Source organism: Benincasa hispida, chromosome 2 (genome assembly GCF_027475165.1).
Source record: "Benincasa hispida cultivar pf3 chromosome 2, pf3_genome.v1.1, whole genome shotgun sequence".
In the NCBI taxonomy this organism is placed as follows: Eukaryota; Viridiplantae; Streptophyta; class Magnoliopsida; order Cucurbitales; family Cucurbitaceae; genus Benincasa; species Benincasa hispida.
This window is the reverse complement of record NC_143479.1, coordinates 22,776,820-22,848,908: the sequence shown is the minus strand read 5'-3', so window position 1 is coordinate 22,848,908 and position 72,089 is coordinate 22,776,820. Positions and strand designations below refer to the sequence as shown.

Below are 72,089 nucleotides of genomic sequence, written 5' to 3'. Positions count from 1 at the left end.
AAACTTACTATTTTCTTTAGTAGCTCCTCTATAGGTTAGGCAACATCTCCGGTAACAATCCGTCATAACTTGCGATCAACCAAAAAACTCATTTGATAAGTCCAAGTGATGTAATTGGTGTCGTCAAGCACAATGCTAATAGGACGAAATACGTCAATTTTCTCCATTACAAGTGAAAGTAGATAGAGAGGAAAGCAAGATACAATGTTTTGTATCCTTCTCAAACCACTATATTGTAACCCTCAAGGCTGGCGCAGATAAAATCCACGAACGATCAGAGACAGTCACGAACCTCATTGAATCTGGGATGAAACAAAGCGGATCTGTGGAGTCCTGTGGTGGTTTGGCGCGATTCTTGGACGAGGAGAGTGAGATCAACCAAAGAACCCATGAGCAGCGAAGTTGGGCAATGTCGGATCTAGATGGAGAAATGAACACGAGCGACGGACTTAGGCAGAGAACAGAACGCCAGACCTGGGCAGAGAAACGAATCCAGACAGAATATCCACGAACGGAGACGCCGCACAACAGAGAAGACGGCACAAACGAGTGGTACGAACGGAGACAACGGCGCCAAATCTACACGACGACTGGTACGCCCGGATGGAAACGAAAACGACACGATGATAGAGGCTAGTACGCACAGACGGAAACGAACGACTGGTACGCACGATGACAGAGGCACGATGATGGACGAAAACCAAAACAACACTAGCAAGATGAATCGAACGGATGGCTAACGGCGAACAAATCCAAAGACTGACGATGCAAGCTGATGGTACGATGACAGAGCTCAAACTTAATTTTGGGCTCTGATACCATGTGAATACATCAGTGTATTTTCTGTATTTCATAAAATAATGAGCAAATACAGAGTAGACACAAAATCCTAACCAACAATCTACCAAATTTACTAAATAAAAAATACATGAATTTACACAAATATTAACATCACCAAGCAAAAAATTGGTAGTTCAAACGTATCACTTTTAAAAGTTTAACCGGGCTAAGACGCAGTACTTGGCTGACGATGCAAGAAAGACACACCACTAGTATCTGTATCATATCAACCTTCTCTTTAATTTTATTTTTTTTTTGGTTTTTTCTACTCAAATAAAAATAATAATTAAAAAAACCTTCTGTCTGTATTTTCCTCCCATCCCTTAATTTATTCATTTCTAAAACAATGTTTATTACTTTATACTGAAATTTTCGGAAACAGAATGGTGAATACTAGAAGTAAAATCGCAGACGAAAACGATAATTCTAAAAGACTAAGGACGTGTTCAGATTAACTTTTTAAATATTTAATTTTGAAAATAAATCATTTTAGAAAAAAATGAAATATTTGACAACCACTTACAATAGAAACATTTTTAAAGTTTATTTCAAACCATTTTAATCAAAAAAAAAAGTTTAAATAAAGATAATTTTCTTAAAAAATATCTTTTCTCTAATGAATCGAACCTAACATAAATAATTGATATAAGTAAAATCAGATAATCCTTTATTTCTTTATATAGTAAATACAGAAGTCAATTAAAAAAGAAAAACATAAGAAAACATTTTTCTTTTGTCTTGTACATTGAACTTCGTACCCAAATCTAATGTCTTTCTCCAAATTCCGTCCATAAAACAAAAAATGTCACGTCTAACTCTGTTCCTCTGTCCCTTGCCATGTTGAGTTAATAAAAAAGGAACTCCCAACTAATAAGTATATTAAATTGTACTCTTCGGTTTGGTGATAAGTTAAGCTTTGTAAAAATAAAATAAAATAATTAAATTATAAATTTGATCATTATAATTTTGAAGAAATAAATTTAATCTCCATGGTTCAATAAAATCTCATAAATGGATTTTTTTTTAACTATAGAGACTAAATTCTAATTTTCTCCTAATTATATAATCAAATTTGCTCTTTAACCTAAAAAATACGGTTAAATTTAATCAAATTTCTTAAATATATATATTGATAAAATTTATTAAATGCCAAACTATAAGAACTAAGACATTACCTAAAAAGAAGTAAAGTTACTAAATTGTTCATATTAAAGTACATTAATATTAAAGCCTAGATTGTTTATAAAAGTATTGGGTGAATTAAACCTTCCATTATAATGTAACTATATATTTTAAATAAAAAAAAATGAACCAACTTATTTACAAATATAGTAAAATATCGCTGACGGCAATAAACCACAATAAATATTCATCACAGTTTGTCGTCTACTGTGATAGATGCCTATCACAATTTATCACTGATAGACAATTACATTCTGCTATACTTAAAAATATTTTCAACAATTTTACCTTTTAAAACAATTACCCTATCTATATTATAAATTCTAACGAGTGATTTACGAAAAGACACAATTGAGAATTTTTAGAGGGGGACGCTGAGTTGAGATAGAATGTCTGAAGTTTATATGTCTATAGAATTCATATGTTGTATTTGGGGTGCAGGGTTATTTAGTCTAAGTTTATATGTCTGTGTTTGGGATACAGAGTTAGTTCATATGTCTGAGTATCTGATATAGTTTTTTTTTAACTCTAAATAATATGTTTTTATGATTATGATTTTTGTTTTGAAACTTTTTTATTCAATAATTCTATCCATCTTTATTTGAATAAAATATGGATTGCAATATTTTTCTTTTAATTTTTAGAACTTTTCTTTTTTTTCTTTTTTGGGCAATGAACACTAATTAGCTCATTACATTCTGATAGAAATATGATTAAATAAAATGAGAAACTAAAGCGAAACCAAAACTTTCTAGCCAATTCTTCTCCATAAATTTCATTTTCTTCATTTCTTTTTTCTTCCTATTGTTGCTCTATATTTTTACTATCTCATGTATTTTTTTTAGTTAAATCTCCCTCATCATCGTAACAGCCAATGAAATATCACCACATTTCTTCAACAGTTTCACTTTCATTTCCTCTAAATTTTGAGGATCATCAAAGAACAAATCTCTATTTTTCACTCGTTCTGGAAAAATGTTCAAGAAAAAAAATCATTTTATCACTTTTTTTTTGTTATATGTTTCATACTTTTCAACTACATACATACTTTTGTCTAAATATTCTTAATATTCATTTGATATGTGAATTCATTACGTATAAATATTGCACTTAATGTAGACAAAATAATATTTTTTATATAATCAACCACCCTACAACATACTTTACAGTCATCAGTCTTATAGTAATCGAAAGTATTTATCGAAGATGATTTTTGGAGTTTGTAGCTAGAGGTAATTGTCAGAGCCTGAAGTTGGTCACATGAAGGTGTATTGGAGTTGATTGTCGAAATTTATCACCGAAGGTGGTTTTCAAATCCCAGAGTTGGTCAGACGAAAGTGGTCATCGAAGTTGATCATCGAATATGATTTTCGCTGAAAATTATACTCGGAGGTGACTGTTGGAGCCCAAAGTTAGTCTCATGAAGATGGTATTAGAATTGGTTGTCGAACTTTATCGACGAAGATGGTTGTCGAAGCCTCGAGTTGGTAGTCGAAGTTGCTTACTCAACGGTGATCATCAAAGATGATTTTCATCAGAATTTATAGTCAAAAGTGGTTGTCGGAACCTACAAAGGTGGTTGTCGGAGATAGAACCAATTTGTCGTCGGAGTTGGTAATGCGAAGGTGGTCGTCAAAGTTGGGTCACCGGAGGTGGTTGTCAGAGGCCAGAATTGGTTGTCGGAGTTGGTCACATGAATTTTGTCGAAGCTTGAAATTGGTCGCTGGAGCTGTCATCGGAGGTGGTTGTCGGAGTCCAGATTTTGTTGCCGGAATTGTCCTCGAAGGTGGTTGTCGAAACCCAAAATTAGTCGTCGGAGTTGCGATCGATGGTTGATGACTCCGGAGATGGTTGCCAAAGTTTTCATCAAAGATCGTTGCCAGAGTCCGGAGTTAGTTCTCAAAATGTGACTGTGATCGTGGAACCACTGAAAACATGGAAAGAAATGAGAGTTGAGATGAATTGGTAAATTATACCAACTCAACTCCAACAACATTTAAAGTTTGTGGGCCAAACAATGAGTTGTATATTATATCAACTCAACTCATGTTGGTGAGCCAAACACTCCCTTAATGAGAACCACAAAGACCTTCTCTCTTGTCTTTTATCATTTTTTCCTTTTTTATTTTTTTAATTTTTAATTTTTTAATTTTTTATTTTTGGTTATTGCAATGTTTGCCGAGAACGATATGAATATTCCGGGGCATAAGATGACAATCCAGAACAATTCCTTGAGGATAAATAACAACGTAGGTTTTAAATAAATTTGCTACATATTGATTTTACAGAGTCCTACATGAATAAGAAAGAAGGAACAGCCTACTTAAAGAGAGGGGAAAAAGACAAAAGCAAAAAAAAAAAAAAAACAAAAACAAAACAAAATCTTAAAATTTCCTGCTTAATCCTTCACAATAGTGAAGCAGGTTGCTAACAATTTTGCCAAGTATCTAAAACATTATTACCATCTCTCATGACACAAATAATCAATCAAAGCCCTGTCTCACTAGTTATTATCAAAAGAATCTCATCCTAGCTAAGCTAAACTTAAACTACTGCACATACACAACATATTGTACATCTGTATACTTGATATTTAGCAGTCCCCAATCCAAGAATGATTGATCATTAACATTCCTATCAGAGTAAACTCTTTGAATGATGTTAAATGAGACCATATGGATTGGAAGTATGAACGGGCATACCCGGACCGTAGTGGTAGGCGTTGGTCCCATGAGGATTTCCAAAAGGATTTGACTGTTGTGGTGGAGGGGTCGTCATCATCATCTGCTGCTGCTGCTGCTGAAACATGAAAGCTTGCTGCTGGTTGGCCATAGCTGCCATTTGTACTGAATGAGGTGCAGCCACCGCAGTCGAGGCAAAAAAGGGATCGTGGATTGGCTGTTGTTGCATCATGGCACCATGCACTGGGACTGGCTCCCATGGATTGTAACTCACGTTCTGATTGTTTCTTCTGATTGCATCATCATATAAGCTGTCTAATGTAAGCAAGTCCAACCCTCCGGCCTTTGGAAATCAGTTCAAAGAAAATATTAGATCATAAAAAATTGGGCAAAGAGAGAATGGAACGTTGTTTAGAAGTCAGAGCAGTAGAAGATTAATGGTTTTCTGGACATATTTAGATGAAATGATAGAATGCAAGTCCAGAAATGTTACTGATTTACATCACTAGTATACACATCCAATATGCAGTCAAAATTTTATGTTTAGTGGATAAGATAAGTACCAATTTGCTTGTAGCAGCTACATTTTCGTTTGAGCTTGGTGCCATAACGAGTGCCAATTCCCAGCCTGTAGTTGCAGTACCATTAACTTGGCTTGGAGCAGTGGTGGTCTTTTGATCGGCTGAGATCACAAAAAGTAAAATTACATTCAGCTGACTCCACGTGTATACTAATTCCAATTACCATACACAAGCTTAAAATTTTAAAGTTCACCATTTCTTTACTGACTTTTAAATACAACTTCAAAAAATAATTGAAACATAATCACTTCAAATTTGGATTCTCCTGAACATATATGAATGGTTTTCTATTACTAATGAACTTTAAAGAAAATGCAGAACGAAAGAAGAGAACTACCAACTGGGACAATAGCCAACGCCAGAGAATTCTTCTCATCTAAATTGGAAGTAGTCTCGGGTACAGGATCGTTCAAACCCTAACCAAAAACAGATAATTATCTCAGACAATGTATTTCTAGAAAAATGATAATATAAATTCATTTTTTTGGGAAAAAAAATATATTTGTAATATGTATAGGTTAGTTTTATTTACTTAATAATGGATTAGTTTTATTTACTTAATAATGGACACTTTAGTGTTTGTTTATTTGAAATGTTAGTACGTCATAATCTACTAATATTGGGAGTAGATTAGCTAACAAAAGAAGCTTACCAACAAGTCAGGTTGTTCAGTCACGACTGGTTCTACTTTAACTGGTTCAGGTGGTGGGGGAGACGGGGCTGGTGGAGGTGCCACTGTTTGTTCCACTTGCACTGCTGGTTCCTTCTTGTACTCGATAGCCAAAACTTCTTTAGGGGCAGCCAGTTTATTATCAGCAACCTGCTTGTTTATTATGATGTAAGAAAAAGAGTTCAGGTGAATTTTAATAGAACATATTGGAATTAACTGATTATATGAGGGCGCAGAGAGCAAACAAAATGGGAAAGCAAAAAAAGGAGCAATGAATGAAAGACAAATAGTAAACAGGGGAACAAAAAAAAGGGGAGAGATAGAGACAAGCTGACCTGTTCCTTACGAACTGTTGAAACCCGTGGAGCTTCTCTTACATATTCTTCCATGGCTTGTAAAAATGATGCAGGGGGCTTCAAAATGGGCAAAGTAGACACAGAACTTAGTACTCTTATAGGGGAAAACATTGAAAAGACAGATAGCAGAGGGAGGAAAACATACCTGTTCAATCTTTATAAACTTCTCACCACGCGCAATATCAAGACTTTTACAAACTTCATAGAATTCGGAAAGCCTCTCTGCCTGCAAAAATGGAGAAAGTTATGCACCATGTCTATAAACTTTTATCTTGTGCACTACTATGGTTGATGAAAACGGCAAGCTCGGTGCCAGTACCTGCTGGCCAGCCCTCCTGTAAATATCCAGGGCTTTCATTGCATCTTGGCGTTGCATCTCAAAAAACTGAATATTTAGACCATGTTAGTTTCAGTTTTTGCATTTCAATCAATCTTATCAGACAATCAGATCAATTCTTACCTTGTCAACTAAATTGACTGTACCATCACTGATGGCCTGATAAATTTTGACGCTTTCAGAAACAACCTACAAAAAGGTAAAAGACATGAGAATGAGAAGGATCAACCCTGCAAACAAGTAAAGCTTTTTCAATGGGCATGCAAGATCATAAGAAGAGATTCCTACCAATGAAAGGGCCAGCTGAATTACAAAGTTATGAACTGCGGCTCCTTGTGGCTGCAGCGAAGTAAAAAATTGTTTAATAAATAATGAACTCCTGGAACTTTTTCTATTTAAAAATAAAAAACCACACATCATATTATTTTCAGTAATAAAAACCTACTCACTGGGAGATAATGACGTTTACCCAAATATAGGGTTATGAATTACCTGACAACCAAGTACCCGATACAGAAGCTCTTGTAATGCTGGCAACTGCTCAAGCAACTCAGCAGTGCCTAGATCTTTGGTTCTCTGCATCATTATCCATAAAATTATTAACTCAATGTAGCTGAAACATCATTCTCAATTATGAAACCCACACAGCAATAAGATGCAGCATATTGGTGACAGGCCTCTCGAGGAAACTTCCGACGCTCTATACTCTCTGAACTCAAGATGAGGTTCAAGCAAGCTTGGTCTCGTTATTTATCTTCTAGGGACTTGGGCTTTAAAAGGAACCATAAAGGAAAGGTTGCAGGTATGTCTCTCATTAGAAGCATCTGATCCTGTGGACAGGGAAACTGGGAGAGTTTGGAGCCATGATACTTCCAGTGCCTTTTCTTCTTTGTCCTCTTTGGTCAATCATACCATTTGACAAATCCAAAGCCATCCAAAGGATATTGAAAGATTTATTTGGAAATGAAGGTTTTGAAGGAAGTTAATTCCTTTCTCGGACTCTTTTCCATCACAAATCTATATCTTGGAGAGTATTTGTTTCAAAAAAAAGAAAGAAAAGGAAGAATTTCCTTAATCCCTTCTTTGTGCTTTCTATCTCACAAGGAACATGAAACCCTGGACCAACTTTCTTCCTTGTGCTCTTTTGCTACTACTTTGTTCACCTTCGTTTTCAAACAATGAATGGCTGTTGGTGCCACCATTGCAGTACTGGTGATTTTCTTATGCAAACTGCCCTTTTTCCGTCGGAGAGAGGAAGACCTTAAGGAGACTTGTGGTGGCAGCAGTTTTTTGGGCAAATTGGGTGGAGAGGCACAGGGATGCTTTTGAGGCAACATTTTCAACACCACAAGAGACTTTAAGAAAATCATTTTCTGGGTCTCCCTATGATATAATCTTTCTAAGGCTTTTCGTGATTAGTCATCTTTTAATAGGCAAGTACACGTGAAGAGTGCTTTGTGATTATTCATATAGGAGGTTCCCTCTTCCGCTTTTATATTATTCTTGAAGTAATAATATTTGTTTTTATTAAAAATTAAAAATAAGAAGAAAGAAGTCTTATATGTTTTTGATAAAAACGAGTTGGAGCATGTACCAACTGGGGAAGGAAGTAGAATTTTAATCTCCTAGAAAGAAAATTAAAAGATGAAATGAAAATAAAATTGATAGTTAACCAATTAAAGAAAGTATATCCTTACCGCACGATCTGTCTCAACATCATACTTCAGCACACGGAAACATTCCAACCTCTCCTCCAAAAACAAGGCATATGAACGTACCCAAGCAGAATAATCCCATGCTACATGCAGCACATGAAAAGTTTTAGATTGAGATTTTCATTCTTTTTAAATTATCTTTTTCAACTCTAGTGCCTTAGAGGATGTACCATTAGCACTGGAATCATCTTTAAAATGCGATAAATTAAGCATGTGGTTTCTTCTCCTGCCATAGTTAATGAGTTCTTCATGAAATGTGGGGTCCACTTCCCTCAAAGCACGATGGATAACAACCAAAGTTTTTAATGCAACCTACACAATGAAATCAGAATCCGTTAAACAAATTTAATAATCAAGCACTACAAATCTTAATTGGAGATGAAATCTAAACCCAAGCCATCTAAATTTGAAATATATAATGAACAAACTGTGGCCTGCAAATGTTACTTGTGTATCTTACATAAAGCAGTCTGATTAACACTATTCTAAATAACAGTTTCTATACTAATGTTACAGATTTGTTGGAGTTGCAAGATAAGTGATTATCAGCCCTAGTCAGAGGAACACTTTCTTGGTATTAACTAGACACCCTCAATTTCACGCCACAACAGATAGAGGTGCCTGTATTTATTTTACTTTCCCTAAGACTTTGCAAAGAGTGACAGAGTTGAAGTAATAGACTGCAATGTCAAATGTGACATTTACCAGCACTAGCATGCACAGTAATACAGCTGATGTAATCTCAAAAAGCTATAAAAAATTAAACATTCTAGTAGAACTTTGAAACAGGAAGATATATAATTCTTTTAATAGCAGTTGACTTGCAAAGAATGCAGATTTGTAATGCTTATGACGGGAAAACATGAAGACTTACTGCCCAATTATGTGTCTTAGATAATCTTCTTGCCAGAGCATGAATGCAATATGCAACATCAGCTCTAGGCCTCGTAGCTGAAATGGCTGCGAATATAGCTGCAAAGAAGTCCAAAACCATCTCTTATTGTAAGATTATGATTTCTATTATCGTATAACACCAGATAAAGAACCATATTGTCAAATAAAAATGTAAAGTTCAGATGAAGAAAGTGTGAAGACACATTCAATTGTACAAGAATATAACTATCTTGAGAAGGGCGTCAATGAACACACCTCGGATATGTTTTTCCTTAGCAGGACGTTCAACGTGATTTGTTGACTTAACTATAGCAATGTCTAACTCCTGAATTCAACACCACGCCAAGATCGTGAGATAGATCCTGGCTATTGAGAAAGCAATGAGAGTAGGACTTACAGTACCTTATAATCACTGTTAACTTTAGCTAATGAAACTGTGGTAGTATCCTTCAGGGCTCCCAGTGCTTTTCTAAAGCTGTTCTGTGTACCCCCACCTGACATTCTCTCTCCCTCGCTGTTAATAAACCTACAGCAAATTCAGTAATTTGATATGGTTCGCCTTGCGCAAACAAAAACTATACATATGCATTATGCATAAATCTTCATAAATAATTAACAGCACGATTCATCAATTGATCTGCCAATTCAAAGGCACCACTAAAGCAAATAGAAATCCGTCAGGGTAATAAAAAAAATCCGTCCATCAGCAATCTTTTCGCCGACACACAAAAAGTTAAAATTCCGGCAGGTAAAGCAAAATTTCAAAAAAACCGAATTAAAAAAGTAAAAACTCAAATCTCAAAACAATTATTTCTAAAGATACAGCATGAATTCATCAAATAAATATACATTTACTGTCATAGAAGACACAGATTGAAACGTCAATAAGCTCAAAAGGGAAAGGTTGGAATCGAACTGAACGACATAGATTGCACTAAACCTAACCCAAAACTGTGCCGTAACAACGATATATTAGGAAAATCAAACATAAACTAGATTGAATAGAAAGATCTAATCAAGTAGAGTACGATTCAACGCAACACAAAACCGAATCCACAGTTGGAGCTGAGTTGAGAAACACAAAATCAGAAACAAATAAAAGATCAAAGAACTCGATATACCTCAAACTGAATCGAGAAAGAGAGAAGACGGGGACGATCGGAGGTTAGTCTGCAACCAAAGAAAAGTCGAAAATGTGAAGCTCTCTATATGGTGGTCGTCGGCGTGTTACAGAGCTTTAACCATTTTTTTTTAAGTATTAATTTTTTTTTATCTACTTTTTAAATTTAATAATTATATTTTTTTTTTCTTTAAATCTGTCTCTTATAATCTTTGCTGTCAGAAAAATACGGAATTGTAAGAATTTGTACGCCGAAGTTAAAATGGGAAAGATTCTTCTATTACGCGCTCTCTCTAGTTCTTGCATCCTATCTTGAGATCTTGCCACGTGTTGACAAAGGTGATGATCTGTCATCCACGACTTTAGAATAAAGATTAATAAAATATTTGACTTACTAGGACTAGTTGAATTTCCTTTTTAAGCTAATATGCTTATTAATATATGATGTTTGATATTTAATCATGGATGATTATACTAGTGGTCATTTCAAAAAGGGTTTTGATAGTTTTTTTTTCCTTAAAAAATAAAAAATGGTTTTAATACTAAGATCATAATTAAGGGTAATTGCAACAAATAATATTTTCAAGACAAATAATTAAATATATGACAATATTTTTAAAAAAATTGTAAATATAAAAAAATTTGATAGACTCTATGTTGATAGACTCCTATCAGCAATATAGTTTATCGTTGATAGACTACTATCAGTAATATAGTTCATCCTTGATAGACTCCTATAGCTTAATCTAAATTTTGATGTATCTACAATTTTTTTTACATATTGTATTGTATCTACTAATACTCTAAGCTTAATTACTATATTCGCAACTGCTATTGTAATTAGGTGTCAATCAAATACTTAAGTTCAAAACATTCTTTTAAATCGAAGATAATTCATTAAAACAATTGAATTTTCTTTAACAAAAATCACATAGATGTAGGGTCACAACTCTTGATCAATATAATTATTCAGGCTAAATAAAATCTTAAACACATCCCAACTAAGGATATCACATGAATTTGCTTGAAAGTCTACACGTTTCTAAACAAATAGTCAAAATATCGACTGTTAGGATGGCCTAACCGAGTTCATTCATATCTCTAAAGGCATAATAACCGCACCAAGCTTGCTAGTTGAAAACTCTACAGTCTTAGAGACTATACCTACGATGACATATTCGATATTGTACATATCTCAAACAAATGTCAAATAATGGATTCTATAAATAGTTTCATTTTCTCCACCTCAAAGGGTAAGCAATATTTTGAATGCTTCTCGAATTAAATATTTCTTATACTAATTTAAGCATTAGAGTGTATTCGATTCAATATCAAAAGGAGTTTCATTCATAAATAAGTGACTGAATAAACATCTACCTTCCTAATCTAAAGTATACAATATTATAATATTGATAGAAAATGAATAGCATAAAGAAATTAATGAATAATAGTTCAGGTTCAACAAAATATACTGAGTGATAGAATTGGATATTTAAACAAAATTTAAAACAAGATGCTAAATTGTTAAAACGTTAATTTATGTAAATGATGGGAATGGAATTCCAATGGCGGTGGGCCTGTACAGAAATGCTTAAAATGTACCGACAAAGCTTCGATCCATCGAACTAAGTTTTTGAAAGGAAAGTTTGCTTAAAAATTAGAGAAAACAAAAACAAAACTTAGCTAAAGACAGCACAGCCTTGAATTTGACTCATCACTCAACATTCTCATAGACCCTTTAAAGGATCCTAATATTATAATAATTATATGGTAAATACTATTTTAATTTTAAAACTCTCAATTAACTATCGTCAATATTATTACAAAGCTCTCATTTATTATCGTTATCATGTTTATTATTTTACATTTATCATTTTTTTATTATTTATTACGGTGTTTACTATTTCTTGATGACTAAAATAGTTTACATCTCAAACACATACTATTATAATTCAAACTAAAATAATCTACCTCAAACACAAACTATTATAACCCAATTATAATAAACTATGCCTATAATAACTAACTAACTTCTTTCCCCAAATGCTCTCTTAGATTATGGGATCTTAAAACCTTTTGAAAAATTATCAATATAAACCACATCATGTGATCAATTACCACTGTTTCATGGTTGGATGTATATGAAAGAAAAATTACAAAAATATGTCAATTTTATACCAACGATTATTCGAAAGCACATAAGTTTTCGTATGTATTTGCACGAGTATGAATTAAGGACTATTTTTTTTTGGGATAAATTAGGGTTTGTTTGATAGGCAATTTAAACTTTGTTCTATATTTTCGGTGTATCTAGATTTTAGATTTAAAAAATGTATAATTATGTAAAAAAGAAGTTTTTAATTAGAATATGTATTATGTGATGTATTATAAATTATATGATATTGCAAAGTCATAATTATTAAAAAATAATAATATAAAAATATTTATAAGTATTTTTTTTATATTCATAAGTGTGGGGATCAACTTACGTGCACCTCGACTAATTTCACGGGACAAATCGTCTGATCCTACAACCTTTGGGTGTCAAGAAAACTTATAAGATATTAAATCCTAGGTAGATAACCATCATGAATTAAACTCATGACCCCTTAATCCTTTGACATTTTTTTACTAAAAAAAAATGTTCATATGTTAATAAATATCATTAGTTTTATAGTTATAAATATATTATCAAATACATTTTAAAAATTTGTTTGTACTAAAATCTAATTTCTAAATTTACTATCAAACACAAATCTAAAAAATACAACATTATTTTTCACTCGTTTTCAAATTTCAGTTATCATTTTGCCTACCGAATAGTACTTATAATCGCAGTTTTGTGGTTAAAAAAAAAAAAAAGAAGATGATGATGAATTTTATCTGTATAGATCTAAAAGTTAGATCTTTATTTTTATAATTTGATAAAATCTCATAAATAATGATCAAAATCCACTCACAATAGTTGCTAAGTAGTGTTAATGAGGTGTTCTTTTGTATTTTAGAAATTTGTTTAAAAAAAAAAAAGTGAGAAATTGAAACTTTAGTGCAACATCTTTACAAATTGGCAACTCATTTTTCATCCAATTGCTAAATGACCCACACAATCAGCTAAATACATAAAAGCCCCCATATTGACACATAAATATCTAATCAGACTCATACTTAATTTGTTAGTACCTTCTAACAATAGAGACTACTTACGAAGTTTAATTTTTAATTTTTAAAAACTAAAAGCTATATAAACTAAATTTTAATTTGCTAAATTTGTAATTTCACCTAATTTCTTTCTCAAACCAGAATGTAAACTGGGTAGGTGGGTCCTTTAGTTCATAATCAAATGTGCTGTAAATTATTAATGATTTTTTTGGCCATACAGTTATTGTCTTTTTTTTCTGGGCATCATCCAGATGCTTTGGACCAACAAGCAAGAAAGAGATGAGTTTTTTCCTCTTTTTTAATTTTAATATTAATAACATTATTATTATTATTATTATTATTATTATTATTATTATTATAATAATAATAATAATAAGAGTACTTTTGAATTATATATAAATAAATAAATAATGTAATATGCTGGCCTCCAGTTTGTGTTGGTGTTTTTATTTAGTTTATTAAAGGAGGGAATTGAAGGCTTTGGTGTAGGAATAAGATGGTCCTTAAAGACAGCTCATCCACCTCACACATTCAAACGTCGGTTCGAATATTATGTCAATCTCCAACAACACACCCACGCTTCAACTACAAATTACAAACCCCCCCACCGACAAATGCCTAATTTCACATTTTATTACAATTTTCCATTATTTAAATGCTCATGTTTATGACTACAATATTTACCTCTTTTTAACCAAATTCATATCTTATATTTTACTCGACTCAGAGAGTCTATTCTAACATTGAATTCTTCTTTTCTTTTTTTTTTTATTTTTTTTTTTTAGAGAAAATAGCATAAAACACTACGTTGGTTTTTTTTCATTCTGATGTTTGTAATTTCTAAACGTTTATTTCAGTGACTTCTAAAAGTTTATTATCCTTGTACTCTCATATGGCTCATTTTGGTCTTTAAAGAAATCAAAATATTGACTTTTTAAAAGTACAAGGATTAAAATATATATTCAAAAAGTATGAGATCAAAATGAATCAAAATTAAAAATATAATGACTAAAACGATCATTTTGGAAGTCAAAATGAACCAAAACAAAATAAATAGTAAAATTAGTACTCTTGTAATAATGAGATTCCTTACAAATGATTTTGGATTCTCTCTCCTTTTTTTTCTTTACCAGAAATTTGATATATGTTAAAAATGTTGCAACTTTTAGCTTTTTTGAAAAGGAAAAGCATAGCATAAATTTGACTTGTCTTATTGTGTTTATATATTTTATGTGAATCTGAATTGAATATTGACTTGTTACTTTTATAAAAGTTCAAATTTCTTGGTACATTTGAAAATGCATATTTACAATATGTTATCCATGAAAAAAAATTTATTGCTAAGCTTCAGGCCTTCTTGATGTACCTGACTTGATAAATCGATTTGAATTTTTTAAGGCTAGGTTGGAAATCTTTAATGCACTGTTACTTTTGGTTAAACTAAAAGTGTCCAGATTATGATCCAGCTAATTTTAAATGATAAACAAGTTGACTTAAAAATTTTAAATCATTATAATTGAACTATAGTCTTCATACACCTAGCAATAAAGTCCTGTTTATTCAAAGATTTTTAACAAAACTTCATCCCCCTACCTTGGCTTTATTATTATTATTAAAAATATATATATATATATATTGAAATCAAAATTGAAACTATATGTTTTATTACCTTACAAGGGTAAAAATTACAAATGATAAAGAAAATGGAATGATTAAAGAATACATAAATTTCGCTCAAGGTGCCAAAGGAGGATGGCTTGGGCTTCATTACCTTTAAAACATTCTGTGCTGCAAAACCTCCGACTAAGTAACCTTTATGAGCGAAAACGGGACAGACCAATAGAGAAAAGGCTTCAAGATCTTTTAACTAGAGCAGTACCAAAATATGGGTGGTGATTGAACTCGAATGAAATCTTTAACGACGGATCAAGGCCCCCTACCTTGTGGATCAGGTTCAAGGCAACACTGTTGTGCTCTGCGACTTGCTCGATCCTTCGGAGTTCAACAAGCTTTTCGGGGTCGTTTGAGAAGCTACTCTTCAATTCCTTTGCAATCTTCTGGGCATCCTTAAAGCAATTATATGTAACCAGGTCCTATAGAACACAAAAGGGAGAGTTGAGTTTCTTACACATTAATGTACATGTTTTCATTTCTTTCATTAAGTTTAAAATACCCACAGAAATGCGAGCCAAGCAAGTTGATTGCTCGTATGAATCGAATGTAATGTTGTCGGGAATGCAAGCCTTTTGTAGAAGCTCAAAATGTTGAGAGAATCTCTGCAGAGGAATATGCAATTTGTAACTTGTACTAAATTTAATAAAATATTCAATCAGACCTTTGATTGAAAAGAACAGCAAAAATTTAGTTTTGATCAGTTAAAGGCTAAATATTTTATTAAATCCAGTCCCAAATCATTGGTACTTGAACTGGTGAAAGCTATTGATACTCTTCATTTAATCTTGAAAATGAAGATTTATATAAGAACGAAAGCTTGAAATTGAAGTTAAAATCGGCAAACAGTTTGAAGTCTTAACAATAAAGTTGAAGAAAAACCCTTACCTCATACTCGCTATTGAAGGGGCTTGGACTCTGTGCAATCATATGTTCGTTCCTCAAAGCAGCGAGCATCTGAAAGATTTGATTAAACTGATTTATTGCAGCACATTGAGCAACATTTCAATTTCCCATTTCTGGCTTTCATTTCTTACTATTTCTCTTATATAATCATTTATTATTTTTCTCCTTTATACTAAAAAGAAACAGAAGTTTACTTCATAATTATTTACTGTTCTCTAAAATATTTCTAGTAAAAATGAACTCCATTTGAAAATTCAATCATAAAAATAAGATCATCAAAATTTTGTCATTTTGAATTTGAAAAATGGCTACCAAATATATTTTTGCTCCTGAAAAGTAAGAGACCAGAAACAAAACATTATGTGAAAATACAGGCCCTAAAGAGTAACACAGGAATGCCAATTAAAATAGCAAGCCATATTTTTTTTTTTTGTATTTTCTATTGTCGACAGACAAACTTGTTTAAAAACATTCTGCAATGTTAAAGTAAAAAACAAAACAGATCATTATCAAATAACCCTAACTAAAACCTATTTTACAGCTACATAGATAAGAATAAGATCACTTGCAGCTGGAGAGTAGCCTCCAAGCCAAATCTCCTTAACAGTCAACAACTGGATAGAGAGTACAAAAGTACAAGTTACATGGCTCCGAAGAATTTTGGACACATAATTTGTGGATTGTTCTCAGGAGTCTTGACAAACTCCACCTTGACCCAACCAATAGGATCTACATTATATTGAACTATAGACCTAACCTAAAAATTTATTGGTTCTCTACGCCCACTCTATAATCAAAGTAATCTCAAGCACCTGCAAGAAATTGGAAGGACATTTTCCATGCTCACTGATGGAGAATATGGAATATTCCGAGATTGGTCAGAGTAAAATGAGCGAAATATTATTACCATTACTAGCCCTTCAGCTAGACATATTTGACACTGAAGAAATGACACTGCAGGTGGAATTTGGAAATCTTTCCCAATATCTTTTGAGGCTCCTTTTTTCTTTCCTTTTCGTTTACCTGCTTGAACATAAGATGGAAATAGATCAAATCAGAGCCATAATGTATGTAATTGAGATGGCTCAATGGCCCTATAACAGTACACAGGAAAAATCAACAAATGGCAGATTTAGTCCACATATTTTTTTCCAAACGTGTCCCTTAGAACGCTATAAATTTAATAGTAATTTTATCACTAGGATATTTCTTGGCATTAATTTAGATAAATTATGATAAATATCGTGCCTATCATATGGCAGCCAAGTTTGCACACTCACCAGTTCCATTGCTCATCAATGCTCTCAGATGTATTTTCTCCACGAGCTTGATTAAAACAACAGAAAGGTACCAATATACCATGCAGTACTCGCCGGGGGAGTACAGCTCTAATTCAAAACCTAAGACAAGGAACCGCGAAGAAATCCAATAAGTTTGCTCCTCTACCCAAATGAGGATGTGTTGGAAAATCTTCATCCATGCATTCTGCAATACCAAATATTTATCCTTCAACATGGTGTCCCTCAGTTAAAAATTCAAAGAGAACGGCGTTGAAGGGTCATTTGATTACTTGCACATAAACTTAGCATAAAATTGTGAAAAGTGAACAGCAGAAAATATGGCTAGGCTAGCAAAAAATTTAAAACTACGAGAGTTCAAAACAGAATGCACTTGAGAGCAAGAGAGGTTTTCATTGGGATCTATGTAAATATCAAGCTTTCACTTCAATAGATAAACTAACGGATCCGTTGCAACATCAATTATAGTACATTTATTTACAGAAGGCTATGCACAGCAAATGGCAATATTCTTCCCCGATGCTACCCACATGCTACAACTTTGCAAGGATTATTAGTAGGCTGACATTAGAGATATTAGAATACTAGGATGGCATATTCATCATTCGAGAGTTGGCTGGTGACAAGAAGTTATAAATGATGTATATGATAGACTCCCAATCAAGGTCTATACTCGAAGAAATAAGAAACATAAGAGAGGAGGGCAAAGTAGGCGAAATGATGTAATTAGTAGAGAATGAGAAAGTTGTTACGTTTGAGTGGGAATTTTGTGATTGTGTGGGCCCTTGAGGATAATTCTGTTAGCTGTGTTTTTCCCTTTTAAAGGAGGTAGGAGGTGTAGTTCTTTTTTATCTTTTGTCATATATGTTTTGTAGCTCACTGAACATTGAGAAGAAGAGGAAGATCTCGAGCTTCCTTGGCATTTTGCCAATATAATCGATATATAAACTTGAGTACTACTATCAGTGGGGTTGAAGGTGACAGAAATTGGAAAATAATCTTTGGGAGACTCCAACCCCTAGGAACTTGGAAGTGCTAGGGTATTGTATTTCTTTTATCATTTCAATGTTATCTTCAGGTTCTCATCAAACTTCTGGTATTGGTCTTTCGATGAAGCTAAAAATAGGACAGAGATATAGCTAACTCACACACAAATAATTGAAAGTAGAAACGTACCTCTCCATTTGATATGCTCAAGATTTCAGAGAAATCCTTTTTGAAAGCCATCTCCATCTGCCAAAACAACATTTATAGAACATCAGCCATTGTTAAAACTTAAGATACATCATGGGTGCTTTCAAGCTTCAAGGAGCAAGGTTTTATCAGATAAAAGCACTTCCAAATTTTTCATTTTATATAGCTGCGTATCACTTTTTCTTTTGAAATTGTAAAAACATTCCCCTGCACTTTTGCAAAAAGCATATTGTGAATATCCTTTAGAAGTTCTTGGAAAAGAAGTGTTTTCATTATATAACACTGATCCCTAAGGCATTACTGAACACATCCTTGGCCAATAATATGTAAGACATGAATTTGAAAATTTATCAGGCTAATAAAGTATAATTTTCAACTTTTATAATTTACAACATTGTTCAAACATAAATCTTTAGTTATCCCACACTCCTTTCCCAATAAAAAGGGTTCAATAGATTATGAATCCCTTAGAGCTGCTATAATTATAAATGATTAACACTATTAAGAAACTCGTATGAAAGCAAAACCAACAGAGGAGAAGTTTCAAAACTTAAAAGGAGAAATGAACAAACCTGCATGTAGATTACACGCCAGTCCTGTAATATCTTGCCAAGCTTGCGTCTTTGCCATGCAGAATTTGTGCAAAGTACCTTGAGCAAATTTAACACTAACTGCATTTGCAGTTGATACACGACACTTCAGAAAAGCATTATCCAAGAAATTAGAACAGTGCAGCCGCAGTTCTCACCATAAGGTAAACATCATTCCATACACAAGTTGCATCTTAAAAACCATAAATTATGACAATGGAGAAAAATATATGATGGAGCTATAACATTTAGCCACTCAAAAGTGTTGGAACTGAACCGGCATTTAAAACAGCTAATGGGACATTAAGTTTAGACAAAAAAAACAAAAAAACAAAAAACATAGTAATTGTCATCCAAACCTGTCCTAGTTGTACAATGTATTGGTTCTTCTGATTTTCATGGTTTTTGGCCGATTCTGGCAATCCTGCAGCTTTGGTGATCACTGCATATAAAGGATCCTTCCCATAGAGCTTTCCATCTTGAACCAGAAGGAACTGATCAAGAACTTTTGTAGTTGAGAATTTAGAAATAATACACGTATTAGCAAGAAACCTTAAATTAGTATAGTTATTTCTTTGAAGCTTAGAATAGTTTTTAAGTAATGCAAGAGAAATCTCATTAACAAAAACTGAAAGCTCTGAAAGTCATGGACAGGCCTTCCACACCATCCCCCAGCCTACAAAAATTAATTATTTGCTCCAACCAAATTGAGTTGCAAGATTATGCATAGGGTTCAAAAGGACGATCTAATGGGAAACACTTTAGTCAACTAAAATGTGGGAAAAGGGCTACAAGAAAAATGCAACAAGCTCATAGTTATGAAGGGGAAATACTTTCCACTAGTGGTTCTCTGAGATGGCTGAGGCAAGTTAAAAGACTGGACAATTTCAGTTCACCCAACAGTGCACAATTGATATTTCAAGCATATGCATAGCTTTCTGATTATCACTACTTGATATCAAGCTAAAAAGTCAAAAACAATTAAAATCATCTTGTCCATTACAAGACCTCGTGTGTTTGTCAGAAGAACAAGAAAGGTTATATTTCAATAATTCCAAATCAATATCAAGCCTATTATTGTGATGAATTTAGGTAACCTAGCAGCAACACTGTTACTGTTAAAGCTTTTTGCAGTAATTTTTTTTTCCCATCTTTCAAACAATACAGTTCTTTCCAACAGCCCATTGGATCATAACAGCAAAATTACCAAAGAAACAAGATAAATAATTATCATTCATTAATAATAGTCTCCCCTAAATCCCTCTTGAATTCTTCGAGGGAAAAGGGTACATAATCATCAATTATGAACTATGCAATAGAGGAATAGAGAAGAACCAAATGTTACAAACCTGAAGGAGGGATCGAGCAACCAAATCAGGATGACTTTTCTGGAACTGAACCACAAAGCGGAAAACACCTTCCAGAAATGGGTCCAGTGAATACGAACATATATTATCAAGGTCATGAAGCAGTTTCACAAAATAATCTAATGCCTGCTAGGAAACTACACCATGTCATATGATAAACGGTTATGGTTAAGTCTACATTATAGGTCCAATTTTCTCACCTTTTTCCAACTTAGTAGTTTGATTGCACGTGGTGGAGTAGGGGCAGACAATCTACAATTCAAACTAGAATCAAATCCTAGTGGTTGACGACCTGAAGCAGTTGTCATATCCTCCAAATCATCTTTGCTAATTCCAAAACTATTATTGCTAAGAAAAGTGGATGAATTGCGGATCAAGTCTAGCTCCAACAAACAGGAAGCTATATGTTTTCTTGCCAACTCTAAACCCCTGCCCTGAGGCCGCCTCATACATGCAAGGACATGGTAAAAATGCTGAAAGAAAAGCAAAGAGGTTAAAATAGAGCAGATTATACAATATAAATAGTACAAACTAAATGCAGACATTTAGAGCTAAAGTGATGACTTAAGATAAAAGGAGACAAACTTTCGTAATAAACAAGACTAAGAAATGACTTCTATCTCAATAGTTTCGAAGGGAAGCAAGATCGTATAAAGTAGGAGAAAAGGAGAACAGACGATCAACAACATGTCGCTAATAAGGAAGGAACTGAGCATATTTAAAAGCTTGCACATATTCTTCTGCAACAGTATGCATGTGTATAAGAAATTTCATAAAGGAACTTTCATAATAAGAAATTCCTACTGCATATGGACTGCACTCGTTTATCCCCAACCCCTTCCCCCTTTCCCAGAAAACCTGAACTGGACCATGAACACAATGCAATAATGGCATGTAAACGAGGTGAAGATGAATGGGGAGAAGACCAGTTGACAAGTAGAGAAGAGCTAATACAAATGACTTCTTGCAAAGCATTCAGTCACCCGAATTAGTGCATCATAAATATGATAGCCATGAAATAGGTTCACTTCAAACAAAATAGGTTCTTGTGGCTCCCTGGGGTGCTTCTTGTGGCTCAATGGGTGTGCACTCTATTATGGGATACTTGGGGGGAGAGAAATAACAGAGTATTTAGGGGGTGTGGAAAGGGATCCTAGTGATCTCCTGTATTTGGTGAAGTTTCATGTTTCTCTTTGGATTTCGCATTTGAAGACCTTTTGTAATTATCCGCTAGGCAACATTATTCTTAATGGGAGTCCCTATCTCTAAAGAAGCATTATGTGGACTGGTTATTTTGTATGCCCTTGTATTCTTTTATTCTTTCTCAACGAAAGTAGTTGTTTTTAGAATAACAATAATAATAGGTTCAAACAAAATAGCTTGAAAATGAAGTGTACACCACCGGGAAGATATAGTACATTTCATAAATTATCTTCAATTACACAAAATGTAACACTAAATGACAGATTGTCATGAAATAGCACTGGGTTGGAAGTTCTGCAACTGCTTTGCTCCTCCATTTTAGGGGTCCACTCATTCCTAAGGCCCTCTAGGTTGTTATTTTAAATTTAGTCTTTCTTATGATATTATCCGTTTCCCATAAAAATGATGATGATGATGATGATTTGCAGTCCTATATCCTTGCCTGATGTTCTTGCTTTCTTTCTTTCTTTTACAGAAAACATGAGTTCCTGTTATTCATCTACATCTTTCTATATTCCTTTTGTAAAGGTCTTAGTCTTAGAAGTTCATTGACTTTCCTACTCTACCAGATTTACATGCATTAGATACCCATATTAGCCTATGTAATAGACAATATTAACTTGTGAAATAAAAATCACCAACTTGACAAGATACACAAGGGTTCGATTCAATCAAAATACTATTATAGGTGGTCAATATACTTGCTGATAAAGAAATCTTGAAGACGAACATCATATATTAACAGCTCAAAAGCCAACCTGATACTTAAGCACGCATTAATTAAGGTTACGTGTAAGATAGCAATCCAAAGAAAAAGTAACCAATAGGATACACTGGCTAAGACCTTACGGAAGCGCAGTCGACATAAGAGAGCCCTACAGTAGTGCTCTTCCAGATCGAAAGTACTTTGTAACGGCTCTAGATCTGTAAGAAAAGGGCAAGTTCAAAAAGAATATTTGAGATCCCTAAATTAACAAGCAGATGAAGTTCCATAGAAATGAGAAAAATAGAAATAATGAAGACATGAAGCTTGAAATGATAGGGGGAGATTTAACCACCATGGATTGGCAAGCATAATGGTCAATTGAAAAAGTGAAAGCACTTTGGAGAAATGTGTTCAAACCCATAGTTAATGTTCATGGGAAAATATGATAAACTTTCTAGAAAGATATTTCTGTTGGCACATAAACACGTAGATCAGGTCTATATAACAAAATATAGCACTTTGACTTTTAAATAAAGTAAACTATTAGGCATGGAATGAGGGAATGAGGGAATGAGCAGATTGCCTTCTGGTGCTCTATTTTTCAGTAATGGGGATTTACAAGCCCGCAATTGGCGGCAAATTGTTTCTTCAACAGCATTTAGCATTGATAAGCATTTGTCATCTCCATCCCCACTCAAAGGAAGACCATATGCCATTATGAAAAGATCCTCTTCCTGAAAGAAAAAAAAGGTGAGATGATGATTATAGGCAATTTGGGGAAATAGCAAGCGATGATACTTCACACTTAGAAAGATAAAGGCATTCCATAAAGTATCTTCAATTTATTGCACTAATTTCTCAATTCTTCTTTATTTAGTAAACCCACCCACGTATTATTACGACATAAAATAAATATTTAACGAAAATACAAATCCTTTAAGAACAATCCATTGAGACCTCAAACTGAAAGGAAGAAAAGTAGAGTCGAAGAGTTGTTTGAATACTTTACTTCATGTGTTCGTGCATCTGAAACAACTGCAATAACTGCCTTGCAAGTTGCACGAATGACACTGCAATAGGAATGCAATAATGCATGTGAACTTGTTCTATCAGGCCTCAAAAGATAAATGCATGAGAAGACAGTCTGTGCCAATGAGTGACCCTTGTGCCATGTTGCCTGTCGTGCAAGGTCACACCTTAGTTAATCATTAATGGAGGGGCCTAAAAAGTATAAAATTAAATAGAAGATACAATTAAATGTCATAAGAGTATAAGACCCTATAAGAAGTAAGCATATAAGTCGGGTCTTATATGCATGAATCTTATGCAAATATTTTGTGCCTTACATCTTGGATGTACTTCACTTCTATTGGTTGGTAAAAGTGTATACTTGGAACATGACCACACTCCTCAACCATTAAACATAGCCTCAATAGTAGCGAGGAACCTTAGGGAGTGTATCAAATAAAATTTCCATTATACATAGCATCATATTATCTCCATTAAACATGGCATCAACAGGCGAAGGGCCTTATATTTACTTGCCATCTACTATCTTATTTCCATTATCTATATTCAAGAAAATTTTCACTTCAAACTCAGAGACACAGTAATTGCAAATATCACCCATAAAATTCATTATCCACAAAAAAAGTAAAATAATGATGATAATAATAGTAATAAATACACTTTTATTGGGGAAAAAAGTATGGTTCTCTCTCCAACCTCACATTCTTCTTTCAGGCATCAAGAGGTAGACAGAAGTTAGTAATTTTTTTCTTTTTAAAGAGAGAAACATCTCAAAAGCATCCTGCATAATATGCCAAAATTGAGAGGTGAAAGGGCAATGCATAAACAAGTGAGCAGGGGACTCAGAGTGACTTTGACAACATACCAAGATGGAGAGATTAGATATAAAAGGCATATAATGTTGAAGACGATCAGCAGTATTGACCACACCCAGGCTAAGTTCCCTTAAGAAAATTTTTATTTTCTTAGGATAATGATCTTTCCAGATAGAAGAATATAGATCCTTTGCAGGAGGATCTGCAATGTTAATCAAATCATCCATAAGAGATTCAAAAAAAAGATGAGGAAGGGTCGATAGTCCATTTTCAAGAATCCGGTGAAACACGAAATCCGACCAAGAACAACATCTGGGATAAGGAAGCCCACTCTAAAGTCCCAAGATCAGTAAGATTCCTACAAAGATGTAAATCCCAAGCCTCCAAGTCCGCAATCCAAACATCAGCCACCTTAATATCAGGGAAACAAGCAAGATGAAATAATATGGGGAAAAACACCGAGAGGGCACCACAATTTAAAGGGTCCTTCCAAAGAGAAATTGAGGAACCTGTACCTAGGCAACATTGTGTACGAGATTCAACAAGAGTAATGGTCTGACAAATAAACCGCCTAGGTGATTTCGAAGGACTGTGAATAATACTTGGCCAAATACAACTAGGAGGTAATACTTTGCCACAATAAGCTTCCTCCACTTAGCATTATGTTCATGTAAAAACCGCCAAATCCACTTGGCCAGAAGAGCTGAATTCCAGTGACGGAAATTCGGCCACCCATTAACTTAGGATGTTGGATAGTCTCCCAATTCACATTATGCATCCCACCATCGCCACCTTCCCAAAAGAAGTCCCGAATCAATTTGTCCAAGCAATTTATAACCTTAGTTGGAGCTCCAAATAAGGATAAATAACATGTAGGCAAACTAGACAATGTGGCCCGAATAAGAGTATGCCTTCCACCCTTTGATATGAATGCATACTTCCAGTTATGGAGCTTTTATTGCATTCTCTCAACAATAGGATTCCAGAATTGAGATGAAAGAGGAATTCCTCCCAGAGGCAGACCCAGATAGGTGGCAGGCCAATGACCTTGCTTACACCCAAATGAAGTCACTATCCAATCAATATCAGCATCAGAAACATTTATTCCTAACAATTCACTTTTGGATAAATTAATAGACAGCCCAGATGCAAATTAAAAAATATGAATAATCTCAAAAAGGTGCTGCAAAGCAGTTCTATCAGCTGTAGAGAAAAGCAAAGAATCATCCGCAAACTGTAAATGACTCAAGACAAAGGAGGAGTTACCATTACCAATAGGGTGAAAAGCGATGAGACCCTTTGATAAGCTATGATCCAGCGAACAGCTCAAACAATCCCCAACTAAGATAAATAAAAAAATGAGCCAACCCCTGAATCCAAGATCGCCAGATGGGTCTAAAACCCTTAGCTTTAGGGACCAAAGGGTAGTCATTCCGTTAGATGGAGAGTGGTCCTTCTCCCTCGTATGAATGAACGTTTACACACTGGGAATATGGAAATACGAAACAGAAAAACATTGTTCTTCATTGCATAGGTTAAGGATGTTTCCTTGGAAACCTAATTCTCTTTGGTATAAAGTGATTGCTAGCAAAAAATGGGACAGACTTCATTGGAAAATTCACACAAGGACATTCACACTGCTATTCTTCCAACAAGTTCATGGTCTCACATTGCTAAGCTTGTTCCAGCGTTTGATCCTCTCTAAGTTCCTACAGTGTAGCGCTAGTGGTGCTTCAATCAAATTTTAGAGTAAGGGGCTGACTTGAGGAGCTGCAGCCCAAGACTTGTGGCCTACAGGATGGGAGCTATCTTTGTTGGAAGTTGCATTTGAGAGGAAGAGTGAAAGATGGAGAGGGTTTTTTTTTTTTTTTTTTTGGTAAACAGAAATACTCTTCATTTACTTAATGAGAAGTACATCAAAATGATAACCCAAATGGCTCAATACAAATAATCCTGTTTAAAGAAGTCAGCGTCACTAGTATGCTTTTCCCAAACAGTGTGTTTTATGTAGAAAGAAGGAAATAACCTGTCAAATACAAATTAGAACAATTTTCATAACAATCATCAGAGTAGAGAACCACACTCGTCTCCAAGATTAAAAACAATAAAGATAATAATTTTAAAAAAATAATAAAGAGAGAGGGCGGGAAGGCATACTCCCTGGAGTCTCTTCATATGTACAAGAATTCTTATAGGGACGTCAGGCACTGGATGCACAATTCTCAAAACAACCAAGGCAATCTAATGCAATCAATTGTAAAATAATATCTCTATTTCGAATTAAAAATTAGTTATAATAAGCATATTGAAAAAAGGAGTACCTCACAAGATAGGAGATGGTCCATGATATCAATAGTGCACTGAACATCAACCGTTCTATCAAAGCTCAGAGGAATTGGAGCAGCACCATTCTCAATAGCTTCGTCAACAGAATAGTACTTACATATCATACCCGAATCCATTTTTGGATCCATTATCTACTAAAAAGGAAAATTCAAAACAATCAGCAAGACGTGGGTATAGTGGGAGAAAAAGTAAAGCAGGAGAAATAGTATAAAATGAAAATAGCTCCACAATCCCAAAAGGCAACTTGTTGGAAGTAGGGGACTCCAAGCATGCACCACCAATACAAGGGGTTTGAACTTGAGGATTTCCTAATATCTAGGTAATGTAGCCTAGGAGATAAAAGAAGAGAAATCTCCAATAATAAAATCAAAGTCTTTATTATGAATCGAAAGTTGTCAATACAAGAAGATAATCTCTCTGTTTATGAGAATTAGAAAGCAAACTAATCCTAATTCTAATTAATTAAAGAAACTAATCATAATCCTAATTAGTCAAAGAAACTAATCCTAATCCTGATAAACCAAGGAAACTAATCCTAATTCTGATCAATCATGAAAACTAATCCCAATCCTAATCAATTAAGGATTTGACCATAATACCCTAACTTATCCTGATCCTAGTACATCATTCTATCTCTCCAAAAAAAAAAAAAAAAAAAAAAAAAACTCATCCTCGAGTTTAAAACAAAAATGAAGATAAATTTTTTTTAAAAAAAAATAAGCCACTCGAACGGACGCATCTTTGAATACCGGGCACCAATAACAACCAATTTTCACGAGTCATGTCAATATATCAAATATTTGATATTTGAAAGGGAAAATTATTTTCATCAACACTATCATCAATGAACCCAAGAATTAAGTTGCTTAAAAAATCATTTGTTAAATCCTTTGTTAAAATATATGCAAACTCCTCAAGGAATGAAAGAAAAAGATTTTCAATTTTCTTCGAATTAGGCTGCCCATGAGTATCTTTTTCTTCCACACTTAAAGAATTCACATCCTCCCAATATTTCCTCTAATATAACCTTGATCTTAGTTGTTCTTTAACAATTCTTGATAAATCTTGGACATTTTTTACATACCATAGGTGTTGTTGATTCTCTTATTGTCTTTCTTGGGGGTCAAGGCTAATTTCTGCTCTATTCTCTTGCAGTGGAGGTAATTGTGGTTGGTTGTGTGGCTCAGTTAATTGATCTGACTAAATGGACACATTCTTTGCAATGGCTTCATCTTCTTCAACACCTTCGTTGATTTCATCGATTAATACTTAATAGTTCCTCATCATCTAGTTCAAATTGAGCAACCTTCGTGTTAGTCCCATTGTTTTTTTCTTCTTCCAACGCTAGCTCCTCTTCGATCTTTCTACGTTTCATATTCAACTCATCTTCAATTGATTTTTTTTCTTTTCTTCTACTTCGTTCATTTTTTGCACAATTTCACGACCCATTTGGATGAGTTCTTGATCTTTTTGAGGGACTAAATGTGATTCTTTATGGTTTCTTAAAAAATCTTGAAGATTATAATTATGCCTTTCTTGAATTTTTTCCAAAAGAACCCAAATTTCATTCGTTCTCTTTCGAAAGTCCTCTTGATAAATGTATTTATTTGAATATTTATGTTTTCTTGAAAATATTTCAACCTCTAAATCTGTGCTGGAATAATTCATGGGAGTTCTTTGGTGTTGGTGATAATAATTTCTTTCACACTCTGAATCATTTTCTGAATCGTCTAACTCCCAATTCTTACGTCGATTTCTTGAGAAACCAATTTGATTGGATCGTCGGCTCTTTGTTGATAATGTCGTCTTGTTATTCCGTTCCAAACTGCATCAGAATCTTCATCGAAATCGCTAGAATCACTCTAATCAAATTTCAAATGTGGATAATGATGGATTCTTTGAGAAAATTGAGTACAGACAAAATTATTATGTTGGAATTCTTCTTCTGAATCACTTGAATCAGAATTCTAACATTGCTTTTGGGAGGAAATTTGATTTTCTTGCCTATACCAACTGCTATATTCTTTCTTTGTCGTCTTCCTTGATCGGTAATAATCCATTCTTGCAAAATCTCAAAAAAAAAAAAAAAAAAAAAAGAAATCTCAATATCTTCTTTCTTTTCTAAAATTTAAAGGGTTCCCCCTATATAGATGTGGACTATTCAACAACGAGCACAACTCACGAAACTCCTCTTTTGATCAACATTGTCAAAAGTTTCTCGGTCTTCCACCGATAGTAAGTCAACGTTGGCCCAAACGGCTGCTCTGACACCAAATTGATGTAGCCTAGGAGATAAAAGGAGATAAATCTCCAATAATAAAAACCAAAGTTTTTATCAAAAGTTGTCAATACAAGAAGATAATCTCTCTATTTCTAGAGAATTGCCAAGCAAACTAATCCTAATCCTAATTAGTCAAAGAAACTAATCCTAATCCTAATAAACCAAGGAAACTAATCCTAATTCTAATCATGGAAACTAATCCCAATCCTAATCAACTAAGGATTTGACCATAATACCCTAACTTATCCTAATCCTACTACATCACTAGGAGAGGTATAGATAAGAAAATACAAATATAACTAGTTGAAAACTTATGCCACCTTCCATATAACAGTCTGATAGGCTGTAACCAGACAACGTCCACCCATAATTTGCAGTATCTCATACATATATATAAACGACATGAAGGCTGATAAATAAAACAATAAAAAGTGAGGAGATCCTCCAAGAAATACAGTGCAACTTCACTTCTAAGCACATTATTGAACATAGAAAAAGTAAATAAATTTATGTATAGAAGTCAATACATAGAAACTAGGCAGCATCAGCCCACAACGAGCACGGTCTTATAGATAAAATTAAAATTAAAAAGAAAAAACCATATATGGCTGATAAATAGAGCACATAAAATGTGATGAAAACCTCAAACCAGTTTGTGCCGTCAACCATTATGAGTAGACAATGAATGTAAAGAAAACAACAAATATTTGTTTTCTACTGTCGCATATAAGTTTTCTTATATATTAAACTATGAAGCTGTACCTCTAAAGCAGACATGGCGGAAAAAAGATTGAAATTATCCCCATGAATAAGTTCCCCATCTTGAAGATCTGAAACAAGATATATTTTAAATAGATAGTTGTAAGACAAATGGAATCCAAAAATGGCTTATTCAAGTTACTTAAGAGAAGAACAAAAATTGAGTATCAACGGGTTACAATTAAATATAGTCTATTAGTTGACTAATGGGACAAATTAACAAAATAATGAAGTTGATACTCGTACATAAAACTAGATCAACACGCCAATCTTTTAAATGAATCTGCTAAAAGTATTCCAATTCAATTCTTAAGCAGGCGATGATTAAATGCCTCTCCAATGTTGAGCGGGTAGCAAAAGTCATGAGATGAACTTTAATAGCAAAATGAATAGCTACAGAGAGAGCAAATTTGTGCACATTGCTGAATGCAATAATGTTTGTAAAGAAGGTAAACACAAAAATCATAATATATTCCTACTTTATGAAAGCATGAACTATAAAAATCAATAAATTAACAACGAGATCAATTGCTCAACAAACAATCATTGTGGAAGTTATAACCTTAGCAATCATTTACCTACTCATACAGCTACATTATCAGAAACCCAACGCAATTAGAAGCCTCCATTTAAGTTAAATTAATTTCATTTTCCTGCTTTAACATTCTCTCTTTTCTTGTAAAGCCTAGTCTCAGAAGTACTAATAAGCGATTAACCAATGCTATACGTCATTAGTGTGTCAACCACAGAGATTTAAGAAACAAAGACAGTTCCACTCACCGTAAGTTAATCAAATCACTAAACGATGAATATCACAAAAAAAATCGTTCACGCAAAACATAATAACAAAATAATCAACATCTCAGTCTGAAACGGAGCAATCACAATGTCTAATGAAATAATAAAAGACAAACAAGTAAATAAACAAAGAACAACCTCCGCAGGCAGCTTCGAGAAGAGGCGACACATCGGCCCAAACAGTATGCTCGCCGGAAGGAATCGGAGAGGCAATTTGAGGTGCATGAGTGGCCATAGTTCCTTCTTCTGGTTCTTTATCGGCCATCGAGAGGCAGCTGGAGGTTCAGAAGCTTTGATGTGTGGGTCTTCGACAAGTCGTCGTGGAGAAGAGGAAGATGAAGAGAGAGTGGGGACGACGGTGTCGGTTCTTCAGGTCGAGGTTTTTCGAATAATTTGGTTTCTTCTGTGACCAACTTTGGCAGAGGTTTAATAGTTTGTGTCACGGAGTAAACTGAAATTAGGCTTAGGGCTTGACTGACTTTGTATCTTCTCATCAATAGTTTAACTTCGAGTGAAGGACATACCGATATTATTTTGGCAAATGGATATATTTTTTTAGTTCAAACAAATACATAAGTTTTGGATTTTGTGTTGGTTTAGTCATTGATGTCCAATTTCTGGATTCAAACACAACGAGATCCCTCGACAGGCAAGGTAGTAGGAAAAAAGAATTCTCCGATATGGGACGGAGAATGCATTTTTCATTCTGTCCTCACCCCGATTTTATTTAGTATAGTTATCTTGTTATTATTATATAAATATTATATTTAAATTTCAAATTTGATTATTTATTGGAAAAGATAAAGGTTTAAATTGAATATTTAAATTTAGATTATTATGTGAATAATTTTACTTATATTTATTTCTTTCTACTAAAAAAATTAATTGACTTTTTTAGGCCAAATTTTGAATAATTTATTTTTAATTTTAAATTGTCATGGGATGGGAATGAAATGGGAGGCGGGGATAGGGAATAACTTTATGTCAGTTTCATATGATTAGAAGTTTAGCCATATATTTCTAAATTTGTTTTTATATATAGTCCCTAAATTTAAGATACGTAAAATAGATCTCTATATTTTTTTTTGGTGTATTTGATAGATTCTTATAATTTCAAATTTATATTCAATAGGTAATAGGTCTCTTATATATACTCGTTTGAAACTAGTGTATTACGCATGTTGAATAAAATTTAAAATGTAATTTTAATACAATTTTATTGAATAATAATGTGATTTAGATGTGAGTTTATGAGTATTGTCCATGGAGGATAGGTGGAAGTTTTTTCAAGAAAAACTAATGTAGTCTTTTCACATATTCATGTTATCACTTTTCAAATGCATTTTGGAAAGAGTTTTTTTAATTGAAAGAAATGAAATAGCCTAATTTTTATGACGTCACAACTTCATTTTACATTTTCTCATATATCTTTAAAGTAAATATATGTAAGAGAAAAGAAAACTTTTATATTTCTTTCACTCGTCAACAATTATTAGTACATCTAAATTTTCATTAATTTTTTTAGTTTAATATTTAAATTTTAATTAATCGTTTGTAGTGCATAATTTGTAAATTATAGAAATAAAGTGCGCAGTGTCGTAACTTTTCATATTCTAACATTAACTCTCAAAAATATAAATTGGGCATTTATTAAACAAATAATTATACATGTATGAGGTATATATAGGTGAAAAGGTGAAAAGATGTTAAACATTGATTTTATTTTGAAGAAATATTAATTTTATTGAATATTTTTATTAAATGTAATATGTAACTACAAAACATAAAATAAATAAATAAATAAAAACATAAGAAATTATAACAATGTATAGAATTTTTTGTAGTAATAATTTTTTTACATTTTAAAATAATTTAATAAGTACATTTTAAAAAATTAATTATAATTTTGTCCAGTGCACGATTATTTTTTTCTTCATATTCTTACTTTTTCAAATTTTAAATTAATTAATTATTATTAGTGGCATATTTTTGTAAATTTAAGATTCGATAAAGGGACAAATTAGTCCAAAAATGATTATTCTCTTAAGCTATTTTTAAGATATATATACAAAACTGAAAGTTCATAGATATGTTAGGCATTTTTGACTTATTAGACAATTAAAATTTTAGAAATTTATTAGATACAGTTTTGAAATTTTAAAGACTAAACTTGTACTTTAACATTCACATAAATATAAAATTAATTGTTGTAAGAGTAATTATTTTAAATGATAAAACCACTGAAAATATTTTCAAATATAGCAAAATGTCACAATCTGTCTATCGTAGTAGATCGCAATAGACATCTATATAAATATCTATTGCAGTCTATCATCTAATATTTAAATCAAACAATATTACTTACAAAATTATAAAAGTTTCAAATATATAAGCAAATAACGAAATTTGAAATCTTTATTAAAATTTCTTAAAATAAAAGTTAAAACAATTAGTTTTGTTAAAACAATTTATTAAATACTAAAAGTTATTTATATACGTGTATGAAGGAGAGAAAAAACTAAGGTAAATTTACATTCAACAGGAATCCAATACTTGAAAGGGGGTACAGTCCACTTTGGATTGATCCATGACCACTCAAACAAGGTTTATACCGTGTATATATATACACAATCAAAATCAATTGAGGGGGTCATGTGCCCTACATATTGATCTATTCATAGATTGATTATTATAGATAGTGGTTATCACAGACGATAGATTATAATAGTTTATATATTATAATAGTGTGTTTGGGTCCATACTATTTTAGTATTTGTTATCACAATAATCTTTGTTACTTATGAGGAGAGATGATAACAGCTATGATAGATAATAGTTCACTCCACCCAAAGCAAGTTGGGGCTCAAACACCCCCTTAAATTTTGATATAGGTTATATTGCAAATTTGGCCCTTATAGTGTGAATAAAGTTAGAATTTAGTTCTTATGGTTTACTATTAGAACTTAGTCACTATGATTCGATAAATCCTTGTAAATAGTTTCTGAAACAAAGTTACTTATGATTGTTTTATTAAATCATCAAAACTATTTATGAGATTTTATCAAACTATTAGGAATTAAATTCAAACTTTCTCCAAATCATGGAAATCAAATTTGTAATTTAACCTAAAACTTTAAGCTAATGGGTTATGGAAAGAAGTTCAAACCAGTTGTCATTGTGATATGAATCGCTTAGACATCAAATTATTATCTATATTTTATTTAATAATTTTGATGTGTTTTTAGCATTTTTCAATTTTGTCATTTTTATGACATTAAAGTAGAGATAACTTAGTCTTTTTATGTTGCGTTAGAGTTTTTATTGAGAGGCTATTGAAACCTTGCTATTAGATTGTTTTAATCAGATTACGATGAATTGAGTTTTAGCCTTTATGCTTGTTTTCACGGTCAGAGAGCTTCTTTAATTTGCAATTCATTTGAGACATGTTAAGAACATTCAAATGGGATTGACATCTGTCTTGTGGAGTATTTGAATCTTAGGCTAGGGAACTTGTTCTTTGTTTCAAGATATTTGATTTTAAAGCAATCCGTGACTAACCCAATCTTTAGGATTGAAATCATATTGATTTGAGGGTTTTAGTGATTGAGAATTAGGGGTTCTCCCAAAAGGGTTTCTAATTCTAATTCACTAGAGTTTTCATATTATTTGGTATCAGAGTGCTCTAGATCGGATATATCCTGTGAGTACTATTTAGAATTTTATCTTCAGACTTTGTTTTGGTTGAAAAAAAGAAAATTGTGAAAAAAGAAGATAAGTCGGGGCTGTCATTGGAATTCAAAAGAAAAAAAAAAGTCGATCGATATTGTGGAATTAAAAAAAAATGAGTTGTGGATCAATCAACTATAGACTCGAGAAGGAGTAGAATTGAAATGGAGGGGAAAGAAAAAGAATAAATTTTGTTGGCATGCCCGAAGATTCAATCGAAATCAGGAAAAAAACAAAGAAGAAAATTGAAAAAAAAAAATTGAAGGTGAGGCTGCAAAACGTGAAAATTAGAGGGAAAAAATTCCAAGCAGATACACGTCAAGCAACCACGTCAATTAAGCAGCTAATTTTTCATGAGTTTAGGTGAATTTCGCAAGTCATGTATACACAAGAAAGAGTTTTGAAGAATAGTTGTCATGTTTGATTGAAACATGCTTCAGTTGTTCTCTGGAAGTAATTCAAATCCAGACGAGTATCTTTTTTTAGAGGAAGAAATCAATGTTATATTTGATCACCAACAGTGAAAAGAGAAAGGTAAAACTTATCGCTTCTACATTTGAAGATTGTGCACTAATATGGTGGAATAATTTATTGTCGAATAAGAGAAGAAGCAAAAATCATGTAATACCCTCATGGAAAGAAATCAAGATTCTCATGAAGAACCATTTTATACCTAAATCTTTCCACAAATTGCGAACTTTGAAACAAGGGAACAAAAGTGTGGAAAGGTACTATGAAGAGATATCACAATTGCTTGAGGAGATGATCATATATGAGGATGAGGAAGCTACCATCAATCGTTCTATAAAGAACTTAGTGAAAAGATTGTTCATATACTTGTCGATCATGAAGAAATTCAACCATGTGAGGATTTGGAAGAAATGGTGCACATTGCCATCAACATTGAATGACAACTCCAAAGGAAATCTTTGAAGTACACTAAATCTAAGCCCAATTCCAATGACACCACACTAGTGGAAAAAGTTAGTTTATCTACTGATGCGTTAATAACATGCGATGAGTTGATAGGACTATTATGGTTTAACGCTTAGTTTTATCTAGTCAAACCCAAGTGCAAATTCAACCAGAGTCCTCAGGGTCGAACGCAAGGATTGCTTGTTAACGTGCGATGAAACTAAAGATATGATCGTAGTGCAAATTAAACGTTCAAAATGGTTGAATGGATGAGGTATTTTAAATCTAGGTATGATGCGATGAAAATTATGTCTAAATGACTCGGTGTGAATTTGGTGACAGATATATGATGAATGGGTTGAAAGAATTATCACCAACACTTCCTAAATAACTAAGTGGATTGTGTGATCAAGCGATGCACTCAATGTAACATCCATCACTTCTTAGTGTATCTAGCCACATTATATTATTTCTAAGATGCACGTGATGAGTGCAATGTGCTGAGGATATACGTATTTCTAAGAAATATCCTCTTTTATTTTATGCGATCTAAATCTAAGGTCTTTAAAACTTAGATTAAATGTACTTATAACCATCTCTCAATCGATTCAAGCAAGTCATATATGAAGGAAATCAAACATGAGGATTTCCATGAGCAGCGAAATGATTGTTTCAAATTCCATTCAAAATTGAACATATACAATTATAGAACACAAAAAGAAACTAACTGGTTATGCACAATACGAAATTACGGCATGCTTTAAGATAAGATCAAGAGATAGAGTATCATACCTTTGATGACTTATTCTTCAAACTCCCTTAGTCACGAACGCTCGTTCAATCTTCAAGACAGCGATACACGAACGCTCGGACACAATGATTGCAACACAACACGATCAACAGCGAACACTACATGAGCAATGCGAACACACAACGAACGACTTCAAAACCTCGAACTTAGTCGAGTAGAGTGAGGACACCACCACAATGGTTACCTTGGTATTCTCAATATGAGAATTCAGAAGTGTAGGCTCTGTATGATCTTGGTTAGAGGAAGAGACTGGAGGAACAATAATCATTTAGACAATTGAGCAAGTGGGAGATGAGAAGTATCTATCGTATAAATGAATGCTTGATCGTGTAAAAGAAGGTAGCCAATTGTATAGACAACGCCCTGCGATCATTTAGCTACGACCAGCTGAGTGAACTATCGTATAGTAACACTCCACGATCGTTTAGTCTCTTTATCAGCTATCATTTAGTGAAACCATTTCATTTGACAACATTCTATGAGTTCCTTTCCGAAAGTAGTAACTCTCCTAATTTTAGGAAAACATTTTTTCTTTTATGTCACGGTTACCATAAAACCACCAGTAACCTCTCACTCAATTGGTTATTAGAGAAAAATAGATAATATCCAATAATTAATATTATTATAAATAAATATGACAACCAACTTACCATACTATATTTATAACCTATAGTTTTAATATTTTATCTCATGAAACATATAAACCATAGTACTTTTTCTATTTTATGGTACTTAATGTTAATCACGTTTACATTAATCTTCCACTTGATGTATCTCATACATCACACTGATTATATCATATATAATCAAATTTTCTCTTGTCAATTCGAACGTTTCAAATCAACCCCAAGAACTGATTCTTGACTTGAATCCATTGAGCTACCAAGGGGACCTTATGGATCTACAGCTTGAAGCTCCAACGGTATGTGAATAGCTGACTAAACTCTTTAGTCACGGAATCCACCATCTGTTAACTCTCGGGCACTCCATTAAAGATCGACAGCTGCACTCTCCTCATTATAGATATATTTTGTGTCCATATCAACTAATCAATAGTGCGATAACCCTTCACAGATCGCTCGTAAGTACAGTTGGGCCAATATACCGTTTTGCCCCTGTAGTTATATCTAACTTCTTAAGTACCACTGATCCCTCTAATGAACATAAGTCATAGTCCTACTATGACTGAGTCATCACTTCCAAAGAGATGTTGTGGCCACTATGTTTAAGACCCGAAATCAACCCTTAAGGGAGCAATCTATCTACATACCCCTGCTTCGAGGAATAAGTGAATTCCATCTTATGTAACTGAGTTCCCAACTCCCAAATCAGATAAATCCCCAAAAAGGTAGGCATTTTGAGTTGGCAATCTGGTCACTCTCACCCATACTAATCAAAGGACTGCCCTCAAAGGCATGAGTTCTCAAAACACTCAGGATTAAGGTCATGTCACCTATGGTCGTTTAGGTGAGATGTAAGTCTCAAGTATCAACAACGTTATATAAAGAGATTAGTCATCTCGTGGTCCGGTCTTATACAAACTCTTTATATAGAGCACCACCCTTGCATGTCTCCACGTGAGTGGTCAGGATCTACCATCTGTAGTAGTTCACAACACTTGCAAACCTCTAAAAAGCAGGCTGTATCTGTAGTGTCACCAGGATCATGTATCCTCCCTTAATCCTTATACTACAGACCTTTTTTAGGTTATCACTTAAGACATGATCCACTCGAATATCTCATATACATGCTTAAGGTAACATACAATAACCATGGAGCTTTGTTTATTGAATATGAGTAAATGCAAAATAAAATAACTCTTATTTTATTCATAACAATGTGTACAGTTTATAAACTACGAGACTCCAGGAGAATTAGGACACCAATCTCATTCATCTCCCACTTGTCTTAATGCCTCAGAAGACTAATGTACAATACATGAAAAATACAAGTACAACATACAATAAACTAGGGCATACTTTATACCCCAGTATCATCTCCCACTTGCTCTAGACAATATGCCACATGTCTCATAGACCCAGACTTTCTAGATGACCCTCGAACACTTTAGCTGTGAGAGCCTTTATAAACGGATCAGCAACGTTGTGCTCCAACGCGATCTTCGTGACTATCACATCACCGCGATGCACAATCTCCCTGATCAAATGATATTTCCGTTCGATATGCTTGCCTCTACGATGACTCCGAGGTTCCTTCGAATTTGACACAGCCCCACTATTATCACAATAAAGGGTGATCAACGAATCCGTATTTGGAACAACTTCCAAATCTATAAATAATATCCTCAGCCAAACAACCTTCTTAGTTGCTTCACAAGCGGTTACGTATTCAACTTTCATAATGGAGTCAACGATGCATCCTTGCTTAATGCTTCGCCATACTACAGTCCCTCCATTTAGAGTGAACAGTGAACATTAACCCCGATGTCGATTTACGAGAATCTCTATTAGCCTGAAAGTCAGAGTCTGTGTATCCTTTAAGGATCAAATCCTTATCTCCATACATGAGCATGTAGTCCCTTGTTCTCCAAAGATACTTGAGGATCGTTTTGACCACCGTCTAGTGATCTAATCTTGGATTGGACTGATAACGACTGACAATCCCTACTGCATAGCAAATGTTGAGTCTGGTACACAACATTGCATACATTAAGCTTCCTACAGCTGAAGTATAGGAATCCGTCTCATCTCCTCAACCTCTTGAGTTGTCTTAGGACATTGATCCTTAGACAAAATGATTCTATGCCTGAAGGGTAATAAACCCCTTTTGGAATCCTGCATCCTGTACCTGATCAATATTTGATCGATGTATGATGCCTGAGACAAGGTTGACCTCTTGTTCTTGCAATCCGAATGATCTGGATCCCTAGAACATACTGCGTCTCACCCAAATCTTTCATTTGAAACTGGGTGGCTAGCCACTTTTTAATGTCAGTAAAAAACCCTACATCATTCTCAATGAGTAGGATATCATCCACATACAATACCAGAAAAATTACTGATCTGTTGATGATCTTCTTATAAACGCAAGGCTCATCAACGTTATAATCAAAGCTAAACGATTTGATCGCACTGTCAAATCTAATGTTCCACAATCTAGACGCTTATTTTAGCCCCTAAATGGACCTATTAAGCTTGCAAACTCTTTGCTCTTGATCTGAAACTATGAACCCCTCTAGTTGAGCCATGTAGATGGTCTCCTCAAGATTACCGTTAAGAAAAGTAATTTTGACGTCCATTTGCCATATCCATAATCATAAAATATGGCCATGGACAGGAGTATTCTGATAGACTTCAGCATGACAACAGGTGAGAAAGTTTTCTCACAGTCCACTCCCTTGACCTGGGTATAACCCTTTGTCACGAATCTAGCCTTAAAGGTTTGCACTTTTCCATCTACACCTCGTTTTCGCTTGTAGATCTACTTACACCCTATAGGTTTTACACCATCAGGTTGGTCCACAAGTTCCTAGACTTTATTGAAGTACATAGACTCCATTTCCTAGTTCATGGCTTTAATCCACTCATCTTTGTCAACATCCTCCATCGCTTGCTTATAAGACAATGGATCCTCGACCCCATCATCAGAAATGATGTTTTGGGCTTCAGTCAAATCCATGTAGCATTTCGGTGGGTTCATAACCCTCCCACTACGTCGAGGCAGTCTCAACTCTTGAGATGGTCGAATAGATATAATGACCTCAACAACTCTTGTTGATCTGTCAGTCTATTCAACAATTCTTGTTGAACCCTCGGTAGTCTCAGTCTCATTAGAAATCTCACGTAAAACAAGCTTACTTCGTGGTTTATGAACCCTGATGTGGTCTTCTTCTAAGAAGATAGCATTTGTAGAAACAAACACTTGTTTCACTCAGATCATAGAAGTATTCACCCCTCGTTTCCCCAAGGTAGCCTACAAAGAGGCAAACTTTTGAACGTGGTTCCAACTTCTTCGGGTTAGTCATAAGCACATGGGCCTGACACCCCCAAATCCTGAAGTGACGTAAACTACCTTTATGGCCTCTCCACAACTCAAAAGGTGTTTCATAAACACTTTTCGAGGGAACATTGTTCAAAATATAGCATGCAATCTCCATTGCAAAACCCCAAAACAAATCTGGAAGATGAGCATAACTCATCATAGACCGAATCATGTCCAACAAGGTTCTATTTCTCCTTTCTGATACACTATTCTGCTGAGGTGTACCTAGGGCCGAGAGTTGGGACGTAATTCCATGTTTTATCATATAGTTTTGGAATTGAAGGTCCATATACTCTCCACCACAATCAGATCGTAGTATTTTTATCTTCTTACCTAACAAGTTTTCAACTTCAACCCTATACTCTTTGAACTTATCAAGGGCTTTAGACTTACGTTGCATTAGGTAAAGATATTCGTACCTTGAATAATCATCTATGAAAGAGATGAAATGTTCATACCCACCTCGAGCCTTAACACTCATCGGACCATAGAGGTCTGAATGTACAAGCTCCAAGGCTTCCTTGGTTCTATAACATTTTCTAGTAAAAGGTCGTTTGGTCATCTTGCCTTCGAGGCATGATTCACACACCGGCAATGAGTTTTCTTCTAAACTCTTTAGAAGTCCACATTTCACCAACTACTCAATCCTATTGAGGTTGATGTGACCTAATCTTAGATGCCAAAGATGGGCGTTTTCCTTTAGAGAAACCTTTGGTCTTTTAGCTGTTGTTGCCATACTGAACATTTTAGTATTAAACAAGGCTTTTATGACTAACGGCCTAAGTACATACAAGTTATTTTCCATTGAACCAAAACCAATCTCCATCCCATTCTTGAAAATAAAACCTTTACTCTTAGAAAAGGAGATAGTATAACCTTGTTCAATGAGACAAGAAATCGAGATTATGTTTCTCTTGGTATGAGGAACTGTGAAAACATTATTTAGTAACAGATAATGTTTCTTGTCCAAAAATAACTTTAGCCTATATACAGCAACATCTGAAACAACCTCACAAGTGCCGACTTGAAGAGTCAACTCTCCCTATGGCAACGTTTGCTAGGAACTAAATCCTTGATAAAAGAAACTGACGTGATTAGTAGTACCCAAATCAAGGACCCCGGTAGAATCATCATTCTCTACCAAATATGTCTCTAAGACCAATAAATAATATTTACTGTCTTTAGACATCCCCCTCTTTTGAAGAGTAGTGGGATCAGAATCAGAACCTAAATAAACTCCAAGTTCAATTTCAGAGAAACACTTCTTGTCGATGAACTTCAACAGAGTCAGCAACACTTGCTTTCTCTTCCTGGAGATTAACTTAGGAACTGACACTATTGGCATTGTCATCCATCCCTCTGTGCTCAAAAAGTAAGAACTGACGTTCAAGCAATTCTTGCAACGAGTTCATGATCTCACGTGCAATGACCATGTACTCTAAAGGAAATCGTGCATGAGGATTTCCATAAGCAGCGAAAAGATCATTCCAAATTATAATCATATATGAACTTTACAAATACAATCATAAAAAAAAAACATACGGTTATGCATTCATTACAGAAATTACAGCATGATAATACAAATGATCAAGAAGAAACTCTACACACATTTGTAGACTCATCGCCCAGCTCCTTGATCACGAACGCTCGAACATAGCAACACCTAAACACTTGTCCAACATGACCGCTACACTGCACGAACACCACGCACTCGAACTCAGCAATTGCCTCGGTCACGAACTCCCCAACAACACGAACAACCTCCACAGAACCTTGATGGCGTCGAGTTGAGTATGACACCACCAAGAAGGCTACCTTGATATTCTCGGTGTGAGAATCCAAAGGGTGGGTTCTATGTGGACTTGATTTGAGGCAGAAGATGGAGGAATCAACAATCGTGTAAACGAATGAGCAAGTGGGAGAAGACAAAACCTATCGTATAGGTCGATGCCCAATCGCTTAACAAAAGCTAAGTGATTGTCTAGCAAAAGCTAAACGATTGTTTAGCTCATCGTTTAGCTGTGTCTCTGTCGTCTACAAACACTACACGATCATTTAGCTCGCTCCAAGTTGTCGCTTAGTAAATCCTATTTACTTGACAACTTCTATGAGATTCCAAGAGAAAAAAATCTCAAAAAAAAAATTTCAACCTTACTAAAATTAGGAAAACAATTTTCCTTTTATCTCACGGTTACCATGAAACCACCAATAATCTCCCACTCAAATGGTTATTAGAGAAAAAGAATTAATTATCCAATAATTAATATTATTATAAATATAAATGATAACTAACTTACCATAATATATTTATAATCTATAGTTTTAATATTTCATCTCATGAAACATATAAACCATAGCTCTTTTTCTATTCCATGGCACTTAATGTAAATCTTATTTACATTAATCCTCCACTAGATGTATCTCATACATCATACCGATTATTATCATATATAATCGAATTACCTCTTGTCAATTTAAACATTTCAAATCAACACTAAGAATTGATCCTCAACTGAATCCATTGAGCTACCAAGGGGACTTTATGGACCTGTAGCTCGAAGGTCCAACGGTACATGACTAACTGACTAAACTCTTTAGTCATGGGATCCACCATCTGTTAACTACCAGGCACTTGATGCGTTATTTTATGTGGTGAATTAATGAAAGAAATTGTAGTGATGGAAAAATGCGTTGTGCAACAAGTTTTTTTAGTAGAACCCAAGTATAAATCCTATTGAGTTTTCTGGTAAGTCCAGGGTCAAACTCAGGGACTAAGAAAAAAAATATGCGATAATAATTTTTAAGATGAGTTTGTGGTAACCAATAAATCAAAGATTTGTTGGGTTGTTGTTTACAGTATCAAATGTATGTGGTGGAGTTAAGAAAATAGTCAATATTATGGAAGATGCGATGAATATACGGAGGAACGGGTTGGGAAGGGGTTCAACTAACACTTCCTAGGATTGCGTTCATGTTATATGATCATGCAACACACATACAATAGCAAATCATCTCTCAATGCAAATGCTGGGACTTCTAGTTTTAGAACGCATGTGATATATGCCAAGAAGTCTATAGGACCTACACATAAGCCTCTATTATTGTTTATGCGATGACGAATGACATACACACATACAAGGCGACTGCATAATACCATAACCTATCTTTAGGGTGCATGCGATGCATGTTGGCAAACAGAACTTATCTCTAAGTCCCTATCTCTTACTTATGCAGATCTAATCTTGCTCTCTCGTGTCTAAATTCTAACCTAGCTCTCTCAAGTCTTAGGTTCTTTCTTTAGACTCTCTCTCGAGTAGCTCTAAAAGGGTGTTGGGCGCAACATAAGACAAGATAATTGCATGCAATGAAGATCCTAGGTCATGTTAGCTAAGTTCTTCTCAACCCATTCACTAGATTTAGCTACTCATGCGTGTTTGTAAGAGAGTGAACAAATGTAGATAAGCAAGTTCCATTTTATAGATATAGAATTGAAATACAAAATAACAATGCAGAATAAGAATAAAGAGCCTGGTAGCAATCTCTTACTTCCCAAGGCTTTTACACTGTTCTTCTATACTCTGCTTAAAAGATAATCTTGCTCTCGCAAGAGTCAGCCCTCTCTCTACTTTTCCACGCCTCATGGGTTCTCTCTTGAGCTGACTAGGGCAATCTTCTGGCGTCTTTTTCCTTCTCCTGTTCCACCTTCTAAGTAAAATAAAAACTATGAACAAGACTACATCTATTTATAGAGAAAATTATCTAACTGTCGAATTCCATCACTGAAAGTGGCCTCTGGTATTTATAGAGCTTCAGAGTGAAAGACTTATTCTCTCTTATAATTGCACTGAAGGGATGACATTAATTCTTTGTCTGATGCACTGAATATTTGTCACCGAAAAATTGAGTGTACTTGCTACAATAGATCGTTAACGACTTGTCAACTTAATTCGGAATCGACCGTCATCAGCTTTCTGTCCTATCGTGATTTGTTATGCTTTTCACCCAGATGCGCCCACCATGATATGCCGGCTCTAAGCGGCAACCTTCTCGAGCAGATATTTGCGAGCGCAAATGATTGTATAGCCTTGCGTTAACGCAATCTCTTAATACGCTCGACCGTTGATTTCTTTGGATCACACTTTCTACCTTGCGTCAATGCATATTCTACACAAAAATACATAAGTTAACTGTTTCAATGCGATGGACGCATGCGACCTCAATATTATGAACTTAATACTTTTTTTGGACGCAATCTTATATATTTTTATCATCGCAAGTCTGTATTGTTTAATAACTTAGCACTGCAATAACGTGCATTTCTGCCCGTTATCACACCCCCAAATTTAAACAATGCTTGTCCTTAAGCATAAGCTAAAGATTTCCTTTAGAAAGTCGACCACCTTCTCTTTCCCTAGATTTCTCAAGGATGCCTTATTCAAACCTATACACAAAAATTTCCTTAATTCTTATCCAGGTTTTTTCGTAAAATATTTCTAAAATTTAGGGACCGTAAGTTTAACCTTGAAAAAGACTTTACTAGATTCCAGGACATCGCATGATTTATTTCAACAAAACTTTTTTCATTGGGGTGTTAAATGATTTTTTTATCCTTGCATATTTTAGACATTATTTTTTTTCTCTAACCTTGTGCCAATCCAAGTGCCACTTATTTTATCTAAAATATTAGTAGAGTTGCGGTCATTTATTTATGCGTTGATCATGATTCCTACCTTTCTTTTGGCTTGCCCCCACATGTGTCATGCGGACATCCAACTACGAGTAGGATCCGATTGCAACATTATTATTATTATTATTTATTTATTTTATAAGCAAGGCTAAAAATAGCAAGGTCGAAGATGAATACCACACCCCCAAATTTAAAATGCGGCATTGCCAAAAGATTGAAAGAAGTCATGCGATGTTCTTAGGAAGTTTCGTAAAGGGTCAGTTTGAAAGAAAGCTAGCAGACCACTAACTTCTAGAAATATTTCATGAGGTGACTGTCCTAAAATTAAGTTGACTCTAGTGTGTACGAAAATATAGAAGCATGCGTTTCATCATTGAAATCATAATTGGCAAAGAGAAATCATGCGGTGACTTACTAAATTGATCAATGTTAAATGATTGTGGCAACCAAAAAGGATGCGGTGATAAAATTTTCAAAATTAAAATGCGATGCGATAGTGCAAAATTTGGAATAAAGTCAAGGAAAGATAACCCCCAAATTTGCATTGTCGCCCATATTAGATGTTGACGCATCCTGCTTTGCGGCAATCCACTTTCTTTTGATTGCGGTGACGAAATAAAGTAGTTGTCTTCGTGTAGCACCTCCGTGAACGTTCACCTCGATCGTTGCAAAAAAAAACATCGAGAGGATCAAATAATCATTAAAAAAAAAAAAAAACAAAGTTAACAAAATCATTTATCACAATCGCCCCTTTTTTATTTTATTTTTTATTTTTTTTATTTTTTTTATATAAATAAACGATAACAGTTAAAAGAAAGGTAATGAAAGTTCATGAAGCATTGATTTAAAAAGGATATTTCAAAAGGAATACGTCCCTGATGAGTTTAAGTTGCATAGTAACTCAGGGACTACTTATTTCAAGCTGGACTTTTTACATCCGCGGTGGCTTTTTCTTCTTTTCTCGGTCTTCTAGAATCTTGATTGCCTTAATCCGGAGCTTTTCCCCATTAATGATCATCCCAATCTCCCCCTTGCGCACATCAATTTAAGCATGACTGGTCGAGGGGAATGGTTGTCCTAATATGATGGGTGCATCTTCGTCCGCTTTATAGTCCAAAATGATGAAGTCTGCCGGCAAGATGAATTTGTCAATTGAGATTGTGGCATCTTTCAACTCTCCCTCGGGATGTATTCGGGATCTGTCCGTAAGTAGAAGAGTCTTCATCGTGGGCGTGGGTTTGCCCATATTCAATTGTTTGAAAATTGATAGCGGCATTACCTTTATACTCGCCCCAAGATCGCATAGTGCTTGACCAATGTAGACCCCTCCAATGAAGCATGGTATCGGGAAGATTCCTGGGTCGCACATTTTTTGTGGAATCATAGCATTCTGCGTTACTGCCACTGTCGCGATCTTTTCTTGATCATTTTATTTCTTTTTCAATCTTTGCGAGAATGGTGGTAGCTGACTTCTTCTATCACATGTTCTAAAAGCTTAAAGGTGGACGCAACTTCAGGGTTCATCTTCTCGGGCTCTTCTGAATTATAAGTCAATGGGTCCTCGGTTGTTACCACATTTAAGTTGGTCGTGATGGGTTCCTCCCCTACTTCCGCAGTCATTTTTTCGCTTAGTAAGGAGACTGCTAAGCATTGTTCCTTCCCTGTACCCCCAGCATTGCGAGGGCGCTCAGTTGAACTCGACAAAGCTTCTTGCGGTCTATTTTGAGCTCGCCCGCAATTTGTCCTAGCTGAATTTTGAGATTTCAGATGGACGATGCTTGATTCTGAAGCACTAATTCATTTTTCTCAATATACTGCTTCAACAAGCTCTCTAAGGACGAAGATTGCGGTGTCTGCGAACTGCTGGCTTGGTTATGTGTTGGATCGTTAGTTCGTGGGAAAAATTTGGGTGGCCCTTCTTTTTGCGCCATTTGTTGAAAGCTTTGTTGTTGATTTTTCCACGCGAAATTGGGTGGTTTCTCCACCCAGAGTTGTATGTATCGGAATAGGGATTATTCTTTATGAAGCATACTGATTGCGGATTTCATGGGCATTTTTCCATAGGATGAGCGTCTCCATAGATGACACAACTTGCGGTCGTTTGAGTAATGACGTTGACTTGCCATTTTTCACTCCCGTACTATTAATTTTGATGCCTTGTATCAAACTCATCGTCGCAGTCATTTAGTTTTGAAGGGATACGATGGCCCCATTGTTGACGTTACTGTCTTTAATTCTTAATCTTTGATCACTTTCTCGCCAGTCCTCGTGATTTTTGAAAATGTGATCAAGTATATTTTTCGTCTCATTGTAAGTTTTATCAAGCAGACCACCAACTGCTGCCGTATTGGCAGCGGTCTGTGAAACAGGGTTCAATCCTTGGTAAAAAATCTCCATCTGTAAGTAGTCTGGTAAGCCATTATGTGGGCAGTCTCTTACCAGCTTCTTAAACCTCGCCCAAGCGTCGCTGAGCGATTCATCAATTTTCTGTTCAAAATTCGTAATTAACTTCCTCCTACTTGCGTTCTCCGTTGGAGGAAAGTATTTCTTCATGAACTTTTCCACGACTTGTTCCCACGAAGTTCTCTCTCCCGGTTCGAGAGAATAAGCCCATTTTCTTGCTTAATCGCATAAGGAAAATGGGAACAACGTTAGTCGAACTTCATTGGTGAAGATATTCGGGAACACAAAAGTGTTGCAAATCTCTGTGATGCTTCGGAGGTAGGCATGCGGGTCCTCGCCATGCCTTCCTCCAAACTGTCCAACAATTTGGATCATCTACAACTTAACCGGTTTCATTTCAAACCTCGATCCATCTAGCGTTGGTTTCATGATTCCTGGGGAGAAATCGTAGAGGTTGGGCGACGCATAGTCCCGAATGGGTCTATTACGGTCATTCGCCAGGAGGATGGGTTCGCCATGACGTTGTTTTCATTTGGTGCTCCGTTTCTAGATTGTTCCGCCATTTTATCTTTCTTTTGTTGTTGGCAGCTATTTCTCAGTCTTCGTTGGAATATTCTTTCAGTCTCTGGGTTGTAACTCACCAAGATTCAAAGCTGCAAAGAAATCAAAAAAATTACCGTTGGCATACTGAATTGCCGAAGTCACCGACAACAGTGCCAAAAACTTGATGCATTATTTTATAGGGCGAATTAATGAAAGGAATTGTGGTGATAGAAAAATGCATTGTGCAACAAGTTTTCTTAGCAGGACCCAAGTATAAATCCTATTGAGTTTCCTGGTAAGTCCAGGGTCGAACTCAAGGACTAAGGTAAACAATATGCGTCAATAATTTTTAAGATGTATTTGCGGTAACCAGTAAATCAAAGAGTTGTTGGGTTGTTGTTTACAATATAAAATGTATGCGGTGGAGTTAAGAAAATAGTGAATATACGGAAGATGCGATGAATATGCGGGGAACGGGTTGAGAAGGGGTTCAGCTAATACTTCCAAGGATTGCGTTCATGTTATGCGATCGTACAACATATATACAATAGCAAATCATCTCTCAATGCAAATGCTACTACTTCTAGTTTTAGAACGCATGCGATATATGCCAAGAAGTCTATAGGACCTACACATAAGCCTCTATTCTTGTTTATATGATGATGAATGACATACACACATACAAGGGGACCGCATAATACCATAACCTATCTCTAGGGTACATGTGATGCATGTTGGCAAACAGAGCTTATCTCTAAGTCCCTATCTCTTGCTTATGCAGATCTGATCTTACTCTCTCGAGTCTAGATTCTAACCTAGCTCTCTCAACCCTTAGGTTCTTTCTTTAGACTCTTTCTCGAGTAGCTTTAAAGGGGTGTTGGGCACAACATAAGACAAGATAATCACATGCAATGAAGATCCTAGGTCATGTTAGCTAAGTTCTTCTCAACCCATTCACTAGATTTAGCTACTCATGCGTGCTTGTAAGAGAGAACAAATGTTGATAAGCAAATTCCATTTTATAGATATAGAATTGAAATACAAAATAACAATGCAGAATAAGAATAAAGAGTCTGGTAGCAATCTCTTGCTTCCCAAGGCTTTTACATTGTTCTTCTCTACTCTGCTCAAAGATAATCTTGCTCTCACAAAAGTCGACCCTCTCTCTGCTTTTCCACGCCTCCTGAGTTCTCTCTCGAGCTGACCAGGGCAATCTTCCGGCGTCTTTTCCCTTCTCTTGCTCTGCGTTCTAAGTAAAAGAAAAACTATGAACAAGGCTATTTCTATCTATGGAGAAAATTATCTAACTGTCGAACTCCTTCACTGAAGGTGGCTTCATGTATTTATCGAGTTCCCGGATGAAAGGCTTCTTCTCTCTTATGATTGCACTGATGGGATGGCATTTGTCTGATGCACCGAATATTTGTCACTGAAAAGTTGAGTGTACTTATTACAGTAGATCGTTAACGACTTGTCAACTTAATTCGAAATTGACCATCATCAACTTTCTGTCCCATCAGTATTTATTATGCTTTTCACCTAGATGCGCCCACCAAGATGTGGCAGCTCTATGTGGCAACCTTCTCGAGTAGATATTCGTGAGCGCAAATGGTCGCATAGTCTTGCGTTAACGCAATCTCTTAATTCGTTCGGCTGTTGATTTCTTTGGATCACACCTTCCATCTTGCGTCAACGCATATTCTGCCCAAAAATACATAAGTTAACTGTTTCAATGCGATGGACGCATGCGACCGCAATATTATGAACTTAATGCTTTTTTTTAATGCAATCTTATATATTTTTATCATCGCAAGTCTGCATTGTTTAATAACTTAGCACTGTAATAACGCGTATTTTTGCCTATTATCAGCACTTTACTAAAGACCGACAACTAAACTCTCCTTACCACAGATATATATATGTCCATCTTAATTAATCAGTAGTGCGACAACCCTTCACAGATTGCTCGTAAGTACAGGTTAGCTAATAACCGTTATGCCCTTGTAGTTACATCTAACTCCTTAAGTACCATTGATCCCTCTAATGAACATAAGTCATAGTCCTACTATGAGTGAGTCCTCTCTTCCAAAGAGATGTTGTGGCCACTATGTTCAAGCCCTGGAATCAGCCCTTAATGGAGTAATCTCCCTACTTATCCTTGCTTCGGGAAATGAGTGAATTCTATCTTGTGGATTGAGTTCCCAGCTCCCAAATCTGACAAGTTTCCAAAAAGGTAAGCATGTTGAGTTGGCAATCTGGCCACTCTCACCCATACTAATCAAAGGATCGCCTTCAAAGGAAAGATTCCCAAAACACTCAGGATTGAGGTCGTGTTACTTATGGTCGTTTAGGTGAGATGTAAGTCTCTAGTATTAACGTCGTTATATATAGAGTCTAGTTATCTCATGGTCCGATCTTATACAAACTCTTTGTATAGGATACCTCCGCTCGCACGTCTCCACATGAATGGTCAGGATCTACCATCTATAGTAGTTTACAACACTTGTAAACCTCTACAAAGCGGGTCTTATCCTAGTGTCACCAAAATCTGGTATCCAGCCTTAATCCTTATACTACAGACCTATTTAAGTTATCACTTAAGGCATGATCAACTTATATATCACATATACATGCTTAAGTTCACATAAGATAACCAAAGAGCTTTGTTTATTGGATATGAGTAAATGCCAGAATGAAATAAAATTTATTTTATTCATCAAATGTGTTTCATTACAAACAATGAGACTTCGAGAGAACTAGGATACTAAGTATGCTAGCCAATATGTGAAGTCAAGCCAATGAAGTAGCCTTCATCCACACCTCATATGCATTACGAACACTTCGTGGTGCATCAAGGATCGAGATTTGAGGACACTTCTCAACCATGACAAACTCGAGGTCGTTTACCATGAAATATGTTTTACAAGACTCTTTCCACTGTATGAAATCAGTCAAACTAGAGGCATTTAACGAAAAATCAAACATATTGCTGAAAACACAAACACATTGACCTACGTTAGGTTTTAGCAAATACTCGTTGAAAAAATTACAACATACAATGAGGTTTAGCAAAACTAATATGAACCCCATGTGATATCTAGTTTCGCAATGACACTTCAAAGTGTTAGGACAAAAATTGCCGAAGGATGGTCAATTTATCCCTCCTTCGAATTGAGACATTCTCAACCAGTCATTAATACCAGAACAACTCTTGCTCCTATAACGACTATCCATCATTGATTTGGTCAAGAAATCATTAACTTACTTAATAATTTCCCGTAAGTGTAACCCGTCATTTTAGGCCCTAGAGTTTCGCCCCAAGCAGCCAATCCGAAAGGAAAAAAATCTGATTGGGGCAAAAACTAAAGTGACCCTATCCATTTCTGGAGTTCACCTTGATATTGATCAATTGCACAAAAACTCATCTGAAGGGAGACGCTCCCAGGGCACCACGAGGGAATGCAAGAATGATCTCAAGGTGCGAACCAATGAAGAAGACCGCAGAACGTGTTGACACACACCCTTCACCCACTTACTATAAATACTCTGTCCGTCCACCTTGATATTGACTCATGAAAATACCATCCTAAGGGGAATGCTTCTAGGGCACCATGAGGCCAAGCATGAATCTCACGGCGTGAACATTTAGGGAGAAACGTGAGTGGAATCATTGACATATCATATACATCTCTTCTCCTACTGAGTATTTTATAACCTAGGGTTTAGTTTACTTAGAAAAAACATGGCTAAGAATTTTAACTAAGTGACTTTTTAGGTTTTCCCAAGAGTAACATTTACCTTGGATAGTTTAACAACTTTTGATCATCATCCATTAAACACTTTAACAGAGTCTTTGACCAACTATCGCGTGCTTGTAGAAAATCTATCTAATTCACCTTTCTAGGTAGGTTCCCAGGTAGGGGTGCTCCGTTTCCATCAGTTTAAGTACCCCAGCCTAGACTGAACCCGCCTTAGATAAAAGGTCCCTTATAGATAGATTTAATACAATTTTATTATTTTATGCCAATCAATTTAATCCTATTAAACCGATTCAAAAAGATTAAACTTAGGTTGTTAATCCCATTAGAACCTTGAACTTAGGTTTATCTCAATCCAATTTTAAATCCCTTTTAAAACATGAGTTCGTCTAAGTCCACATGCAACTCTTTCTTATCGATTTTAGTTCTAATTTCCATTATAACGCTTATAACAGAAACAACCAAATCCATCTACAATGCGAAGCAAATACTTACTAGGCAGTCATAACGCTTACAAATTAGCCAAAGTGTCATGCTCCATTTATTGTTTATTCATTGCTACTTTTATATAACTCTTATACAAATAAATAACGAACCAAGCATACATGCTTCCATTCACCCTTATACTATAACACTTATAATATAAAGATGCATGAATATGCTTACGACATGCATAAATATAACTCTTATATTTCATGATGCATGCACATGCTTTCTAGTAATTTCATCATGTCATATTATAACACTTATAATACATGATGCATAAGTAATTGCACAACCTAAGGTGGGTTTCAAATCTAAATGTCATACACTATGGCATATAAACCACATACATCTCATGTACATTAATAAAACATTGATGAACCGAGATAGTTTGCCTTAAAATCCTCAAAACTAAAGCTAACAATTACAAAAAGCAACAAGTCACCAATTCAAACAGACGAACCGGGTCTTAAACCATCCGATTGAAGTCTGCATCTCCACTGATCGTGTACCAACTTCCTTGTGACCGCCTACATGAAAAAGTAAACGCTTTACTCAATCGTTTACTAATGTTTCTAGAGCTAAACGATTGTTTAGCAACGATCGTGTACCTTTTACTATGCGATGAAGCATGAGGTATGCGATCATGCAGCGCGCAACGCATAACGCAAACCTTAAACGATCGTCTAAACAACAACGATACGGTGAAACACAATTTTCTAAAAGATCGCTGAGCAAGCACCAAAGTATCGTATACCGCGTGATCGTGTAGTCAGTGACTATGCAATGAGGCATGCTAACTACACGATCGTTTAGTGCGCGCGTCTTTTATTAAGCGATGAGCATCAAATGCTCCCACTTGATCGTTTACCTTCAGTATCCACACGATCAAGCAACCAACGCTACGTGATAGAGCAAACACTTTACCCCATCATTTAGCATTAGCTAAACAATCTTTTAGTAAATACTACATGATCGCGTAGAAAACTCTACATGATCGTTTAGCCAAATCCCAATGATCGTTTACCCGAGGTTACACGATATGACCAACTCTTGGCCTTCTTCCTTGCAGATAATCGAATCTCCATGCTTTGAAACTTCATCATGAACAACTCAACAAACTCAAACACTTTGAATTGCATACTCGATTGCTTGTTAATTATGCCCAAAAACACATGGGCCCTTACAAATCAACACTTTGTAACTTTAAAAAAAGCTTTAAACAGAGGCAATTAACCCTAGACATTCATCAACATCCATCCACAAAAGCATTTAACACTTAAATGGAATGCAGAAAACCCACCACAACTGTAAAAGAAGTTCAAAACATAAGTCAAATTTAGAATATCAGAACAACCTGGCTTTGATACCAATTGAAGAAAATCAGACATGAGGATTTCCATGAGCAGCAGAATGATCATTCCAAATTTCATTTGAAATTGAACATACATAAACAAAAACTAACTAGTTATGCACAATACGAAATTACAACATGTTTTAAGATAAGATTAAGGGATAGAGTATCATACCTTTGAAGACTCATTCTTCAAACTCTCTCGATCACAAATGCTCGTTCAGTCTTCAAGACAGTGATACACGAACCCTTGAACACAACGATCGCAACACAACATGATTAATAGCGAACACCACACGAGCAATGCGAACACACAATGAACGGCCTCCAAAACCTCGAACTCAGTCGAGTTGAGTGAGGACACCACCAAAATGGTTACCTAGGTATTCTTGATGTGGGAATCCAGAAGTGTGGGCTCTATATGGACTTGATTAGAGGAAGAGACTAGAGAAACAACAATCATTTAGACGATTGAGTGAGTGGGAGATGAGAAGTGTCTATCATATAGACGAATGCTTAATCCTGTAGAATAAGGCAACCTATCATATAGACAACGCCCTGTGTTCGTTTAGCTACGACCAGCTGAGTGAACTATAGTATAGTAACACTCTACGATCGTTTAGTCTCTTTATTAGCTATCATTTAGTGAAACCATTTCACTTGACAGCATTCTATGAGTTCCTTTCTAAAAGTAGCAACTCCACTAAATTTAGGAAAAGATTTTTTCCTTTTATCTCACAATTACCATAAAACTACCAATAACCTTCTACTCAATTGGTTATTAGAGAAAAATAGATAATTATCCAATAATTAATATTATTATAAATAAATATGATAACCAACTTACCATATTATATTTATAACCTATAGTCTTAATATTTCATCTCATGAGACATATAAACCGTAGCTCTTTTTCTATTTTATGATACTTAATGTAAATCACATTTACATTAATATCTCATACATCACACTGATTATATCATATATAATCGAATTTCTTCTTGTCAATTTGAACATTTCAAATCAACCCCAAGAACGGATTCTCAACTTAAATCCATTGAGCTGCCAAGGAGATCTTATGGACCTGTAGCTTGAAGCTCCAACGGTACGTGAATAGCTGACTAAACTCTTTAGTCATGGGATCCACCATTCGTTAACTGCTGGGCACTCCACTAAAAACCGACAACTGCAGTCTCCTCATTACATATATATTTTGTGTCCATATCAACCAATCAACAGTGTGATAACCCTTCACATATCACTCGTAAGTACAATTGGGCCAATATACCGTTTTGCCCCTGTAGTTACATCTAACTCCTTAAGTACCACTGATCTTTCTAATGAACATAAGTCATAGTCCTACTATGACTGTGTCATCTCTTCCAAAGAGATGTTGTGGCCACTATGTGCAAGACCCGGAATCAACCCTTAAGGGAGCAATCTATCTACATACCCTTACTTCGATAAATGAGTGAATTTCATCTTATGTAACTGAGTTCCCAACTTCAAATCAGACAAATCCCCCAAAAGGTAGGTATGTTGAGTTGGCAATCCGATCACTCTCACCCATACTAATCAAAAGACCGCCTCCATAGGCAGAAGTTCCCAAAACATTTAGGATTAAGGTCATGTCACCTATGGTTGTTTAGGTGAGATGTAAGTCTCAAGTATTAAAGACGTTGTATAAATAGACTAGTCATCTCGTGGTCCGGTCTTATACAAACTCTTTGTATAGGACACCCCCGCTTGCATGTCTCCACGTGAATGGTCAGGATCTACCATCTGTAGTAGTTCACAACACTTGCAAACTTTTACAAAGCAGACCATATCCGTAGTGTCATCAAGATCAAGTATCCCTCCTTAATCCTTATACTACAAATCTTTTTTAAGCTATCACTTAAGGCATGATCCACTTGTATATCTCATATACATGCTTAAGTTTACATACAATAACCATGGAGCTTTGTTTATTGGATATGAGTAAATGCAAAATAAAATAACTCTTATTTTATTCATAACAATGTGTACAGTTTACAAACTACGAGACTCCGAGAGAATTAGGACACCAATCCCAACAATATAAGCATGCATAAGACAAGTTGGTCGCCTTGATTCTCTTATTGTTTAATAGTGCTAGTTGCATGCTTCTCAACTCATTTGGCAATTTAGTTATGCATGATATTGGTCGAAAAGATGGATAAAAGATAAGATGAATATGTATTCATATTGCAAAGTCTAAATTTGTCAATCAATATACAATGCAAATACACAAAGGAAACGAAAAGAGTATAGAATCAAGTTGTGGTCTACAATTCCTTGCTCCCTACGGCTTCTTTGACTACTGCTTCACTTAGAACGTTAAACAGTGGTATTCTTTTTCCTCTCTCTCAAGAATTCTAAGCTCTTAGGGAATTTCTATAAAAATACAGGAAGGTTTTTAACGGAGTTTCCTCTTGAAACTTTCTCGTCTCCCACTCTTATTTTTGCATGAAAATTGCATGGGTATTTTAGGCGTTTGAGGATGCTTCTCTTCTTTAATTTATCTTATTTTTCTCACGATTGCATTGATGGGGCGCATTAAATTCCATATCATGTCGCGTCGTCTGCAACGTGTCAGGGTTTCATTGAATCTTCACAAAGTTCTCTTGCCAGCTACCAATGCAGTCTGTGATTTGACTCCCACCGCCCATGTCATATCAAGCCTTATCGCTTATAACAATACGATCATCCGTTTTTCTGGCAGGTCTTGCTTGATCGCATTGGTGGGTGCTTGGCTTGTGCGATCATGCTTTCATCTGGATGTGCTGAAGTTTATTTTGCGCAAATATAGCAATATTAGTCCGAAATTTAGATATGGTAGATATTAAGAGTGTATGATCGCATACTTCATATTTTTGTATAAATTCTTTGGAAAAGAATGTTAGGAGTTCATGCATTTCTTATTTTTCATATGGAAAAAATACAATAACTTGTACTGCCTACAAGTTATCATCTACCATATCTGAGCAATTTGATAAGGTGGGAAGTAGTAAAGATGCGCTTAATAATGTTGTGTCGATGCACGATCATGAAGTTTTTTCTAGTAAGTCATTAGATTACAAGGACTCACATGACCGTAATCTTACTACTACTATTGTACCACATATTTCTGGAGAAGCATCTGTTAATAGTAGTGGGGTAGAGAAAGTAGATGGTTGTAAACTTTATAGTGGTATAGTTTGTGCTAACATTGCTAGTCCATTAGAGCCCAAAGTAACATTTGGTCCTACTTTTGGGTCATGCTTCTAAGAGAGAAAAAAACTTGTTATGTGTGAGTTGGAAGAAAAAAGATACGAGACTGAGACAAAAGCAATAGAAATATATGAAGAAGAAAAGTGTGCAAACATCGATGAGAGAAGAGCCAAAAATGTGACCTTGGAATTTTGTAGGGATAAAAGAGTTTGTTTTCTGACAGGTGAATTTCAACCAAGTTTGCTTAGTTTATTCTTTGGGGTTTTGCAGGATGTTAAAGCTTTAACTATGAAGCAAAGCTCCATGATTGTGCCTATAGTTCTTTTGATGGTCATAATTGGAATGAGGGTTTGAAGGATAGATATTCTTTTCACAATTGGCGAAATCCAAGACGACATCAACCTTTGACATCTCATGATTACAAGGGAGACCATCCAAGAGGAGTGCTAGGAAATTGATATCATTTTCTTCTCAAAACTTCAAAACTGCTTTACAAGACTTTGACTTGAAATCGAGGACAAATCCTTCAAAAGAATGAGAGGATGATATGAATTGCTCAGACATCAAATTATTATATATATTTTGTTTAGTAATTTTGATGTATTTTTCGAAGGAACTCGTATGAGGAGAACCTTGAACGGAAGTGGATCAACCAAATTCCATTAATTATTGAATACAAAGTTTATAGTAAAGATACAAATAGATATGCATTTAAAACTAAATTACAACATGCTTTTTAAGAAAAGGTTTTAAGAAATATTACCTTTGTTGAACCTTTTCTTCACGAATTTCCCTCGAACAGTCATGAACAACTCGAAGACCTACATCAAGATAGATCTCAAACCAAAAACCCAGATACTACCACAATGTTACCTTGGTATTCTTAAGGTGAGAACCCAGAAGTAGAGAAGTCCATTTAATCCGCGGGGCGGGGAATCCCCGAACACACGGGGAATGGGGTAGGGAGTGGGGAATTTTTTTCCCCATTTCCATTTCGGGGCCGAGGCCAAGGAATATATTCCCCGACCCCAGCCCTGCCCTGCCCCCCCCCCCCCGAGTGTATATATATATATATTAATTATTAAATTAAATTAAATTAAATTATATATATATATATATATATTATAAAACCCTAAGCTGAGCAACTAGCAAGAAAAACCACTTTCATTTCTCATTCCTTCTCCAGTTCAGTCGGCAGCACACGACACACGACCTCACCCTCATGACCTCTGGTTCTCCACTTGTCTAGTCCTCGTCCTCACTTCTCACCCACACTCACAGGCCACAACTCACGCTTACCCCCACCCTTACGCGGTAGACCCTCATAGCCAGTCAGCTCCCCCTCGTCGGCCACTTCTCAACAGCGGCACGACTTCTGGTCAGCGGTAACCGCTTCAACTCCGGTCAGTAGCGAATTCTCAGCAGTGACTTCTCACCGTCACTCTCCCTCTCGCTCACTCTCAAGTCTCATCGTTAGTGTCCCTTCGGCCTTCGTCAGATCGTTTTAAGGTATATCCGACTAAATATCCACTTTCTGATATGATTTGTGAATCTGAAGATAAAACTAGTTGTTCCATTTGTGAATCTGATCTGTGATTTATGAATATGTGATTTGTGATTGTGAATCTATGAACTGTGATCAACTATTTTTTTGTATGTATGAAATTGACTAATTGTTCGATTTTGTGATTGTTTTGTACTATTTAACTATTTGTAGGTGAAATTTGAAAATGAATCTATCGAATAATAATGATAGAATAAGGTGGTTCAACTCCAACATCCATGAACATGAGTGAATCAACCCCAATAAACAGTGTTTCTAGTGGTAATTATCAATCTATGCTTATTACATTAGATACCAATGATAATGAAGATGTACTAAAAAGTAATAGGTTGACGTCAGTTGTATGGAATCATTATACAAGAAAAAAAATAAATGACACAATGAAAGCAATATGTAATTATTGTGGAAAAACGTTAGGAAGGGAATCTAAAAATGGGACAAAGCATTTACATGACCATTTCAAAAATTTTCCTTTACGGAGACAAAGAGACATTTGGCAATCATGTTTGAGACCCACTAAAACCAATGAAGGAAAATTAGTCCAAAATCCGACCCTCTTTGATTATGAAGCTTCTAGAAGAGATCTTGGTTGTGCTATAATCTTACACGAATATCCAATAAACATGGTTTGAACACAAAGGATTTAGAAAGTTTTTGAGTGGTGTTCAACCGTTGTTTAAGATGATTTCAAGAATCACGATGAGGAGAGATATAATAAAAATTTATGAAGAAGAGAGAATTAAAACAATGAAATTTTTGGAAAATAATAGAAGTAATGTTACTTTTACAACGAACATGTGGACTGCGTCTAGTCAGAAGTACATGGCAATCACTGCACATTTTATTGATGATTCTTAGGTTCTGCAAAACAGACTTTTAAGGTAATTTAAATATTTTATATTGTTATGTATTTTTTGTTGATTTGGTAGTTTCCATTTTAACATATTATTACGTAATACTATTATACTAGGTTTGTACATGTGCCACACATCCACATACTGGCACAATTACTTTCTGAAGCATTAATGGAGTTTATTTTTTATTGGAACATATATCATAAATTTTCCACTTTAACAGTAGATAGGTGTTCAACAAATATTGCGATGGTTGATATTTTATTAAGGAAGTTAGATTTAAGGATGCTATGGTTGCATGGAAGTTTGTTCCACATTCGTTATTGTGTACATATTTTGAATTTGATAGTGAAAGATGGTTTGGCTATAATTTCGGATAGTATAGAGAAGATTAGAGGTACTATTCATTTATGGACTCTTTCTCCAAAAAGGAAGGAAAAATTTGAAGAAGAAGTTCCTCAATTACAAATTCCATGCACTAAAAAACTCAGTCTTGATTGTGTTACAAAATGGAATTCAACCTTTGTGATGCTCAAAACTGCTTTGGAATACAAGGATGTTTTTCCTCGTCTAAAACAACGTGAACCACTATACACTTGTCTTCCTTCAGATACTGATTAGAATTTTGCAAAAGAAATGTGTGATAGATTAGAACCATTTACTTGATAACTGAGTTGTTTTCTGGGTCAAGTTATCCAACCTCCAATGTATTTTTTGAAGAAGTTTGTGAAATTAGGTTGGAAATTTCTAAGTGGCTTAACTCTGATGTTGAGGAGGTACAAGTAATGGCATCAAGAATGATTGCTAACTTTGAAAAATATTGGAGTGTGATTCATGGTGTATTGGCAATAGCTACAGTATTAGATCCTAGATTTAAGATGAGATTGATCCAGTTTTATTTTCCTCAAATTTATAGATCTCATCATACTGTTGAAATTAAACGTGTTAGAGACTTGTGTTGTGATTGGATGAAGTTTTATGATTCAAATTCAAGAACAATAGAAGAACATCAACGTTCTACATCTATAATTAGTACTTCTTTGATTTCAAGGCGAGATGGAAGTAGTAGTTCAACTGCTCTTGTTAATAGGAAAGATCGATATCTCGAGTTTGAAGATTTTGTTAATAATGTTGAAAATGATGTTGATAATGTCAAATCAAATTTAGATCATTATTTAGATGAGTCTCTTCTACCGCGGTCGGATGATTTTAACATTTTGCAATGGTGAAAGTTGAATGGAGTGAAGTATCCCATTTTGTATCAAATTGCAAAAGATATTCTAGTCGTTCCCATCACTACTGTTGCTTCTGAATCTGCATTTAGTATTGGTGATAGACACGTAGGTCCACATCGTTCTCAAATTCATGCAAATTTATTGGAAGCTTTGATGTGTACTCAAAATTGGTTATGGGCGAAAGGTATGAATTGTTTAATTCATTTAATAAGCTTTTATTATTTATAATTTGAGATCTAGTTTTCTTTTTACATGTCTTGAATAGATAAGTATACTTCTATAGATGCTAAAGTTTTAGAAAATGTTCTTGAGAATCGAGATCCAGATGATCAAAGTTATAAGTTCGTATATTATTATTATTATTATTATTATTATTTTAATATTGATTTATATTAATATGTACAATATTTGTGTTTTTCTTTTAGGAATCATCCCTTGCAAATTTGGATAAAATTCGTTGATGGCGGCTTGGTTTGGCGATGTTTATGGAGTGTTGTTGTCTGTTGTATCTTAAACAAATATGTTTGTTGTCATGTTGTAACTTTTTTTAAAAATAGTTGATGGATTATGAATGGATATTATTTAAGTTTAAGTTGAATTTTAATGAGATGGATGTTTTTATTATTTAAGTTTATATTGAATTTTAATGAGAATAATTGATGGATTATGAATGAATGTTTTTAATAGAAAAATTGATAATATTCTATTGAAATTTGCACTAAGAAATGTTTTGTTTCAATTAAAATTGAATTGAAAAAATTCATATTTGATTTTTTTTTTTTTTAAAAAAAACAAAGGTGGGGAATTTTTCCCCGCGGAAAACTCGATCCTTGCGGAATCCCCACCCTGTTTCCCGCGGGGAAATTCGTGGGGATGGGGAATAGTATAGGGAGGCAGGGACGAGAACGAGGATGGCTTCCCTGTTCCCACCCCACCCCATGGACATCTCTACCCAGAAGTGGTGGACTCTGACTATTTTGATTTAGAGGGAAATGGCTTAAGGTGGAGGAGGAAGATTGAGAACTTTTCACACACAACTCAAAGATACATAACACTTATGTTTTCTCTCTTTCTCTTAATCCTTTAACACCAACATAGAAGAAGAAAAAGAAAACGATTTTCTTTTATTCTTCTTACCATAAAGAATAACCACCCCACTAAAGTGGGTAGAGAGAAAAGATGGGGAAGGAAGTTGTAACTCACTTCCTTATTATTCAAATAATAATATAATATAAATAAATATGATAACTAACTCATCATATTATATATATATATATAATTATATGTTATATCAAATATAACATATAACCTATAGTTTTAATATTGTATCACATACAATATAAATTATAGTTTCTTTTCTCTATTTATGGCATTTAATATAAATCTCATTTATATTAAATTTAACAACTATGAATCTCTTCACAGAAAATATATTTGAATCTTATTCAAATATTTATTTTCTCTCGTTAAGCTATAATGTATCAAATACATTATGATAATTATATCATATATAAAACAATTTGATTATATCATATATAATTAAATATTTCTATTAATTTGAACAATTTAAATGAATCAAAAAACTGATTCTCAACTAAATCCTATTGAGCTACCAAGGGGACCATATGAACCTATAGTTTGAAGCTCCCACGGTTCGTGAATAATTAATTAAACTCTTTAATTGCATTAGTCACAATCCGTTAACTGTCGGACACTCCACTAAAGATTGACAATTGCACTCTTCACATTACAAATATATTTTTGTGTCCATTTGATATAACCAATTAACAGTACTATGACCCTTCACAAATTGCTCGTAAGTACAGCTGGGCCAAATTACCGTTTTGCCTCTATAGTAACATCTAACTCATTAAGTAACACCGATCCCTCTAATGAACATTAGATCATAGTCTTACTATGACTAAACCCCTCTCGGACCAGGAGAGGGTGTGGCGTCACATTGTTCAAGACTGAGAATCAGCCCTTAAGGGAGTAATTTATCTACTTACCCCTGCCTCGAAGAATGAGTGAATTCCATATTGTGAAGTTGTGTTCCCAGCTCTCCAATCAAACGAATCCCCGAAATGGTATGCTTTTTGAGTCGGCGATCTAGCTACTCTCACCCATACAAATCAAAGAACCAGCCTCATTGGCAGGAGTTCATAACTCACTCAGGATTCAGGTCATGTTACCTATGGTCATCCTGGTGAAATGTAAGTCTTTATTATGAACAACGTTATATAATGAAACTATACATTTCATGGTCCGATCTTATATAAACTCCTTTGTATAGAATATCCCCGCTCGCATGTCTAATACATGAATAATCAGGATCAGATCATTTGTAGTACTTTATAACAATTGTAATACCTACAAAGCGGGTCATACTCGTAGTGTCACCAGGATAATGTACCCAGCCTTATCTATTTACTACAGACCATTTAGGCTATCACTTAAACATGATCCACCTATATGTCTCCACATACATGTTTAAGTTACAAAGATAACCTTGGATGTTAGTTTATTGGTTTGTAGTTAATGCAACTAAAATATCACATATTTTAGACAATGAATAAAATATCAAATATTTTATTGGATACAAAATTAGTTTGTTCATACAATGCTTACAAAGTATAGGTCCCAACGAGATAGGGCATCAACCCCAATATTTTTAGCATTTTTCAATTTAATCATTTTTATGACATTTAAGTAAGGGTAATTTTTTTTATCATTGTTTAAATCAGATTACGATGAATTGAGTTTTAGCCTTTGTGCTTGTTTTCAGGATTAGCCAGAGAGCTTCTTGAATTTGCAATTCATTTGAGTGACATGCCAAGAACATTCAAGTGGGATTCTCGTGGAGTGTTCGGACCTTGGGCTAGAGAATTTGTTTTTTGTTTCAAGATATTTCATTTTAAGGAAATCTATGTCTAACCCAATCCTTAGGATTGAAATCATATTGATTTGAGGATTTTAGTAATTGAGAATTAAGGGTTCTCATCCAAAAGGGTCTCAATTTCCAATTTGCTAGGGTTTTCATATCACATTGGATGGTTTCTCCCAGTTTATGGAATCTAAATATCGATATGGCTTGGAGTATTGTTAATCATGAAGGCAGCCAGGAGGCTGGGTTTTAAGGGACCATTTGGATTGTGTTTGGCTTGCTAATTTCAAGTAGATCTATAGAGATTGTGCAGTAAAGGTTCTTGAAGCAATGGTCATTCAAGGCGGTTTGGATAGTATCCTTTTTATCAATGTGCAAAATCTCATGGGTGAGTCGAACTGTCAGGAGGTTGTTCAGCTCCTCGATGGGGAGTCTTTGAATTTTCCAGAGGTCTCTTTTTTTATTCAAAGGGTGAAGACTATAGTGAGTGGGATGGAACCTATTTTCTCCTTCTACGTGAAGTGCTGCCACAATTTCCTAACTCATTCCCTTACGAGTAGGGCGTTGGAAGAACGAGTTTTTCTTTGTTTCTTCCTCCTTACCCTGAGTGATTTTCTTCATTTCTATCGCAGTGTGTTAATGTGTAGTTGTTGGTGGTTTTGTTTCCTTAAAAAATAAAAAATAAAAAATTGAAGCACGTGGATTATGAAAAATTTAGTATTACACTAATGCTCGATATATCTTCAACATATTGAGTTTTTTTTTTTCTTCCACCTTTTGGGATGGGTTGAACCTATCCCATTCAAGCAATATTATTCTTAATCCTTTCGTTGACAACTAAGTCAACCGATTATGATTTACAAACTTACATTCATACGGATGATTATTAGTTTCTTTTATGATATATAAATATTGTATGAGACATCGAAAATATAGATGGATTCTTGTCATCATATACTAAACTTTTCATTTTAGAAATATACTAATTATATTTTAATTAATTTAAATAAGTAAAGACACAACACAAATATAATTCTAAGTAGCTTAATTTCGAGAAAGAACAAAATAATGGTTAGAGTAGAGACAGTGACATAGCAAGAAATTTTATATAAGGGCACTATATGCAAATAAATAAAAAATAAAATAAAAAAATAAAAAAAATCTATAAATGAATATATAAAAGTATTCATAATTTCATAAATTAACTAATTTAATACATTACAATTGCTCTCTACGAGTTTTCATTTTTTGAAATCGATCCATGATAACTTCAATATCTAACTTATCAAATAAATCCTTTCAATATAGGCTATAAGACAATCATTCATCCATTAACACGTATAGTCTAACGAGTAACAAATAAATTATCTCGTACAACTCCAAAACTAATATATATAACGAAAACTGTTGGATTAACACCAGCACATAGCGGAAGGGAATAGGATCCATAAGCATTCCAATTCATTAATTTTGGTTGAAAAGAAACATGCTAAAACAGAGTATAATGGGCTTCAAGAACATACCTTGGCCGAACCATTGAAATCTTTATTTCCAGGTGCTAAATCCTCCAAATTCTTGTGTAGACCACCGCAAGATCTTCCCTACTATCCTCTTGGTGCTCTAGCTTGAGTTATGGAACTCAAAATAAGCTGGAATCAAAGGGAATATGGAGAAAGCTCACTGAACCAACCCATTGAAGAACACCTTCATCATCCGAATTTTTCAGCAAAAATTCAATCGGTTCATCATCCTTTGCTTCACTCCAATCTCTTCAATATATTGCAGACTATCATACAATGAGATGTACTGCATGGGATGCAGCTCATGCTTGGAGTAAACTAAAGGAAGAGGTGGGTTCCTTGTAAGTTAGTTGAAGATGAACATGAAAAACCCATTTTCAATTTTGTGTAATTTTTCAATTTCCAAAACATATTTTGATTTTAAAATCATATTTTATTTATAAAATCAAAATTTATTAATTTTACAAATTTAATTTTCTAATAAAATTAAAAATAATTATTTAAACAATTTAAATAATTCTAATTAATTTAATATCCAATATTAAATTAATTTTTACACAAATTCATCTTCATATATTTAAATATATTTTTTTTCTAATTCCATTTGATTCTAATTTGAACGTTTCAAATTAACTTATCACGCTACTCTAAACCTAATCCATTTATGAGCTAGTAGAGGATCTCATGGACTTAGATCATGGACTCCAACAATCGCTAAACTCATTAGACCGATCTAACCCCATTCGTTAACTAATGGGTCACTCCACTAAAGCCATAGTTGAACTCCCCTCACGGTAGATATATTATGTCCACTAGATATAACTATGATTAGTAAGTTAACCCTTCATAGGTTGTTCGTAATAACAGTTGGATCAAATCTCTGTTTTACCCCCGAAATTATATTTTGTTCCTTATGTCCCCATTGATCCTCTAATGAACATTTATCCAATCACAAAATCGAGTCCTTCTCATACCAAATGAGAGGGCGGGATCCCTTGTTCAAGCCCCAAAATCAACATTTAAGAGAACAACCTCTCTACTATCCCTAAAGCGGATAGAAGTGAATTCCTTCTTGCACCTTATGTCCCCAGCTATCCAGTCTTACTCCGAAAATGGCAGTCTTATTGAGCCGGCGCTGTTAAGCCAACCCTCACCTATGCAAACCTAAGGGCAATCCGGAATAAACAGGAGTTCATAGTTAGCTCAGGATTAAGGTCAAGTTAGCTAGGTCATTGCTTTGAAATAGTCAGTATTATACAATAAACAACTTTATAAAGTAAGAGTGACTCATTTATGGTCTGATCTTGTACAAACTCTTTTGCATAAGGGCACCCCACTCCTCATGTCCAACATGAATGAATTAGGATCACTTCATTTGTAGCACTTTACAACTCCTTAACAACTACAGAGCAGACCGTATCCAATAATGTTACCAGAATAAGGTACCCTAACCTTATCCATGTACTATAGATTATTCTGACTATTTACTCGAACTTGATCCACCTTTATGTCTCCACATAAAGTTCAAGTACTCATCCAATAGTCAAGGGACTTTTAGGTTTATTGGATTTATATTCAAGCAATAGATCTATTCAATAACACATTTATTGAATTTTCAGAATAAACTCCATTGTTTACATACCACGAGTTTTAGGACATAAAACCCAACAAAACTACGTAGGAAAAGAAAAGTAAACAATACTTATTCAAGAAAAGGCTATTGAGAATTGAGATTAAAATCTTTCCTAAATTTTGAAGGAAAAAAACTTCGACAGAAGATAAAGAAATTGCACTGATTTTTTAATTTTTTGGAGATTGATTTGCAATTGCAACCTAAAAAGCTAAAACATACTTTATATTTTAATTTCATATTTGGAATGTTAAAAAAATCCTACTTTTATTTCCATCAAGATAAATTAGGATTTTTATTATATCAAGATAAACCAGTTCAGATATAGAAATCTCACTTTTAAATCATATTATTTTTTTAAAGATAAACCAATTTTTTAGCAAGAATTTAAAGAATCCAGGTCCCCTGTAGCATCAGTCAACCCCTTAACCATTTATTAATAATATTATTAACTATTACTTAAAAAATATATTAAAAATACAAAAATCGATAATTTGAGGGGGACACCTGGTCCCTATGTGGCTCCGCCCCTCAAGTAGAGATGTGCACGAAACCGAGCTACGATGACTTCCCCATCTTCATCCTTACTCCACATTTTATTCTCCATTTGTAGGAAATTCCCCACAATCCATAGGGTTGGACAAAGATTTGCCACCAGAGTGAAATTTGTGGGATCTATAGTAGAAGAAATAATTACCCATCAATTAAATTATTCATATATGTAATCTAAATTTAAATGTCCAATTCAAACATCTTCAATATCTTTACCATTAAACAAAATAAAGTTAAGAGTTGTTTTCAAATATAGAAAAATAAACCAAAATATTTACAAATCCCAGTAAAATATCATAATATATCTGGGATAGCCGCAATAGATTACTATTTATGTTTATCTGTGTCATGATAGACACAAATAGCTACCACAATCATAGATAGACTGTGATGTTTTGTTATTATTTGAAAATATTTTCAGTAATTTTATCATTTAAAATAATTTTCCTAAACTTAAACTTAAATATAATATTTATACAATAATAATAATAATAAATCATTGAACGGCAAAACTCTGTCTAAAATGGGAATATACAATATAACTGTTTTCCAAAATTTCCATTAATATTCTTAAAGCCATTACCATGCCATTTTGCCCGTGAAGGACAATTTGGGCATTATCGTTATTCCACTTTTTTTTTTTTCGTTTTATTTTTAATTATTTAATTTTAAATGACCAATTTTCCATGTGTGTATCTATCAATATCTGTATCAGTCCATAAAGCCACATCAATGTGTAAGCTTTATATTGAGCCGTCTAAGCCAAACAGAGTGAAGCACCATATGAAACACATCAAACGGCTTCGCCGGCCGATGAATCTCAAAATGTCTCTGCACTTTCATCACTCCTCGCTGCAATTTCAAGTACTTCTTCGTCGAAACTCCTTTCAAGATCTTCTTGATCTCCGGAATTCTCTCCGATGGAATCCTCAGAGAGAACTTTCTCCAATCGAGCACATCATCGAACGGCAACGAATAATAATCGGAGATTATCACCGGTACACAACCGCCGTGGATCGCTTCCACTAACCTAGGGCTTGCAACTTCATATCCGCTAGGGCACAGACAGAATTTACTTCGTCCGATCAATTCGCTGTAGTTCTGTCCTCGAGGAAGGTACTCGTGGACCTGGATTTCATCGTCTTTGTCTTTCCAATGCTCGAGTAATATTTGGCGGATGAATCCATGCGCTCCGCCGGCGAAGAACGCTAGAATTGAACGATTCGCCGGCGGTTGACCTAATTGAGGAAGATCGAGGTGGAAACTTGGAGGCAAGTTAATCTCCGGCAACGATGCATCTCGCACAGGATTGAAGCCTTCAGATGTGTTCGCATTACAAAGAACTCTGATGAAATATTTGAAGCGATTGGGATCCTCTTGTGTGACTTCAGGTGCCTGAAAGCTTTCCAGAATGTTAATTTTGTTAACTTCATTCCTTCATCCACAAATTATAAATAAATCATGAGTTTAAATCTTATTTTTCTCCCGACTTTGAAGCTTATTCTATTTTGATCATAAATTTTTAAAAATAAGTTAATAACGATAAACAAAAATATAGTCTTCAATTTTGAATTAGTTGATAAAGTGATTTTCTACAGAATTAAATAATCATTATACTTTCAAAATTTTGGTCATTTAGTATTCTGACATTTAATTGTTGACATTTTACTTCATCCTTACTTTGCTCCATACTTACTAAACACAATTTCATGGAAGAGTTAATAGATCAAAATTCAAAGTTTAGGGACTTAAATCTAAATTATACTACAAAATTTCTCAACAAATTTAGATATTAATATTGTTTATGATAAATCATTCCATAGGTATTTAAACTATCATGTTTTAACAGTTTCTACTATTAAAACATTTGATAAATTACACAAAAAGTTTGATAATTTTGAAAGTTCAAGCAGTAATTCGGCATAATTAAAACATATGATAAATTATAAGTTCGGTCAATAAAATTCTAGATATATATGTTAGGATTTCTATGAACTTTAAGATTGAATTTTGTGTCCCAAACAGTTTTAACCTTTCAATTTTGTGTACAATATTTTTGTGAATTTTAAAAATCTTAAATGAAGAAAGATCAACCAGATGTTCAATTGAATTTTGAAAAAACTATTAACCTATGAGTTATCAAGAAAGATTAAACATAAAATTAAAACTTAAACTCTTTATATTTTTGAGAAAACATAAATATGAAATTCATGAACTTAAATTTAAAAGTCTAAATTAAACTTCGTTTCTTGCTTAAAAAATATTAACATTTCTTCCCAAATTAAAATATTACCTATCATATTTTAAAACTAGTCTCGAATTAGAATTTCATTATAATGCTAGATGATAATCGAGACTCTAAATAGTGTGACAGTGATTTAAAATGAGATTTGAAACTAAAAAAATGGGTAAATTTTCATTCAGAATTCCAACACTTTTTTACTCAATATTGAAATATTTATGCATGGCAATTTAAGAAGAGTAGGAAATTAGGAACATTTAAAACAAAAAATAAATGGGTAGGCAAATAATTGGTTTAAATCATATTTTGATGTGTGAAGTTTAAATTTTGTTATATTTTAGAACTTTAAAAAATGTCCATTCTAGTTCCCACATTTTTAGAAAAGTCTTTACTTTAGTTCTTAGTGTGAAGATTCTGTTAGCTCTTAATCATGATAGTGAGATGACTTATACTTTTAGATAACTAGACTATCAAACAAGTTAGTCACCCTAAAAAAATTTAGGGATTCAATTTTGAATCTTGAATCAATTTTTTATAGGACATCTTAAAACTTAAAAGTCATTTATATTTATAATTTTAGTTGTTCAATATTTTGGTATGTTGGTAGTTGATATTTTACTTTACCATTATCTTGCTCAACCCATGTTAGATGTAATTTCATCATTAAATAGATTTCATCTTTAATGAGTTACCATCATTTCAATAGTAAAGATCAAAATAAATGCTTTCTAAAAGTTGACTAAAACAAACGTTTTTAAAAGTTTATGGGCTAAAATAGATCAAAAGTCGAAGTTAAAATAATAAAATAAAATTTACACCCAAGTAATTATTTATTGGTTTAAATCTCATTATTGCCCCTAAACTTTTAAAAATGTCCGTATTAGTTCCAAAATTTTGAATATTGTTTTATTTTGGTCTCTCAATTTTTAAAAATGTTTGGTTCAGTCTATGAACTTTTAAAAAGTGTATACTTTGATCCCTACTATGATTTTGTTAACTCTCCAACAAAATGACTAGGTGACTTGTATTTTTTGATGATCAAGCTACTAAATAAGTTAGGTATGATAAAAAATCTAGAATTTCAATTTTGCATAAGGTGACAAAACGAGAGAATTTAAAAGACATTTATAGTTCAAAATTTTGGTTGTTCGGTATTTTGGCATGTTGGTTGTTAGTATTTTACTTCATCCTCATTTTACTCAATACATTCAGAGTCAATCATCAAAAAATACAAATTTTCTCACATTTGTTTTGGAGGGTTAACATAATTTTAATAATAAAAATTAAAATAATATTTTTAAAAAATTTAGAGACTAAAATAAATAATTTAAAAAATTTAAAAATAAAAATAGAATAAGATTTAAACTTGATGGACTAAAATAAAATTGAATCTCTTTTTTCTTTTAATAGCCAATTTAAAAGGCAACAGAGAGAGAGAGAGAGAGAGTTATAATAAGTTACCCAATCATGGCAAGAGGCCATGAAATGATCGGCTCCTCGAGATCGGTTCCAGTAAGGGTATTTATTGGCTACGACGCTCACATAATCCGTGAAAATACGAACGAGACGGTCACGTGCATAAGTGGTGATGGGCTTGTAGATGTAATCCACGATGTAAACGATGCTTACGGGCAAGAAAAAAATATGGGCCTCCTCAGGATTATGGGCCAAAAATGGGCTTTTTCCACCGTCCATCTCGTCAATGAAATGGCCCTCGATTGAGTATATGTGTTTCATTGGCCCATCATGGACCAATGGCTGCTCTCCCTCTTTATAGGTCCATACTTTGAACCTTTTCACCATCTCTATATAACTCCTGAGCTTATGCACAATAATAAATAAATAAATCTTATTACTTCAAAATTTAAATTTTTAATCACCATCTAAAGCATTCGTAAAGAAAATTTCTAATCTTACTGATACCCTTTGGTTTTATTGAGATGCGGATCGGTTTTATCAGTTTTGGGGTCAACTAAAAATCAAACTAAATTATCGATTTTATAGAGAAAGGATCCAAATCGATGTCTAATAAAGAAGAAAATTATTGAATTGTTTTTATTTGGTTCGGTTTATTATCGATTTGGTTATTAGTTTTTGGGATTTCATTTTTTTTTAATTTTTTTTTATTTCTACTTTTATTTTGAATTGATCATTTTTGCCAAGTTTAAACTAAAATTGGGTCGTTTCCTTTTTCTCCTCCTTCTTCTTCTACTTCTTCCTCATTCGACATTTTTTATGCACTTTCTAAATAAAAAACATACAAGTTCTATAATAATTGATTATTTTTTCTAAATAAATATATATGCACCATAATAATTAAAATACTAAAAGATACAAAATGTTAGCGTTTATTTTTAAAGGCATATAAATATCCTCGGTCCGTCTTGGTTTTGATTAGTTATTTCAATCAAAAATCAATTCGAACTAATACTTTTTTATTTTATTCAAATAGAAATCAAGATGTCCAATTTTATAGTAAAAAATAAATCAAATCAATGGATCACCCTTTGGATTGATTTGAGTTTTGAATTCTCCATTTTTTTTTTGTTGCACTCCTAAACTTTACTAAAAATTTATCTTCATAAATACAATGGATTTAAATTTTATATTTAATGTATGAACTTATTGTGTATATTGACATCCTTGACTACAAGTTTGTTGATCTTGTATGTAAGTATAGATTTGTGACATATAAATATAATTTTAGTCTCTAAATTTTTAATTGTTGTTGGTTTTAGTCAATGTCTATTCTAATCCCTGTATGTTTAAAAAACAACATTTTTTATCTATTTTTTTTTATTTATATTGAAAGAACGTTAGCATGACACTTCATTTATTAAACTTCTTAAAATATAGCCATAAAATTATATTAAAGAATTTCTACAGTGAATAACATATGTATTGAAATTTTGTAAATTATTAGGGATAGAGATTAACATTTTTTTTAAGTACAAGAATCAAAACGAATATTTTGGGTTTACATAAAATAAGATTGACATGAAAGTACAATAACTAAAACGAACTAAACGACACTTTTCGTTTAGTTCGTTTTAGTTATTGTACTTTCAAAATGTCCTTATTTTAAGAAACCGACATGTTTGATAATCAATCATATTTATTGTTCCTAAAATTTGAAAAATGTTCTTAAAAATGGGACAAAAATTGAAAAACAACCAATGTTTTGCTTCTATTTTTTT

At 34.2% G+C, this 72,089-nt stretch overlaps 3 protein-coding genes and 1 non-coding gene across 8 annotated transcripts in view; 1 reads left to right on the top strand and 3 right to left on the bottom strand.

Annotated features, from left to right (window-relative positions):
• Window positions 1-4,394: 4,394 nt before the first annotated feature.
• LOC120071370 (ENTH/ANTH/VHS superfamily protein) lies at window positions 4,395-10,621 on the bottom strand. Of its 2 annotated transcripts, none has more exons than XM_039023616.2 (16): window positions 10,378-10,621; window positions 9,659-9,782; window positions 9,512-9,581; window positions 9,237-9,334; window positions 8,533-8,674; window positions 8,345-8,445; window positions 7,140-7,223; window positions 6,936-6,986; window positions 6,771-6,836; window positions 6,630-6,695; window positions 6,456-6,536; window positions 6,290-6,367; window positions 5,937-6,104; window positions 5,622-5,700; window positions 5,267-5,385; window positions 4,395-5,046 (listed from the first exon to the last, which is right to left on the bottom strand). In XM_039023616.2, exons 2-16 carry the CDS (start codon window positions 9,755-9,757, stop codon window positions 4,684-4,686), a joined length of 1,665 nt encoding a protein of 554 aa, XP_038879544.1. In that variant the 5' UTR covers window positions 9,758-9,782; window positions 10,378-10,621; the 3' UTR covers window positions 4,395-4,683. The 2 variants fall into 2 exon arrangements, with proteins under 2 accessions (XP_038879544.1, XP_090167453.1); XM_090311327.1 differs by having other exon boundaries at window positions 9,659-9,770; window positions 10,378-10,590.
• A 4,549-nt stretch (window positions 10,622-15,170) lies between these two features.
• MAK10 (MAK10 homolog) lies at window positions 15,171-31,123 on the bottom strand. Of its 4 annotated transcripts, none has more exons than XM_039022437.2 (16): window positions 30,637-31,123; window positions 29,704-29,771; window positions 26,636-26,791; window positions 23,480-23,647; window positions 23,054-23,204; window positions 22,609-22,688; window positions 20,762-21,034; window positions 20,544-20,687; window positions 19,554-19,688; window positions 19,177-19,275; window positions 18,587-18,643; window positions 17,393-17,597; window positions 17,020-17,135; window positions 16,095-16,163; window positions 15,713-15,811; window positions 15,171-15,628 (listed from the first exon to the last, which is right to left on the bottom strand). In XM_039022437.2, the coding sequence occupies exons 1-16, from the start codon at window positions 30,761-30,763 to the stop codon at window positions 15,389-15,391; spliced, it is 2,187 nt and encodes a 728-aa protein (XP_038878365.1). In that variant the 5' UTR covers window positions 30,764-31,123; the 3' UTR covers window positions 15,171-15,388. The 4 variants fall into 4 exon arrangements, with proteins under 4 accessions (XP_038878365.1, XP_038878368.1, XP_038878367.1 ...); XM_039022440.2 differs by having other exon boundaries at window positions 23,480-23,540; window positions 30,637-31,096; XM_039022439.2 differs by having other exon boundaries at window positions 26,636-26,794; window positions 30,637-30,996.
• A 15,929-nt stretch (window positions 31,124-47,052) lies between these two features.
• Window positions 47,053-47,159, top strand: LOC150037734 (small nucleolar RNA R71). Its single transcript, XR_016528046.1, has one exon. It is a non-coding gene; the product is annotated as a small nucleolar RNA R71 (small nucleolar RNA).
• A 20,006-nt stretch (window positions 47,160-67,165) lies between these two features.
• LOC120071645 (putative glycosyltransferase At5g20260) overlaps window positions 67,166-72,089 on the bottom strand; it is a 9,607-nt gene continuing 4,683 nt past the window's right edge. Inside the window, exons 3-4 of the mRNA XM_039024013.2 lie at window positions 70,354-70,708; window positions 67,166-68,045 (exon numbers count right to left, since the gene is read on the bottom strand). Coding sequence (XP_038879941.2) covers window positions 67,380-68,045; window positions 70,354-70,708 — 1,021 coding nt within the window. The 3' untranslated portion in view covers window positions 67,166-67,379. The remainder of the gene's footprint in view (window positions 68,046-70,353; window positions 70,709-72,089) is intronic.

What these genes read in the sequence shown, in the direction of transcription:
- LOC120071370 (XM_039023616.2), bottom strand. Translation starts at nt 9,757, where the DNA reads ATGTCAGGTGGGGGTACACAGAACAGCTTTAGAAAAGCACTGGGAGCC. An exon ending in AAGTTAACAGTGATTATAAG is followed by an intron (nt 9,582 to 9,658) that starts GTACTGTAAGTC and finishes TGTTGAATTCAG; the next exon opens with GAGTTAGACATTGCTATAGT. An exon ending in AGTTTATAAAGATTGAACAG is followed by an intron (nt 6,368 to 6,455) that starts GTATGTTTTCCT and finishes CCCATTTTGAAG; the next exon opens with CCCCCTGCATCATTTTTACA.
- MAK10 (XM_039022437.2), bottom strand. Translation starts at nt 30,763, where the DNA reads ATGGCCGATAAAGAACCAGAAGAAGGAACTATGGCCACTCATGCACCT. An exon ending in CAGATGCACGAACACATGAA is followed by an intron (nt 23,205 to 23,479) that starts GTAAAGTATTCA and finishes TTTTTCTTTCAG; the next exon opens with GAAGAGGATCTTTTCATAAT. An exon ending in GGCGTGTAATCTACATGCAG is followed by an intron (nt 18,644 to 19,176) that starts GTTTGTTCATTT and finishes TTGTTTTGGCAG; the next exon opens with ATGGAGATGGCTTTCAAAAA.